We start from the raw sequence: 56,001 nt of genomic DNA on the forward strand, positions 1-56,001 counted from the left end.
GTCTATGTACATCATTTCTTTCCATTCAGCCTCCTAATAAGGCTGATAGATAAGTGGTAGCCAGTAATCACATCCATTTATAAATGAGGAAACTGAGACTCAGTGTAAAGTTTGTTCCCTGTGGGGATTTAGCAGGCAGCAAAGGCAGGTCTCCAGCTCGAAAAGCCCCTTATGCTGGATTTCCCAGGCCTGCAACCTGGCCAGGTGATGGACCCCATGCTCAGAAGGGCTCCTAGCTTGGTTCCACCATCACCATCTTGAAATTCTCAGTAATTTTGAACTGTGTTTGTTCAGTGTTGCTGAACCAGTGTCCGACCCACAAGCCAAAATGCTAAGATGCAAAGATGTGCAGCAAAGAAAGGGTTTACTCACATGGCAGCCAGGTGAGGAGATGAGAGACCGACTCTCAGGCGACCCTTCCTGGAGGCAAGGGGTTTGGGCGTTTTCATGGGATAAAAAAAAAGGGCAGTCTTAGGCGAGGGGAAAGCTGGTTGGAAAAAGGTGCAGTAACTGTCACCTACACAGTGTAACCAAGCCCCAGGCCGCTGCATGTTAACAAGCGGAGGTGGGCTTTTCAGCTTCCTGACATCACAAGGTCACCGGGCAGACACTCACACATGGCCAGTTGGAGGGGTGGTTGTCCCATCCAGTCTTAACCGACTTAGCTTGAACTAGACACAGCTGACTCCAAGTTCTTGGAACATATGCAAATATCTTGTTGTTTAGGTGCCCCTTGGAGGACACACAATGATTTAAATGACCTTGATGTGTGAAGGCAGGTTACAGGTGTAATGGATTTAACTAATGCGTACCCATGGTTTCACAAGGAGTCCTGCATGGGTGTTCTGCACTGGATCCTGCAAGCCTTGTAGCCCATCTCACACACAACTCCATGGACTCTCCTTCTAGACCTCCACACAGATCCCAGGAGCACTGGGACTCTCTGTCTCCCAGCTCCTGGCACTCCTTGACCCTTCTCCTCCTCTCTGGGTCTGCAGCAGCTATGAGGGCTCGAGCCCAGGAGGAGTGCTTCCCATGAACACTGGCAGCTCCTCCCGTGCTGCCGAACAGCCTGAAGGGTAAATCAGTACCCAATTCTATCAGTTCATCAAAGTCGAAACTCTCTAAAGTTTGTTTAATTAAAACAAGAAGTTCTTGGGCTTTCTCAGGTTAGATGTGCTCAAACCCCAGAATACTAGATTTCTCCTGGCTCTCTGGCTGAGTCTCTTAGTCCCATTCCCTGATGGTCTCCAATGCTTGACTCAAAAGAAAGAAGGAAGGGAGAAGAGCCTGGCACTCCCACCCCCCCAGATGTCTTGTAAGTCTTGGAGGCTTAAAAACATTGTAATTGATAGAGAAGATCAAGCAAACATGGTCACTTCTGGCTTTTAATTCTCAAGAATCGTGAGTAGCAGGGCAAAATAAAATGCTACTCAAGGATCATGAGTAGCAAGGCAAAATAAAATGCGAAGGTCCACTGTTGGCTACGACTGTCTTCTCCCTGGGATCCTGCTCAATACCTCTGTGCCTGTGGGGCCAGAAGACAAAGGTGTGCATCGCTACGAAGCCGACAAGGGTGGCACCAGGGGAAGGAGCCATCGTTCCCCCAAAAATATCTCTTCCCAACCACCTTGAATGTTTTATCTTCCTCAGACAGTCCCCCAGATCTGCTCCTTCCATACAATTCAAGCAGCCCCCTTGCTCATCTTGCTCCATAACTGACTTTAGATGAATCTGCTTCTGGAACTGGAACTGTTTTCCGTCCTCTCCCAGGGCCCACAGAAAGCTGATGTGAAACAATGTGTATCACACCAGCCAGAAAAACCCACAAATCAGAGCAAACTTTGAGATTTTTTTATTTTGCATTTGACAGTATTTTCTGAGTGTTAGCACAATGAATGCGTTTCCGAGATACCATCCTGCCACAGAGCCAAACGGTGCTTAGGCGTTTAACAAAAATATAATTCAAGCCCTAAGGAACACAAGCTGGGATTCAGAACAGAATTTAACATCTCTATGTACAGAGATTCTGCTGCGAACACATCCACCGAAAGGAGTTGATGTAGAGACCAGTTTCACAATAAATAATCGCTTCTCGAAACTGTATACCATCTCGCTGGCACATCAGTCCTTTCCATTTCCGTATGATGGATATTCACATTCGTACCTTATACTACTCATTGAGAATTTAGCATTTGGCCAAGGCTAACACCCCAGCATCCACCATTGCATTAGCACCTTGGCAGGGGAAGGGAGAGGGGATGGGCGGCCTCTCCCCATCCCTGCGGTTGAAAAACACCGTCTTCTTCAGCTGCTCAGTAATCTCAGCGTAGCCACTAGAGCGCAGCTGAAAGAGATTGCGAACTGTCAGGCGTTACAATTCCCAGTTATTGCCAATTATATAGATAAATAGAAATTTACATAATTTACAAAGCGCTTGTGTCTGTGGCTTATTTTGAAGCCATTCCCCAAAGATCCACATTTCTTCCTGAAAACAAATATCACTCTAAATAGCCTTGTGCTGGGGCTGCCTTCACAGCGGCTTCAGGGAACCAGGTCTATGGTTCATCAGTGTGCCTGTTGGCAAAGGGCACAGAAGTCCCTCTGCTGCACGGCCTGGGGTTCAACACCTGAGGGTGTTCATTTCCTCCTTTTCTTATCACAAACATCAAGAATCCTTTCTTTCTTCCTTTCCTTTTCTTTTTTAGATGTATTCTTGTAGTGGGTACCAAACACAGCTGAAAATGTCTGTCTAAATCCCATAAGCTTCAAACTCATCAACTCCTGTAGAGCTGTGATCTGCTAGCTCACCCCTGGTGCCTGCCCCCTGTGATGGGTCGGACGTCGACATGCTCCGACGGAGCCTGCATCTGTTCCCAGATGGACATGGGTTTACATTTGCAAAGAGTTAGCTTGGGGTCCACTCACTCCCAGAGAGAAGTGGCTTTGCGACATGCCATACCTCTCCAAAAACAATTTCCTGAGTGAAACCGGAGCCTTGGGCTGCGGGCCCTGAGGCACAGCTGGGATCGTTTTACCCATTAGGGAAGCTGGGGTCTTTGGATGGGGCATTCTTGGGAAAGGGCTGTATTGTTAAGTGAGGACCCTTTGAGTGGGTTTTCTCCCCCAGGCAAAACTCATTTCTTTTCCTCAAAGAAGTGGAAATGTGAACCAAGGAGGAGCCATAACTGAGGTCTTCCTGCTGCAGGCCCTTCTCCCCAGGGAGCTCCCGAAAGGGCCAGTGGAGGGGCAGGCAGACCACGGGGCGGGGACGTCCACTTTGTTGGAGGTCTAAAGCCTACTTGCTTTGTCTGGCCTTGACTTCAGCCTACCTCAGAAAAGGCGGAAGGGATATGCAAAAGAGAAGAAAGAAGCCTATAACAAAAGCCAAGCTCTCCACTACCTGAAAGGGAGCCACCCCATCCTTCTTCAGCCTATTCCTTGTTTTGAACAAGCTCCTTGGCAGAGCTTCTTGGCAATTTCAGAGCCTGCCATTCGCCTGAAGGTGTACACCCAGTCATCGCTGCCAACAGAGCCTTGGGAGCTCTCTCTCTATTGCAGCCTGGTCCCATCTTTGAGGATCACAAACTCAGGACCGTGGCAAGTCCCACTCTGAAAATGTCAAACTAGGGATGACTAACTCCAGTCTTGCAAGAAAGTCAGGACCATGCTTATAAGGAAAGACTTTTTCTTTCCAAGTAAAGCTTCTTACAGGAGCTTGACAAGCAACGTTGTAAAGCCTAGAAGCAGATCCTTTCCGGGCCCGGGTGGGACATCTGTGCCAATGTCCTCACCTCCTGAACATCAAGCCAGGACAATGACAACAGCACTGGCCTCCCCTGCCTTCCCAGAACGTGCCCAGCACAGCACGTTCCTACTGCAGGGCCTATGCGCTTACCCTCCCGTCTGACAGCCTCCCTTCCTCATCACTCTGGCTCACCCTGCCCCATTTCCTCTAGGTCTTTATGCCACTGTCACCTGGCCAGTGAGACCACCCCACCTGCAACCACCCCCAGTCCTCCCTACCCCCAGCCTGCTCCTGCTCTCCTTCACATGCCCTGCTCTGTGTTTTATGTACTGGTTTGCTATCTGCTCCTCCCACTATTTAAGTGCCAGGAAGGCTGAACTTTTGCCGTATTCTCAGTAGTGTCCCCAGCATTTAGGATGGTGCCCTGTACCTCACAGGTGCTCAATGAGTCCTTGCTGAATTGAGTAAATGACATAATAGTTGGATGGTTTAATCACACTACTCCCTCACTGAGACTGGTTTGGGTTTGGGGTGAGGAAAAAGAGGCAAAGTGGGGACTGGTGGGGGCCTAACTCATCCTCTCTAGGGTCTGCCTCTGCCACTTCTCTGCGTTTTTATTGTGGATGCTGACAGAGTCCTCTCCAGATGACTCGAAGCAATCTGCTACCAATTTGGAATGTCTTGTATATATCCAGAACAGTTTAACCCTCCCTTGATCAAACCATGTAGGAACCCAAACCCCCTCCAGGCCACTGCTACGAACATAAATTACCATCCCATTGCAGATATGTAGACAACTCATTAATAATAATTTCTGATTGATAGAATGACAAATAAACCCAGTTGGGCTGCTGGAAGCCCTTGGGATCATACAAAAACCACAAACAGGTTAAAAAATTTTATAAAATGAACTGGAGGACTTGGAGGACCTGGTGCCCAGCTGCTGTAATTCATCTCTGTCCAGAATCAGCTGCTGAAAAGAAGAAATGATTCTTTTTCTAAAGATCACATTTTGCTATGGGAGCAGAAGCATAATGTGGGCCCCAGCAGATGAGCCTGCAGGGACTCCAAGAAGCAGTGGTTGGTGAGCTTGATCCAGACCTGGTGAAATCCAGGGCTGGACATCACTGCTCAAAAGCTACAGAGAATGCAGAGGTCAGCTCCTAAGACAGAGCAGGCTGTCCATAGCTTTTGGCTGCTCTGATCCCAGGGGACAAAGCAACCCCCCCACATGCAGTGGGGTTCCCGCTAGCCGCCTGCACAGACCAAATGTACCCCACATGTCCTCCATGCCACCCAAGGGGCAGCAACTCAGAAAGCAACTTCACCTCCTCGGACGCACGCCCCCCAGGGCACCACCAGTCTGCTTTCCCACTTCTTTGTCAGATGTTTCTGCCGACCTTGAATTCCTGTGGGGAGAGAGCCAGTTCAAATGAGTCAACCTACTTTCCATGTGGCTGGTTTTCCAGCATCCAGTAAGGCTTGTCTTTCCACCAGTATAAGCATGGTCCCGCAGGACTGCCTCTCGGGTAGTTTCCGAAGGCTGAGCACACGGGGGTGGAGTCCCACTAAAATCCAGCCTCCACCCACACTCCTCAGTTATCCACTGGACATTAAGGAGCCAAGAAGAAAAATGTGGTTGTGCTGGGGGTTCCAGACAGCAAGCCCTGGGTGCCTGGTTGGGGTGGCACCTGCTGCATAAAGAGCCCCCCTGCTGGTGCTTACTTGCCCAGGAAGCACCTGGAGGTGCCATCCCACCAGCGACGGCTCTCAGAAGAGGCTCGGCAGGGTAGCTCTGCCTGGCGGGGTCTTGGCCCAAATTAATGAAAAACAGGAGCGAGGAGCATTAATAGGAATGGCTATTAGGTAAAACCCAACTTAAATGGCCATGACAGGGCAGACCTAGGGCCTGCTGATTTATCTGAGTCCACACTGACCCACAAGCTCCTCCAGTTGCTTGTAGGAGACTACAGGGTCTCCAACTCAGGGACAGGGGAGGCAGCCACAAAGTAAGACGATGAGGAACACAGGTGAATGGACGTTGCACATCTCACCCGTGGCCTTCACTCGGTACCAGCCTATCTGGCCGCGAGGGCATGTGGGCTGGTGAGACCAGATGCTCCCATTTGTTACTTTCGAAGAAGCTAAAAATGTGCATTTGTAGGGGTGGTAGTGGTATTCTTTAACTTTTAAGAGTTAGCAACTTATTCAGATTTTGGCAAATTGCTATGCAATCCAGAAGAAATACCTCTGGAGACCAGACAAGGCCGCGGCTCTGCTGTGAAAGGCAGCAAGGGGATGGGATACCATGCCCACGGCCCTCCAGGAGCCGGGGCTCCACATCCCCTCTGCACGGTCCCCACCCTCACCGCACGTCAGATGGTATCCCCCAGGACAAGCCAAGCCCTCCTGTACCCACACTGCCTAGGGCAAGGATCTCTGGAAGTGCGGAAAGCCGGGGAAGGGGTCATACCCGCGGGCAGCCAGGGACCAGGTGCAGAACTGCAAGCAGGCGTCGTCATCGCTCTCCGTGCAGGCGCAGCGCAGCGTCCCCTTCACCGGCTGTGGGCTCTGTGGGAACTGCCCAGCCGACCTCCTGCCCCTGCTTCCGCTGCCTCTGTAGCTGGACAGTCCATAGGGCGCAGTCCGTCTGCAAAGGAAAGAGCAACGTCAGGGCCACTCCTGGGCCTCCTCGCTCTTGGGCGCTGGCAGGTGTGGAGCTGGCGAAGGGGTGGGAGATGGTGGGCACAGGATGGGTGAGGCATGCGCTGCAGCCACGTCCCAGGATCTGGGATCCACACCCTCCCCAGGCTTTGAGCCTTGGAAAGCTTCTGGAGTGAACCCTTCACCCCTACTACCCTGACTCCCTGTCTCCTGCTCTCCCCTAAGCCCCAGGCAGTGCGCTGGAGCCTCAGGGTTGGAAAGATGGGAAGTCCCGGTAGAGGATGGAGGATGGCCTGTCTGCACCCTCCCAGCAGCCAGCCCTCTCTGGGCAGGAGCCAGCAATGCCAGGTGTGTGCGTGTGTGCATTTTCAGTCTTTTCAAGACCTAACCTCAGCAAGCAGGCCTCCCATCCCGGATCCTTGCAGGGCAGTTCTGGTTTCCCCTTCCTGCATCCAAACCCCTGACATGGATATTCCTGCTGGCCCAAATGCTGATCCCAGTCTTCATCCTTCAGCCAGCAGCACCTGAGCCTGGTCATCCATACCAGTACGATGCCTTCCTACCCCGCAGCCCAAAGCCTGGTTTGTCCCTGCCCCGCCAGGCACTGAATTTCTTCTGTGCATACACCAAATGTGTAGTCTGTGCTAACTGGAATACAAATTCAATTCTGGCCGCTGAAACACACTGTGGCCTTGGAACAAGGCTTCCTTAAAGACGCAGACATGGACGCCTCTGTGCCCTGAGAGATACATAGCCAAAGACAGAAGTGGCTTTGGGGAAAGTCTTCTTATGAAGAAATAAATGCCTGAAACTATTTACCCATTTCATTTATGGTTGGAGCTGGCATGAGGGTGGTGGTGTCACTTGAAACAATAAATGTTTAATCTGTTTCTTATGCTCATGTCCATCCAAACCAGTGCTCTCCGGGGATGGGAGGACACTACCAAGCAATTCAGTGGGAAAAAGTTAAAAGCGGCTGCTTAATTCATTAGCACTACTGAATAGGATTTGGGGCAGATTAATAATAGCTAGAGGAAACACATGTGGCCAAAAGTTACTTTTCCAATAAATTCTGGCTTTCCTTCCAGTCCCCAGGATTAACCACCTTGGTTTCTGTGAACCCCATGAAGTATCACCAATCAGCCACCTCAAAGGGGGTTCTGACATCCTCTGCATGCTTTCAAAATAACATCAAATTGAATTTCCTTTAATTTAAAACACATGCCATGGTGCCTTTTGGGGGTGGTGAGGACAAAGTGGGGGGTGCCTCATCCTGACCTGATGCTTGGGAGAAACCTGCTCCCTGCTGGACTGGAGACTGGAGCTGAGAACATAACCACCCCCACCCTCTTTCTCTTCCCCTCTCCCCACTTGCTCCTACCCGAGTTAGTTATGAAATGGTTCCTGGATCCAGGCAGGCCCAGTACGGAGCAGTCTGTGCTCACAGGATGGAGAAAGCAAGCAGGGGCCCTTCCCGTTCTGAGCTGTGCACATGTTTTCAATCAGTCGTGTATGACTCTTTGCGACCCCATGGACTGGCCCACCAGGCTCCTCTGTCCATGGGATTCTCCAGGCAAGAATACTGTAGTGGGTTGCCATTTCCTTCTCCAGAGGATCTTCCCAACCCAGGGATTGAACCCTAGTCTCCTGTGTCTCCTGGATTGGCAGGCAGATTCTTTACCACTGAGCTGCCTGGGAAGGCCCTATTCTGAGCGGAACCTTTGCTAAAACCTCATCTTTTCTCAGGAATGGGAAATGGTAGGGGTAGGGTAGCAAGACAATACCGACATTGTGAGGAGGCAGGATTTGGCTAAAGGTATAGATTTCTAGTAATAGGGCCACATTAAATCTCTAGGTGTTGACATTAAACCCAGGCCCCCATTTCTTGGTGAAAATTACACACAAGGATTAACAACCACGGCTCCCATTTTTCCATCAACAGCAAGACCTGCAATTTTGAAGTTGCTGTCAGCTGATGAGGCATTTGTGTGCTCAGAGCCAGTCAACTTCACAAACGAAGTGTTTTAAGTGAGGAAACAGGGCGACCCAGTATTCATTAACAGAACTGCTAAGCACGTTCCCAGCAGCCTAGTGGGAGGAGCTAGTATGCAAATGAGCCCTTGAAACTTTCCAGGAATGTTCATGGAGGGAGAAAACCCTGCTCCAAGCCTGGGTGTTCTAGGTGTGCACTCTGCTGGCTGACCTAGAAGCCGGTAGCAGGTGATGCAAGCTGAGAACCAAAGGACTTGGGAGATAGTCCTGCCCACCGAAGGCCCACCCTCCGCTCTGCACCGCACAATAGCAATTCCAGCTCCAACGAAGGCGCACTTCGAATAGGTTGAAAATTTAAAGGTTTTTAAAATCTGATAAGTGCTTAAATAAGAGTTTGGCTTCAGAATACCTTGGAAATCAGAACTTGATTTTAGGATTCTGGGGCTCCCTGGAGTCCTGTGTTGCAACATGGCAGCACTGGGAGATTCGGCACTTCAGCTTCCCATCCTGCTGGATCCCAAGTGCACCCCAAGCTCCACCCACCCCCACCCCCATCCTGCAAGCAGCTGCGCCTTGGCTGCCCTGTAGGCCTTGGGAGATGTGCCCTAAGCCCTGTTCTGTCCATGGACGTCAGACCCTGAAGTGGGCTCGGAGACACCTGAGGAGGGGGGATTCCAGGGTTATAAATACTCGGTACATGGTCTAGAAGAAGGGGCATATGGCTTTCAGTCCCATAGACTCCTTGCAGTGGGTAGGAGATAGGGCCAGAGGAGGGTCAGAGACGCCCTCTACCCCACAGAACCAAGGCAGGGGTCTTTCTTGTCCAGCTCTGAGAGTGGACACCAGCTCCAAGAGAGTAGCAGACAGGGCTCCGTCTTTTGCACCTGCTGTGGACCCAGCACAAAGCTGAGAAAATGAAGACTATTAATTAAGTAACTGGTTGTTGAGCGTGAGATAAACTAGACCAGTAAGACTGGATTCTCTCCAACCTACAATGTTCAACAACCACAAAATTCCTTACAAGGAATTTCTAACATTTGCCAAGCATCCACTATATCTGGGAATACCTTATTTTACTGCACTTCACAGATAATATGAATTTTACAGATTGAGGTTTTGTGGCCACATGCATTAGATGATGATTGGAATTTTTAGCAATAAAGTAGTTTTAAGGGATGTACATTTTTTAGATATGCTATTGCATACCTAATAGATGGCAGTATGGAATAAACAAAAGTTTCATAAGTGTTAAGAAACCAAAAAATTCGTGTGACTTGCTTTTTCACTTTGTTGAGGTAGCCTGGAACCACATGTGCAGTATTTCCAAGGTCTGCCTGTATCTCCCTGGGATTATGCCAAGTGTGATGAGGATGCAGAAAGGCCTTAGGGCATTCACATACTACTGGTGTATTAAAACAGTACAGGATAAAGAAACCTCACCAGCCAATATGCACAGGTATGTACAAGGTACACAGAGCACAGAGAAAGGTTACCTGGATCCCGCTGTGTAGCACTTACATGATGATCACTCCACCCGCTCCAGTTTCCTGATTTACAAAAGTTGTTGGACTGAATGATACACTGCACTGCATGAAGAGTACTTAGCAAAGAGCTCCTAGCAGTGAATGAATGTGGCTACTGCTGTTGCTTTTTTAGTCTGGGAATTCAAGTGAGTTGTACCGGGCATAAAAAACCCTATCTACCAGCCCTGCATTTAAGATGTGTGACTAAGTAAGAAAGACAAGTAAGAAGGAACCAGAATGCCACCTGGCACAGCAGTGCCATTCTTTGTCAGGCTTCCTTTGGCTGGGCCATCTTTCTACATTGTCTGCCCAATAAGCACTCATGTTTTAGCTGTTGTCTTGGTACCTTTGTCATTTCTTGAATGATAAAGAAACGAATGTCTCTTGAACGGTGAATTGGAAGGAACTAATGAAAGAACTCTGAAAATGAAGTTAAATTGGCTAAGAACTTTGACCAGCACACCGTCTGACCTGTGGTTTAGCCTCCTGTTCTACAGTGGGGCTTAAAGAACACAGTTCTTTATAAAAGTAGGCAGCATTTCAACCTGCTCATGTTCCAGTTATAATACAGAGCTCCAAACAAAAGAGAAGCAGGTAAGATCAGTCCAAATGCTCTTAGACAAAAGAAAACACCCCAAAACAATCACATTGGCAATGTCTAGTGTTGTGTGTCTTTGATATTAAATTGTCCTCAGCGTATGCTCAGAACATTCATTATTTGATCAGTGATGGTGATGCCAAGATCATACTTATCACAGTGTTCCTTATTTCCCATTTTCTCCCAGCTGTCATATATAAACGTTAGTAAATACTAAACTTTCAAATCTCCTGTATTCATTCTCCATCTGCATCATCACCCAGCCAGACTCTAAATTCTCAGCAAAGTCGATCGAATTGTCCTAGAAAGCCCAGTTTTCATAACCCCACCTACCCATCCCAAACTGAATAGTACTCAACAAATATTTGCAGAGTGGTTTCCAATGTACGGGCCTGGACTAGACTTCTGATGATTCATGACGGGCCCATGGCCCTGTACACACACAGTTTAATCTAGTGCAGAGGTTAGAAAATTGGCATTCCTGTAGGCTTCATCCAATCACAAGAGGGTGGTGTTTTTGTTGTTTTTTTTTAACTTGAAAATTTCACACAAATATCCCAATTTCCATCTTCTCTCAGTTATACTCACTCCAGTCCCACACTCCAACATAGCAGCAGCTGTCTGCCGCTGAGTGGTACCATCAGAGCCTGGCTCAAACACTCTTGTTTGGTCCCAGTCCCTACTCCTGTGCTTTTCTTACCTGTCTGGCCTTCATGGGCATCTCAGGGTACAATCCCTGCTCTAGTGGCTTGTTCCATAAAGCAAAGCCAGACAGATCATGTGACATGGTGATAAAATTAGCACCAGCTACTATTTTTACAAACTGTTGTCATTTTCAACTTTAAAAAGCCCAGGTTCTGGTGGGTGTCTCCTCAACAAACAACATTTTCACTTCACACTCAGATGCCAAGATGATGCTGTCTCCTCCGCTTCACGTTTTCCTTCTGAAACGGAAGAGCAAGGTCAGGACCGTCTTTGGGACACATCGTACAGGAGGCACGACGCTGCTGACCGGTCCTGCAGCCGAAAGGAAGAGGAACAACTGTTTGCCAATGGCAGGCAGACGGCGGGGGCCCCCCAGCTGCCAGGCACCAGCGGTCATCAGATACTGCCCCTCACAGCTCCCCGGAGAATCAACTTCCAGACTCCAACAGGCTTTCTAACTAAGGCTCAATTTCAGATTTTATTAAATTTCTTCCTTAGAAGGTACCACTCAGTTGCTCTCTCAAGTTTTGAAACACCTTCTTGGGCAAGGAAGAAAACGTGGATCAGCTTCATTGACCGTCTTTGTAAAACTTAATCAGGAAAAAGTGTGAACTAGGAACTCTGTTAGAAGAATAAGACAGAATGAAGTAACTACAGAAAGTGACTGAATATTCAAAGACCTGTAAAAGCATCCATTAACTGCAAGAAACATCTAGTGGACTGCCCCTCCCCACTTCCACTTTGCACATAGTCATAGAGACAAGGAGGAAACAATAGCTCAGAGACAGAAACACCCGCCTTGAAAAACTTAAAAGCCCAGGATTCTCTAGAGCCTGAATTCAATGCTGGCTGTTTTCGTCTCCTGGAATCCAATCTCTTGTCTTTCCCCTGGGGAATGGTCCCTCTCTCCCTGTGTGAGGTCTTGATGAGACTGTCAATCACTGTATCTCGCCTTCCCACACCTCAAGACTCATCAGGTGACCCAAGCTGGCTCATGGCACCCTCTCCTTCCCAAGACACCTGAGCAAACCAATTCGAGGTCAGAAAATAGTTTGGATGGGAATTCCCTGGTGGTCCAGCAGTTGGAACTCTGAGCTTCCCCTGTAGTGGACACAGGTTCGATCCCTGGTCGGGGAACTAAGATCCCTCGTGCCACATAGTGAAACCAAGAATTAAAAAAAAAGAAAATAGTCTGGAGCTGCTACTAAGCATCCTGCATTGTCTGTCTGTGCCCTGGGACCCCCAGTCTTGTCCTGGTTTCTCTCTCTTTCTAAGCCTGGTCCTGCTTCTCCCTCCCTTCCAGGTGGTAGATCACACCATGTCCTTCCAATAAACTCCTGTGCTGTGTGAGCTACATTTAAGTTTCTGTTGCTTGCAACCAGTGACCTCAAGCTGACCCTGGAACTCACTCTCTCAAGATGGATGCAACCATGATCTCTTGGGTTTCATAGAAAGACCAGGAGTCTCTGCAGCTGCCAAGGACAAGTAGAGATTTTCTTCATGCAACAAAATACAAAAGAATGTGTTCCAATTCAGGACAAAACACAGCCAACAAAGCTAGCTGGAGTCCTTTCTTCCCAGGTGTGCCCACTGTGAAATGTTTGGTTTGGATCACACTGTCCTTTGGACAGGTGGGAGCAAGCATACGACCTCATGATGCTCAGAGATACTTGGCTAACCACCTCAGGAGGCTTGTCCTCCAGTGAATTTACTCCTTGTCCACTCATCAAATGCCTGTGAAAGTTGGCTTGGGACAGGCCTCATGCCAGACAACCACTGGGTGCCCTTCCAACCTCTAGGAAAGAAAATAACCAGGAAATACATCTCCTCAGTGACCTCATTGTACAAGCAGAAACACATGCTTTCTGGTTCTAAAGAACACGACATGATCTTCCTGCTCACAAACAACATAAAGGGAACTGGCAATCTGCAGCTTTGCTTCTGCAGAAAATTGCCGCATCTCTAAGTGGGAGGCCCCCAAGGCAGACTGTTCCTCCACCACCCACGAAAGGAGGAAGTCCTCCTGCAGCCTCAGGAATAGCCAATGACCAGACTATTTAGAAATATCAAAAGAGTGAGCAACATGCTGTGGGTTGGTAGTTAACTTTTTTTTAAAGATATCCCCCCCATCCCCCACTCAAAGAAAGCAACCCACAACTCATGAGTTTATCCAGGACTTGGTTGTTGGGGAATTTTACCAGAATTACATGTATTTTCAAAGAGATCATTGACCCCCATCAGTCGGACCCAAGAAGAAGGGGTGTTTCCTCACCTGGGCTGCAGGTGTGGCTTCCTTCCTGTCCCCTGGGGTACGTAACAGCTGACCTCTGCCTGTCCACCTCAGCATCCAGGGCAGCCCAGGCAGTGCCTGGCTCAGAGCAGGTGCATAATAATACTGCTGCTGCTGCTAAGTCGCTTCAGTTGTATCTGACTCTGTGTGACCCCATAGACGGCAGCCCACCAGGCTCCCTTGTCCCTGGGATTCTCCAGGCAAGAACACTGGAGTGCGTTGCCATTTCCTTCTCCAATGCATGAAAGTAAAAAGTGAAAGTGGAGTCACTCAGTCATGTCCGACTCTTAACGACCCCATGGACTGCAGCGCACCAGGCTCCTCCGTCCATGGGATTTTCTAGGCAAGAGTACTGGAGTGGGTTGCATTGCCTTCTCCGATAATAATACTACAGCATCTCAATAGCAAGGGTCTGCTATGTGAAGAAAGGAGGGGAGGAAAGTGAAGTGAAAATTGCTCAGTTGTGTCCGACTCTTTGCGACTCCACAGACTAAACAGTCCATGGAATTCTCCAGGCCAGGATACTGGAGAGGGTAGCCTTTCTCTTCTCTAAGAGATCTTCCCAAACCAGAGACTGAACCCAGATCTCCCGCATTGCAGGCAGATTTTTTACCAGCTGAGCCACAAGGGAAGCCCAAGAATACTGGAGTGGATAGCCTATCCCTTCTCCAGGGGGTCTTCCCGACCCAGGAATTGAACAGGACTTCCCTGGTGGCTCAGAGGGTAAAGCGTCTGCCTGCAATGTGGGAGACCCAGGTTCGACCCCTGGGTTGGGAAGATCCCCTGGAGAAGGAAATGGCAACCCACTCCAGTACTCTTGCCTGGAAAATCCCATGGGTGGAGGGAATCTGGTAGGCTACAGTCCATGGGGTCGCAAAGAGTCAGAGACGATTGAGCATCTTCACTTTCACTTTCTCCTGCATTGCAGGTGGAAGGTATCAGGGAAGCTATCAGGGAAGGAGAGAGGGAAGGAGGTCTTAATTGGCCATTACTTCTCATTCCAAACCCAATCTCCCAAACGTTTAGAATTCTTAGCTGATGTATTGGATTTCTACTATCATTGTCCTGGAGGAAATATGGTCTCTAGATCACTTAAAATGGAAATACCACATCTTGATAGTAACTTCTGCAGAGACATGAGGAAAAACCAGGCTGCCTGGAAGGATGAAGTCTCAGAGACAAAACCAGAGGCCTCCCTAGGCTGACAGACCTAGGATATTGGTCCAAATTGAAGACTAGCTCCCAGAGAGGCCCTGGCTGAGTGGTTTCTTTCTGGGGCTGAGAAATGAAAGGGCTGGATTTCTGAAGGCTCCGTCCAACTCCAAATTCCATGGAGAGATTCCCAAATGCCCTCACTGTTACACCTGAGCATCTCCGAATAGCACATGTGCTAGAGTAGGGCTTCTCTCCAGCAATGAAACCACAATGAAATGTGGGGTCCCTACCTACCCCTAAGTGGAGAGAGTCCCAGGATCTTACCCACTGTTTTCAGAAAGCTTCATCCAAAGAGTAGGACTCTTCCACATCCTACCGCCATATAACTGAGCTTAGAAATAATCCCAAAGCCAAAGATTGAATCGTGCCATCAGGTCCCTCAACACAGTAGCCTCCTCCCCTCACACAGGCACACGGGCTCTGAATGAAGTCTATTTAGAGGAAGCACAAGTGGTCAAAGCCACAGAGAGTAACAGAAACATCCTTCTGTGTGTGCTGTGTGTGGGGTGGGATTTCCAAGAGTGACAGCTCAAAAAATAATCAAGAAGTTAGGGCAACAAATGCCTGCAATATTCGCAACTGAAGCCATTTAGGGAATCCAACAGGTTAGCTGGTTTCCCCCCTGTCTGCTATAACCCAAATGCATCCATGTGAGTGAGGTTAGTTTCCCTCCCCAACCCCCAGTGACCCTAACACATTCCAGGTCAAATGTAGGCATGAGCAATCCACGTCTGTCTGGCACAGGCTCATTATAACTTTATGCAAAGCTGCAGACAGATGTGGCTCAAAATAGTTACCAGCAGTGGAAACAGAAGGAGTAAAATAAGGAGCAGGTATTTTTTTAAGGATGGGGGTATGTGTAGGGGGATTAAAAAAAAAAAGTCCAGACGCCGTCACACATCCCTTTAAACAACCCTCAGAAAGAAGAGCCTGGAGAAGGCAATGGCAACCCACTCCAGTACTCTTGCCTGGAAAATCCCATGGACAGAGGAGCCTGGTAGGCTGCAGTCCATGGGGTCGCTAAGAGTCAGGCACAACTGAGTGGCTTCACTTTCACTTTTCACTTTCATGCATTGGAGAAGGAAATGGCAACCCACTCCAGTGTTCTTGCCTTTAGAATCCTAGGGACGGGGGAGCCTGGTAGGCTGCCGTCTCTGGGGTCGCACAGAGTCGGACACGACTGAAGCGACTTAGCAGCAGCAGCAGCAGAAAGAAGAGAAGACACCCTCGATAAGTTTCATAAGATTTCATCTTTAGAATGGAAAAACCTTACTGAATGAAGACATACTTGCCATGGCAACAAAAATAAAGACACCCATTTTCTTCCTAATCTAATTTTTTGCATTGTTGTGGTCACTCTGATAACTTGATTGCTTACCTCGAGCTAAGAAAACTTAAGTCCCTCTAGAGATACAGGCTCTATCCCAAAACAAGAACCAAGCAGAGTCAGATCCTGTCTTTATTAGAAATGTTGGTATTTGGTTGATTATGAAACTTCTGCACTCATTATCATTTTTAAAAAACATTGCATTCCCTTTCATTTAACTTTATGGCATCCCCTTCAAGTTTGCTCCTGAAAGAGTATGTCACGAGCCTCACCCTATCTTGCCACCCTACAAGAAATCTGTGGAAATCAGATGTAGAAAAACCCAGAAAAGCTACAGACACCTCTGCTCTCTCACCGACCTGCTTCTGGCTTTTGGCAAAGCTGTTCACTGCTCCCCAAGTTGTGGGTCATTCATGCCATCACCAAGCAGCACAGGACCGCAACACCTTGGCCACATCTGAGAGCCTCTGAGCCTTTCTCATGGGCGCATGAATCTGTTTCTGTTTTTTAAATTACTGAGCCAGGCACAGGGCTCGCTGGCTGCCGCATTCTAGAGTTACTGTTTATTAAGGCCTCCTGCTCAGTTGGCCCTAAGAGGTCATAAAATAAGGGAAGACCTGTGCCTCCAGGACTCTGAACATCGCTAGGTTCTCCAAATGCTCTTGGCTCTCCCAAGACTCCAAACTGGGGCAGACGAGAAAGGGTGGGGATGCCCTGTTCTGCCGTCCGTTCCTGGGGGCTTGGTGGGGCAGCAGGACTCTAGAAGCCCCTGGAACCTTGTCTGGACCAGTAGCGTATCTACATTGTGGCCTTTGCCTAGATTTATTTTCCTTCTAAATAAAATTGGTTCCTGTCCTAAATAGAGGGAAATTGTGTGTGCTCACGTGTGTGTCCCGTTTTAAGGAATTCTGTTTCCACCGAAACATGGCTTAGACTGAGAGGGTTATTTCCTTCTGTTAAACAGTAAATCTACTTCTAATGTACTCCAAAGCTGAGCGATGCTTACAGGGGACTACCTGGAGGGAGGAAGTGGAGCACAGGCAGCCCCCATCAAACTTGCTGAGATGCTGTGGATCCAAGACGGGATTGCGATCTGGCGCTACAAAGCCTGTGAGTTCCAACCGGCTGTGGGGCCCCCCTAAGGAAAGCACTGTTTGCTTCCCAGCTTCCTTTGTTTTAAATTCTTGCAGGAACAAACCACACCAGAGATGTCACAGCCTTTCATCTGCCTTCAAATTTAAGGCCAAGTTCCTAGTTGCAACATCCTCTTCGTCTAGCAAAAATCCAAGTTCTCCCTTCAGGGGCACACAGGGTCATGACCTCCTCGATGCAAATCAACCTGCTTTCCAGCCTCAAGTCTCTTTCTTATCCAGTCGGGATCAGCAGCATTTCAATGAACCCATCTTTGCCCCCAGACATCTCACCTCCTCACATCTATTCTGGGGTAGAAAAGAAGACGTTAGGTCCAACTGAACCCAACCAGGAGGTCACCTTGCGTGAGCTGACCTTGCCAATAAACTCTGAAATTTAGCCCCACGGCTATCAAACTTTAAAAATGCATCTTGCCGTGAAATGTTCTGAGCTGCTGCTACCCAAACTCAAAACTGGAATGTAAACATGTATAGATTTCTAAGCAGGAGAGGGTTACGTGGGAGGTAAATGACTCAGAGAGTAAAAACATGATCAGTCAGAAAACTGAGTTCAAGATCATTTCTAGTCCGGCTGATACTGTCTTCTCTTTTTATTGTTTTGGCTGCACCCCACGATGTATAGGATCTTAGTTCCCTGACCAGGGATCAAATCTGCAACGCCTGAATTGAAAGCGGGAGTCTTAACCACTGGACCACCAGGCAAGTCCCAATACCATCTTTTTTTATGTGTTCTTATGTATTTACCATTTTTGGTAAACAGATTCTGTAGTTATTCCCTGGGATGCCTTCCTGGTGGCCCACACTCAGGTCTTGGGTACTGAGACCCAGGTGCTGTGTACAATGAGAAATGACTGCAAGGCATTGTGTTTGCTCTGTTGGGACTCAGCCTTACTAAGATTTCATCATTTAACAAAGGGGTTCCCAGCAGATCATTCAAATTATCCTGACATGCCCGGTGGCTCAGACTGTAAAGAATCCACCTGCAATGCAGGAGACCTGGGTTCAATCCCTGGGTTGGGAAGATCTCCTGAAGGAGGGCATGGCAACCTATTCGAATATTCTGGCCTGGAGAAAAGGAAGAGGAACCAGCGATCAAATTGCCAACATCTGCTGGATCATCGAAAAAGCAAGAGCGGTCCAGAAAAACATCTATTTCTGCTTTATCGACTATGCCAAAGCCTTTGACTGTGTGGATCACAATAAACTGTGGAAATTCTGAAAGTGATGGGAATACCAGACCACCTGACCTGCCTCTTGAGAAACCTGTATGCAGGTCAGCAAGCAACAGTTAGAACTGGATGTGGAACAACAGACTGGTCCCAAATAGGAAAAGGAGTTCGTCAAGGCTGTATATTGTCACCCTGTTTATTTAACTTATATGCAGAGTACATCATGAGAAATGCTAGGCTGGAAGAAGCACAAGCTGGAATCAAGATTGCTAGGAGAAATATCAATAACCTCAGATATGCAGATAACACCACCCTTATGGCAAAAAGTGAAAAAGAACTTAAGAGTCTCTTGATGAAAGTGTAAGAGGAGAGTGAAAAAGTTGGCTTAAAGCTCAACATTCAGAAAACTAAGATCATGGCATCCAGTCCCATCACTTCATGGCAAATAGATGGGGAAACAGTGGAAACAGTGGCTGACTTTATTTGGGGGGGCTCCAAAATCACTGCAGATGGTGATTGGTGATTGCAGCCATGAAATTAAAAGACGCTTACTCCTTGGAAGGAAAGTTATGACCAACCTGCTGCTAAGCTGCTAAGTCGCTTCAATCATGTCTGACTCTGTGCAACCCAATGGACAGCAGCCCACCAGGCTCACCCGTCCCTGGGATTCTCCAGGCAAGAATACTGGAGTGGGTTGCCATATCCTTCTCCAATGCATGAAAGTGAAAAGTCAAAGTGAAGTCGCTCAGTCGTATCCGACTCTTAGCGACCCCATGGACTGCAGCCTACCAGGCTCCTCTGTCCTTGGGATTTTCCAGGCGAGAGTACTGGAGTGGGGTGCCATTGCCTTCTCCGATGACCAACCTAAACAGCATATTAAAAAGCAGAGACATTACTTTGTCAACAAAGGTCCGTCTAGTCAAGGCTATTATTTTTCCAGTAGTCATGTATGTATGTGAGAGTTGGACTGTGAAGAAAGCTGAGCGCCGAAGAATTGATGCTTTTGAACTGTGGTGTTGGAGAAGACTCTTGAGAGTCCCTTGGACTGCAAGGAGATCCAACCAGTCCATCCTGAAGGAGATCAGTCCTGGTTGTTCATTGGAAGGACTGATGTTGAAGCTGAAACTCCAGTACTTTGGCCACCTCATGCGAAGAGCTGACTCATTTGAAAAGACCCTGATGCTGGGAAAGATTGAGGGCAGGAGGAGAAGGGGACAACAGAGGATGAGATGGCCGGATGGCATCACCGACTCAATGGATGTGAGTTTGGGTAAACTCCGGGATTTGGTGATGGACAGGGAGGCCTGGCATGCTGCAGTTCATGGGGTCGCAAAGAGTTGGACATGACTGAGAGACTGAACTGAACTGGAGAATCCCCATGGCAGAGGAGCCTGAAAGGCTACAACCTCAGACACGACTGAATGACTGAGCACAGCACAGCCAGACCCTACCACGCTGCCACATCACCCCAGCCCTCCCCCGCCCCACCCCCATTGTTACTGTACCCACCTGCTTATTTAGCAATGCCTTCAGAGAACACCATGCCCCTTTCCCCAAACATTCCAATTATTCACCAGGGAAGCAAACAACAAAGGAGGGGCAGAAAAGGGCAGGACCAAATCTCATCAAGCTTGGACAACCTTTGGCCACCAGGGTGCTTATCAAGCTGCTTATCAGCAGGGCAGTCAGCCAGACACACCTTTTCCCAGGGTCTGTAAACCTGATGCAGAACAAATGCTAAGCGATCACCCACCAAGAGGCATGGTGTAGGGAGGAACTGGGGTACCCAGGTGCAAGCTCCTCAGTGTTACTGCAGGAAGCTGGGTAAGACCATGGTTTAAGGGTCCAAGGAAGCTGACTTCGGCAGGACTTGAGCTTCTTCGTCCCAGGCTCCTCCAATCACAGACTGTGTGGAGTGGCAGGGAAGGTTATGCAGCCCCCAGGGTTGTACACTTATCCACATGGTCCTGCGATCTTGAGATACGGAGCCCACTAGAGTTCAGAGACTGTGCTGAGCACACTCCGCACACTCTCTCGTGTCATCCTCACATGTCGTTACTCACAGGAGTCATGGCCAACATCAGTGTGGACCATTGCCTGCAAGATCATGATCATGCTCAAAAGACTATCCCTCTGCCTCAAAAGCTGTATCTCCAGCAACAGTACTCCCAGTCCTGACTTGCGGGTCACATGATTGTTACTGGGATCCCTGTGATCACACAGTGGGTGGACAGCCATTCCCACATCAGCGGGAGGCTGGAGAACCAGATCCATCCATTCCACTGGGATGTTCTCAAACTTAAAATGTCCCCTCCCTAGAAACATGTGGCATACCTCTCTTGAACAACAGGAGGGGCAAAGATGACTCTGTCGAATTGTTGCCTTTCTGTGGGAGAATATATTGAATAATTATGATTATTTTTACACCTCTTCTTTGGGGAAAAATATCGTTCCTGCTGGCTGAGTCAGTGTGGCCAGGCTGGTCACCTTGTTAGGTCACCATCCTAGAGTCACACTGATGTCTGCACCTTACCTGGGGGCACGGGGAGAGGGTGTACCATCCCCAGGCCATGCAGCAAATCACAAACAGGACACCGGGCAGAGCTCCTGGGGCTGGAGTCTTCTCACGAGTCTACAGAGCCCAGATTTCCACCACAGCCGTGATTCCAAGCATCCTGCACTGCTCTTTCCAGAAATACATTCCTGCTTGTCAGACCATGTGGCTCAGATTTTTGTTTGGAAACACTGTCACGGTCACAGCATCACAGTGCCTCTGTCATTGCATCCTTGGAGGGATTAACAGATGGCAGGTCCACTCAGTTCTCAGGAACGAAGTGGGAGAGACTGAGCGGGGCTCCTTGCTGGGGGCCCTGTGGCTTCATTGGCTGTCAGAGCTAGTGGTCTCACTCTGCAGCCAGGTGGATCAATGGTAGCAGGTGCAGAGGGGCTGCCCTGCTGTGGAGTATGGTTAGCACTGAGAACTCTGTGATGGTTAATTGTATGTGTCAACTTGACTGGGCCACAGTACCCAGATCTGTGACCAAAAACCAGTCTAGATGTTGCCAGGAAGGTATATTTCAGATGCAATTAACATTTAAATCAGTAGATGTTGAGTAAAGCAGATTACCCTTCATAATGTGGGTGGGCCTCATCTAATCAGGTGAAGGCTCTGACAGAGAGAAGTGAGATGCCCTGAGTAGGAAGGGAATTCAGCCTTCAGGATGCCTCAGACTGCAGACTGAAACATCAGTTCCTCTGTGTGTGTGTGTAGTGTGTTTATATACACATAGAGATCTATATATACACATCCTATTAGTTCCGTCTTTCTGGAAACCCCAACAGAGACAATCCCTCACCATGTCACAGGACACTCCTGTTTTTGAAGTATTCTTGTGGAACAGCCCCGAGTGCATAGGGATGTAAGTATGTGGCCTGCTGCTGATGCTAAGTCACTTCAGTCGTGTCTGACTCTGTGCGACCCCATAGACGGCAGCCCACCAGGCTCCCCCGTCCCTAGATTCTCCAGGCAAGAACACTGGAGTGGGTTGCCATTTCCTCCTCCAATGCATGAAAGCGAAAACTGAAAGTGAAGTCACTCAGTTGTCTCTGACTCTTAGCGACCCATGGACTACAGCATACCAGGCTCCTCCATCCATGGGATTTTCTAGGCAAGAGTACTGGAGTGGGGTGCCATTGCCTTCTCCAGTATGTGGCCTTCTTGTCCCTATTTCTCTCCTTATGATCTTATTCTTGGCATATTTTCCATGACCATGAGATGAGATGAGTATTTCCTCTGAGGTGGGGTTTTGTTTTCGTTGGCAATGGTGGGTTTGCTGGGGGTAGGGGCAGGCGCGGTGGCTTCCTAACAGGGCCAAGGAAAGCCATGAACATCCCTCGCCTCGTGGGCGGGCAGCCGTCTCCGCACCTCCCCAGGTCTAAGACGGCAGCTGCCCGGGATGCAGTTGGCTCATTTCTCTTCGGGGCCTGAGATCTTCTGGAGGAAACAATGGAAGCTATGAGCAACAGCCCCAGAAAAATCCACATTCCTGCACATGTCTCTAGGGATGTGAGACCTCTGGGACAGGACACCTCATTTGTGGGAGAAAGTCCTGCAGATAGAACCTCAGTGACAGCAAAAACCAGCATTACTAAGCATCTACTATGTGCTGGGTGCAGATCAAGCTCAGATCTGGAAGAGCTAAGTGCTTAGAAGGATGTGGGGAAACCAGAGAACGTGGATCTCATGCCTGGAAAACACCTCTGGGAGCAGCTGCTCTCTAGAACCTTAACTTTCCACATGAGATGCAAGAACAACATCCCCCCTTAAGCAGCTTGCAGGTCCTTAAATGCAGCTGAAATGACCTTCTCCAAGAAGGCTTTGCAACTTCCCAAGCATCATTCTGAGATAAAGCAGGATTTACCTCTACCTCCGTGCAACTGGAAGGCAGTAGAAGGAAAGACACTAGAAGCTGAAAATCACCCAAAGTTCCAGACTCTCAATTTAGGCATGAAGACCCAGACTCCTGTGGTCTCCCAGCACAGCCAGTGGTGGGGACAGGATGCAAATCACACCTGGAGAAGTCCCAGGAGATGAAGAAGGTCTGCTGAAGAAGAGGGGTGACAGCTAAGAGAGAGGAGCCCTCGACATAGGGTTCTGATGGTAGGTTGGGGAGGGAGTGGGAAGCAGACTCAGTCCTCAGTGTGCGTCACCCTGCCCTTTAGTTCACTCCAGTCATTTTCAGATGCTTCCATTTCTCTGAAAGCCCAAGTTCCCTAAAGCCCACTCTCTCACTTTGCAATCTTGTCCAAGATGTTTTAAAGTTTGCCAGTGAAGTTGCCCATACAGCAACAGACAATTTTCAGAAGGAAGGAAAGAGCAAAGGAGGGAGGACAGGAAAGAAAGGAAGGCAGAGAAAGACCATCTGGGAACATCTTCCGTGTAAAGGTTATGTTGCTTGTCTGACTTTACAATGCTCAAGTCTGGCTATTGTCACTTCTTGTTTCCCAGGGTAGCTCATGAAACTCCCAAACACCATATTTAATCCTTCCCTCTAGTGTTTAAAATGAATCAGGGTCTGGGAAGAAGGGAAGAGGTAAATCAAGTTGTGAGGGGAACATTAGTAAGTTGGATATCCTGGGAAAAGCCAAAGACCCATGGCTTCATCTCCGGTCACACATGACAGCTCAGAAGGGGAAGACAGGATTCCTACCAGGTCATGGGGATGGGATGAGTGCTTCCATGCAGCGAGTGCTCAGAGCTTGGCAACAGGCAGAGAACTAAGGTGGTCTCCCAATATCCTCTCCTTTCTCCCCTCCTATCCTCTGCAAAGTCCCTTTCCCCTAACTGGCTTTGCTTTCTTCTTTCTCCTTCTAGAACCACAGCCGGGGATTCCTGCCAAGGTTGCCCTGGGTTCTGCGAAGCTAATTTAGTCAGAGGACGATGCCAAGAGGATAAGAATCAGAGAGGATAAATGTCAGGGTGATGGAGACCGCAGGAGAAGGTGATGCTGACAGCTGTCTGGGAATAGAAGGCTGTCAGTGGCAGCCTGTCCAGGAGTCCCTCCCCAGCACACCTCTCTTTAAGATCTGGCCTGGTCATCCCTCCCTCTGTGTGCCGACCAGACATAACCCAGCAAGCAAGTTCTGGCATTGGGGTCAGCTCTCTATTGGATGGCCTGGGATAAAATGAAAATGTAGAGCCCTTGCTTCAAAGAATATTAAGCATTTCATTGTGTTGTACACCTGAAACTAACACAATACTGTACATCAACTATACTTGAATGTAAAAAGTATTAAGCATTTCAAGACATCAACAATACACTTTAGACTGTGAGGGTCCTTCTGAGCCCGGACCTTGTACACGTGTCCAGGCTCCTGAGTGGAGCCAGTCCTGCCTGCCATGCAGGACAGCAAGGTGACTTTCTAGACCAGATGTACTCAGAGGACTCACGACCTGGTTTTGAAAGATATCCGACCCCCTAGGTTCAGTCTCCTTTGCACTTCATCCTTGGGGTATCGGTAAAACAAGGTAGGTATGTGCGGCCCATCAAGCTGTCACCCAGGGTGCTCAGAGGTCACATGGCTCGGGGACAAAGGAACCCCTGGATCAAGGGGACCCAAACACTGAAGCAAAGTTGCCTGTCCAGGCCCAGGGCTCTGGAAAGGCTAAGCAGGATGCCCAAGGTATCCCAAGAATACCCAGAGACACCTAGAGACGTCTGGTCCAAGTCCTGGATTTTAGAGACCAGGAAAGCAAATTCCAAAGGCTGGTGACCAGATTGAGGTCAAGCCCTCTTCACAGTTTGCAGGAGGATATTTCTTTAGAAGGGGTTCCTGAGCTGAGTCATTACCCACAGCCTCAGGAGAGGGGCGACTTTACATTAAGGAGACTCCAGGAGGGACTCAGGTGGCACTGTCTCAGTTTTGCAGTAAGAGAGTTCTTACTGACTGGAGGAGAGAAGGGGAGCTGTCGGGTGCAGGGGTGACATGGGAAAGAGGAGGAACTGTGGGCTCACCACCCAGGAGGTAAGGAGCCTGAATTCCATGGAATGTCACCCTGTGGGGGAGGTTTCACTAGGCCCTGCCTAGCCCACCCCTGCACTCCCTAGAGAACAGGCTGCTTTCAAGGAATTTGAAACTCCTTGGAGCCTGGCAGGGTCAGCAGAGGGGCAGGACCCACATGGCCCGGGGGCAGGAGTAACTTTCGGGGCTTCCTCCCCCCAAAGGGATTTCTCAGGTGTCTAATCCCTCTGGCTGGCTCATTTCATTCACCCCTCGACCAGATCAGACACTCTGGGCTTGGGTTTCTCCCAGGCCAGGCCCTCAGAGGAGATGAGAGTCACACCCTTGACCTGCAGAGCTGACCTGAGTTGGCAGGAGGGCTGAAGGCTGTGCCAAGTGGGCTGTGGGCTGCCTGGGCTCAGAAGGAACTAGGTCCTCCTTCAGTGTGAAGAGAGGGTCCTAGCCAGGAGCACCCCTCCCCTCCCCCGGGCCAACTCCCCCCAGGGCTGACTCACTCAGGGGTGTTGATCCAGATGATGTCCAGATGGCAGTAGTAGACGCACTCTCTGTCCTTGTAGGTAAAACATGTGCAGCGCCGGGCTCGGTGGTGCACAGGGACCCCCTCGGCCCCCTGCTTCCCGAACTGACTTGGTCCCTGCTCCCGCCAAGGGCTTCTGGGGCTTGGACCCCGGGCTGCCATGGTGGCCACAGTCTCCTTGGTGTCCCCCTCCGATGTGGCTGCAGAGGGGGCCCGGGGCATGCTGCTCCTGCCAGCATCCCCAGACTGGGGGTGAGGCACCCATCCTGCAGGAGGCAGATGGAGGGGCTCCTGAGTTCCTAGGAATGCAGACCCTTACACCCACCATCCCGTAGAAACTGGGGAAGGGGACTATCAAACTTTCTGCCAAGTCTGCAAGCTAAGGGTACTTTTTTGTTAAGTCTCCTAGCTACTCCCAATGTTCGGAAAATTTTGCAAAGCTATGTGCAGCAGTTTCTGAAAAGCTTGCAAGTTGTGTGCACACTTTGTGACAATCTGGGGAGCTCTTCTCACTTACTGCACAGCGTGCAAGCCATCTGCACCCACTGAAAACGTGCAAGCATTGTGCAGGCTTTCTGAACACTTTGCAGTCATTTTGCACAGTTTCTGAATCGTTTGCAAACTTTTGGAAAAGTTCCCGACTTCATGAAAAATTGACCAACTCGGGCCCGGGCCCCAGGTCTCCTGCCTGCGTGTGGGCTGCAACCTCCCGGGCCCGCGGGGTGGTCCGTGCCCTCAGCTTCTGCCCTCTAGCCGGCCTCCAGGCCGCTCCCCCGGCGAGGCACCCTCCCCGCGCCCCCGATCCGGGGTCCTTTTGTGTGTGCGCTCGCGCCAGGAGACGCGCGCCTCCCGGCCCGCTTACCTGCGGCGGAGGTCACAGCGAGCCCGAAAAGGAAGCACAGCCCCAGCTCCATGAACCCCGATCGGGCGCGGGCGCACCGCGCCGGAGGACGGGCGCCTGTGGCCGCCAAAGGGCGCTCGGACCGGGCACAGTGGGCCTCACCCTCCAACTGCAGATGCTTCGAGGCCGGCCGCTGGCTCGCCGCGTCCCGGGCTGCGGCCAGGAGTCGGCTGCGACCGTCACAAACTTCAGAGCGCGCTGCCCATCCCGGCTCAGGGCTGCCGGCTGTGGGTTAGGGCTTTTCTGGCTCCCGCACCACCCCTTTCGCCTCCCCGCCCCCCGGAGGGGCTGGAGCTGCAGCGCGGGGGCCTTTGAACCCCGGGCGCACGGGGGTCGCCTCCCAGGCGCTGGGGAACCGGCTAGTCGCGCAGCGGCCCGCGGCGCACCCAGCACGGCGAGGGGTGGGGGCGGCGCGCAGGGCCGGGTTTGATGGGTGGGGTGGGGTGGGGTGGGGGCCGGGACAGCTGCCGGAAGGCCACGCGCGCGCACACACGCACATGCACACACGCACACGCGCGCACTCCCGCTCGCACCCCCACCTCGCTGCCTGGCTGCCCCGCTGCCCGGGGACCTGCAGCTCCCACCCCAGCACAGTGGGAGAGATAAAAGACTGCACGGGAAGCCTATCTTTTATCTCCAGGGTTCGAGAAAGCAGCATTTGTCAGCGTTCACCTAATGACACCTTACCCTTGCACAGACCTGCCTGCCAAGGCCCTGGGCCTACTTTACACTCGTGACTCACGGGCACCGGTAGAGTCTCCCAGCCTCTCCCAGGAGCTCAAAGCCGGTGGGTGTGGGCAGCAATCAAGAGCAAAGTCAACCGAGAAGTAGGGTTAGCGGTCCTGGGGTGTCCCAGCTCGCTCACAGCCCCTTCCTTGTGCAGGGGAAGTGGCTCCAGTGATAGGCAGGTTCCTCTCCTCATCGCCCAAGGTGGTCTTCTGAGCTTCACGTGTAGGGTATTCTCCCAGCTTCCCTGAGACTGGTCCCCTGGGCTGAGCAGCACAGGCGAGAGGGTCGGTTAATCTGTTTAACACCCTTTTTGCTGAGAAGGGCGCTTGAAAACTATGCTCAAGAAAGATTTGTGGATGAATGAATGAATGAACCAATGAATGCTTCCTGTGGACTCCGCCCTGGACTACTGACCTCTGAGCACATCAGGAAGCCCTTAGAGCCCCTCCCTGGCCAGAGTTCCCCCAGCAGAGGGAAGAGAGGCAGCACTCCAGGCGGCATCAGGCACTTCCCTTTTAGCTGCTGGCTGTTCCATCTGCTTGACTGATTTGGAGTTTGCTTTCCCTGGGAACCTGGGGCATGGCAGGGAGTCGCAGGCCACACAGGGGAAGAAAAACAGGTCTGAAGTCATGAAATCACTTCTCATATCTCAGGACACTTGTGGTGACTTGACAATGTCCACCAATCCTTTAACACTCCTCCCCCAGAAGATAAAGTTGAATATCACCCCACTCCCCTTTAGCCTGAATGACCCACTTGGGAAAAAGTAGAAAGTAGCAGAAGTGACTTGAGTGCCTTTGGAAGCAGAGTTGTGCAAGTTGATACAGCATCCACGTGCTCTCTGTCTCGGGATCCCCGTTCTCTGATACAGCCTCCATGTTGGGAGGAAGCCCATGCAAGCCTACAGAAAGAGAGTCCATGAGAGAAACTGAGGCCTTGCAGCCAACAGCCAATACCAACCTCTATGTGAGTGAATGAGCCTTGAGGTGACTGGCGCCTCCAACCTTGAAGATGTCCAACTGGGGACTAGCTGTTCTCCCCATGCCCTGTCTGAATTCTGACCCACAGAACCCATGGGCATAACGCATGGTTATTCTACACCACTCTTCAGTTCAGTTCAGTTGCTCAATCGTGTCCAACTCTTTGTGACACCATGGACTGCAGCACGCCAGGCTTCCCTATCACCAACTCACCTACACCACTATATTTGGGGTAATTTGTTACAGAGCTGCAGTAACTAGAAAAGTACCCAACCACCCAGAACTGAGCTGATGCTTAAATTTCTCCATCACCCTATCTTCCTTTCATTCTACCTAGTCCCTGAGTTCAAGTCAGGGTGTGGAGAGGGAAAGACATCATCATTTAGGATCGTGTGTGCGTGCTAACTCACTTCAGTAGTATCCAACTCTTTGTAACCCTATGGACTGTAGCCCACCAGGCTCCTCTGTTCATGGGATTCTCGAGGCAAGAATACTGGTGTGGGTTGCCAGGCCCTCCTCCAGGGGATCTTCCCGACCTAGGGACTGAACCCATGTCTCTATGTCTCCTGCACTGGCACGAGGGTTCCTTACCTCTAGCACCTACCTGGAAAGCCCCTCTTTTAGGGTCATTTGTCACCAAACAAGGCAAATACTCTGTAGGGGCCTCTGCTTCATTTTCTGTGTTCCACACTTTGAAAATTAGAAAAGCCCAAGACTAGGATTATCTTCTGCTCCTACCAGGCTAGGATCTGGATCACCTCATTATATCTCTCTCCTTGGACTTAGAATATCCATCACCTACAAAATAAAAAAATCTTGGATTGTAGGATGGCTGGAGAAATAGAAAATATATTAATCGGCCAAAAAAGAGAAAAGAGGTAGAAGGTGGTTTCCTGGTATGTTCAGACACAGGAGCTCTTGGACCACTCACTGGGTCTGCTGCCTTCCACAACTTGGACTAAAACTAACACACCCTGGGTGCCTGCCAGGCACGTGCAAGCTACAGAACACTAGCATGGTGCCGGCCCTGCCCTCAGAGTCCTGTAATCTAGTTGAGAGAGGAAGTCCAGGGATAAGAGGGCCAAGGACACGGGGCTAAGACTAGGAGTCATCACCCAAGTTGAGAGAAGTATGATCAGATGGAGGGTCAGAAGAGGCAGGTCCTTCAGCAGCAGAGGACTGTGATGCAGTGTGCCCACCGTGATGCTCCACAGCATCCCCTCCAGGTGAGGAAGGTCTTCCTTCCTCTACTCCTTCAGTCCTACTGACTATACTGAGGACACTCCACGGTTGGGTGTGTCTTTAACATTCTATCTCTCATTTTCATGCTTAGAGTCTTGGGCAGGCCACAGAATCTAGATAGGAATTTTTCCCCAGATTTTTTCTTAATTGGGGTAAAATATGCATAACATAAAATCTACCATCTTATCCACTTTTCAGTACACAGTTTAGTGGCATGAAATATATTCATAAGTTTGGGCAACCATCACTAGCACCCATTTCCATAACTCTTTTCATCTTAGACTAAAACTTGATCCCCATTAGACATTAACTCCTCATCCTCCCCTCCACAAGCCCCTGGAAACCATCATTCTCTAATGAAGCTGTCTCTATGATTTTGACTACTCTAAGTTCCTCATATAAGTGGAATCACACAATGTTGGTCCTTTTGTGATTGGCCTATTGCACATAGCATAATGTCTTTAAGTTTCAGCCATGTTGTAGCAGGTATCAGAATTTCCTTCCCTATTAAGGCTGCATGATATTCTATTATATGGTTAGACTGCTTATCCATTCATCCTTTAGTAGACACTTGGATTCCATATTTCAGGCAATGTGAATAAAGCTGCTATGAACATGGTATACAGACGTCTCTTTGAGACCCGGCTTTCACTTCTTTTGGGTGCATACACAAAAATAGAACTGCTGGATTATCATGTAATTCAATTTTAAATTTTCTGGTGGTGGTGGTGGTGGTTTAGTGCTAAGTCATGTCCAACTCTTGCAACCCCATGGATTGTAGCCCGCCAGGCTCCTCTGACCATGGGATTTCCCAGGCAAGAATATTGGAGTGGCTTGCCATTTCCTTCTTGGGGGGCTCTTCCTGACCCAGGGATCAAACCCACATTTCTTTCCTTGTAGGCAGTCTCCTGCATTGCAGGCAGATTCTTTACCACTGAGCCACTGAGTAACTACCATATCATTTTCCACAATGGCTATACCATCTTAGACTCCCACTAACAGTGCACAAGAGTTCCAATTCCTTCATATTCTCCCCAACATTTGCTAGTTTTTGTTTGTTTTTTTGAACAGTAGCCATCTGAATGGTTATGAAATGGTCCCATAAGATAATATGGAAAAACCCAAATCAATTTTTGGCCAGCCCAAGAGTTTTGACTTGCATTTCTTTAATGATTATTGATGCTTAGCATCTTTTCATGTGCTTATTATTTGTAAGTATATATCTTCTTTGGAGAAATGTCTGTTCAAGTCCTATGCCCATTTTTCAATTGGGTTGTTTGAGGGCTTTTTTGTTGTTGTACTTAGGACTTTGTGACATTCCTTTCATTGCACTTAATTTAATTATTTATCTTTTGTTTTTGGCACATGTGGTAGCAATATAAATTTCTCTCTAAATTATTTTAAATTAAAAATTGGAGTCAAGAGCTGGAGAAGTTGGGTGGTAATCTGATTTGAGCCCCTGGATCCAACTGGGCCTAAGATCCACACCATCCCTGTACTTTTCATTTGTAAATAGCTCGCAGTTTCTTGTGTTTTTTTAAAAGTTTATTTGGGATTCTGTTGCTTTCAACTGAAAAAACTCTGGGCTGGACACCACCAGTCTTCCTGGGCTCCAGGCTACACTGTTTGCAAAGGAAACATAATTCACAAACTGGTGGTGAGGGCTTTAATTATTGTTTTGCCTAATGCTGACTTGTAAACGCTAATGCTAATTTGTACCATCGTTAATCCTCCTTTTGCAGATTAAAAATGAAGGCTCAGAAAGGTTAAAGTGAATGTTTCACAGTCACACAGCTGTTAATTGAAAGAATCAGGATTCACATGCAGTTCCATCCAGTTCTGGGGACAGAGTTCATAACCAGGCAGCACTGCCTCTAGAGCTCATACCATGCATACCCCAGGCTTATAATCATACTCATTTCCTTCTGTGTGTCATCAGCAAGTCACTGCCTCTCCAGTCAACTTGTTGCTTTATTCCCATCATCTCTGATGAAAGGTCATGGAAGGAGTGGTGATCATGTGCTTCCCCTGCAGAGGACATTGAGGAAGGGTCCTTCTCCCTTTCTCAAGTTCCCAACCCTCCTTGGCCATCCTTTGCTGTCTCTGCCATCAGATGCGCTTCTAAGAGAAGTGATCTGTCCAGACACTTCTGAGCCACGGCCAACTACATGGCTAAGGTCCTTTAGTTTATTTTTCGGCTTTTTCCAAGCTGGTAGATGTGCAGCTAGATCTTTGAGACTACCTCTCACTTAAATTTTGACTTGAAATCCAGCTGCTAAGAATATTGTGATTTATCTAGATAAGCCTCCCCTCAAGATGCCTCTTCATGTGCTTTATGACTCTTTTGAAGATTGTTTTCCCTTAAAATTATGGGATTTAACTGAGAGTAACATAATATGTTATGTAGTTTTCCACTATCCTGGACTTTCTTCCTTTTGCCTGACCTCACCAGCGGAAACCTTGAACTTGCCCAGAAGTCAGACAATTAAGTGCTTTTTCATGCTGTCCAAGTCTTAGCTGTGTACCGCCTCAGCTTCACATGGTCACTGAGAGCCACTGGTGAAGATACCAAGCTCTAAATTTCTTGCTTTAAAAGTGACATAAAGTTCTCAGTGAAACAAATTGATCACAATGAATTCCAAACTTCAGCACTGCCAACTTTATGGGCTAAAAGGAATCTGATGGCAAGTCTTACAAAAACTTGTTCAAAAGAGCACCAGAGTCTTTCCTTTGTTTCCTATTATGGACGCTTGCTGTTGCAGCCCCTTGGGCATCCCGTCCCTCAACTCTGGTTCAGACTACATCTTCCCCTGGAAAAAAGCCCCTCCAACATTATATGGTTTGGGTGGGGCTTCAAGGCCAGGCTTGTGTCTCTAGATCAACCAATGAGGGCATCACATCATGTTTGAGACAGGCAGATCTCCAGAATTATAAGATCATAAACTTGCTTTTTAAAAAGCCACTCCATCTGAGGTAATTTGCTATAGCAGCAAGAGACAATTAACTCTTAAAATACAGAGATTGGTTCAGATACAGGCCCATGAGGTAAACCCAGTCCTATCAGAGTCAGTGAGATTCAGTTCCGGGACTTTGGGTGGGAAACTCTTCTCTTTTTCCATGGACTTGCTTAAGAGGACCAGATGGAAGCTGGGAGGTGCTGGCAGCCATCTTGTCACCATGAAGGGGGAAAAAAAAATCTGTCCAAGAACAGAGCCAATACAAAGAGAGAAGAAGTACAAAGCAGAAGTAGGGAGATAAGACTAAGTCTTAAAAAAAAAAAAAAAGACTAAGTCTTGAGCCCCTGGATCCAACATGACACCCTGGACTTTCACCTACATCAGCCACTACATTCCCATCTTTGTAAAGCCAGTTCAAATTAGATTTCTGCCACTCGCAGTCATAAGCACCCTGATATGGTTTGTCTCAAGTCATTGTGACATTGGAGTAAGTTGTCAAGACAATTGGTACAGGGGTGGGGGTCAGGGAGTAGCAGCTGGTGATAGATATGGCTACTGGTGGTTGTCTCAAGAAAGAGTAGCATGTATATATAATGAATAATCCTCAAGGACCTACTATATAGCACAGGGAACTCTGCTCAGTGTTATGTGGCAGTCTGAATGAGAGGGGACTTTAGGGGAGAATGAGTACATGTATATGTATGGCTGAGTCCCTTTGCTGTCCATCTGAAACTATCACAGCATTGTTAATTGGCTATACCCCAATACAAAATAAAAAAATTTTAAACTTAAAAAAAAGAACGTAGAAGAACATCATGTTAGTTGACTGGTTGGGGACAAGAAGAACTATCAAAATAAATATTTAAAGCTTTTCTAGAACTCCTGAGGTTCCATACTTCCCACAGGCAAAAGACATGAGTGCCTACTCAAAATCCAGACACTACACAGGATGGGGTGGGGGAACTATATGAACCATGAAGCAGCATGATATATAACCGTAAAATGCAAAGCCAACCCAGAGCTTCGTGGTTGCCTGGCACAAGCGTCAAGTTGTAGAGGGACTATTGCCTGATGGAAGGGTACAGAGACTCCACCTTCTCCAGCATCTTCTCGGCAGAAGTAGATTTAGTCTGGGAGTGTCTGCTCAACATTTCAGTTCCTATTTTCCTTCAGCAATGCCTCCAACTCATGCCTTTCCCACCCTCTCCTAGAGCCCCTACTCAGACCACTCACATACACACACCCACTCTCATCTTATCTCCAGTACCTTACCTAAATGTGGGAATTTCAGGCATCCCAGCAGATTAATGGGAGAAAGACTTTTGAGCAAGTTAAGTCAACATGCCACAAACACACCTGCTCCTTTTACTTACCTTGAAGTAGCCTTGACTTTTATCAGAGGAATTTCTCACAAACTGTATCCTTCTAAAGCTCAGATAGGGGCAAGTTTCCGTGTCCAGCAAAGGCAACCAACCACTGCATTTGGGAAACTTGATTCCAGCAGCTGTCAGAATGCCTCGATCTGTTTGCAGAATAAAAACACTCACAAAACAGTCACGAATCCTGCCCAAAGCCACTTCAAAGCCCAAATGTTGCCCCTTCTAGAAAGTTCTGATTTGCTTGTTTAAAGGGAGTACCTTCCAACTCTTTTAGAGCTGCTGAAATACTTAGACCTGCAGTTAAGAAAACTTGCAGCACTGTGGGCTTGGGGTTGAACGAAACTGAATTGAAATCCTGACTCCTCCTAACCTTGCCTAGCTGTGTGACCTCGGCCAGTTCACTCCATCTCTCTGAGTCTCAGCTTCCATATCTTTGAAATGGGAATAGGAGTAGTAGCTACTTAGTGGATTCAGTGAGACTATAGGTGAAGTATTGAATAATAGGCTTGAGCAAAATAAATAAGCATTTAATACATGCTATCCAGCCATGGAGTAGTTATAATGGTTACAGTTGTGTGCAGAATTTTCTTTCCTGAGCCATTATAAGTCCTTTGAGGGTGGATTTTTCATTATCTAGTTATACAATAGTATGCATAACAAACATCCCCCACACTGTAACACTCATTGGCCAAGCAGCTCTGCAATCTTATTGGGCTCACTCATCTATCTGGGGGTCATCTGATTGCTGGGGAGCCAGCTTGACTTTGACTGAGACAACAAAAATGACTCAGCTCTGTTCTCATAATCCTTAACACCAGCAGACCAGCCCCAGCAGGTCCTTCCCACAGCGGTAGACAGGATACCAGAGAGAGAAAACCCAACACACTGAGCCTTCTCAAGCCTCTGTTGATGCCATGTCTGTGAGCATCTCATTGGTCAAAGCAACTCCCTTGGCCAAACCCCAGGACTGGGGAGGAGGACACAGCAAGATCACAGGGTCAAGGGCGTGAAATTGGGCCCATCTGCAACCAACAGCAGACAAGAACTTAAACCCTCTAACATGCTTAAAATGGTAGGTAAAACTGACCCTGAGAAATCAGCAAATGTTGGCTGAGTTGATCACAAACTTGGGCTCCAAACCCAAGTTACCAATATTGCCAAGCATCAGAATCGGCAATTAAAAGTACAGGAATTTAGAATACAGGATTCCTAGTGGCTCAGAGGGTAAAGAGTCTGCCTGCAGTGCAGAAACCTGGGTTCAATCCCTGGGTCGGGAAGATCTCCTGGAGAAGGAAATGGCAACCCACTCCAGTACTCTTGCCTGGAAAATCCCATGGACAGAGAAGCCTGGTAGGCTACAGTCCATGGGGTCGCAAAGAGTCGGACACAACTGTGCGATTTCACTTTCTTTCTTTTTTTATAGAGTATAGGTGAGTCACTGTTACTGAGGTTTGGATTTTTTTTCCTCCCACAAACAGCTGACTTTATTTCCTTCCATGGGAATCTTTAAACTTTTGTTCCCAGGGTGAGAGGGAAAAAAAGACACATTCCAGTTGCCTAAATTCCCTGATTTGTCACACACTTTTCTTCTCATCTAGGTCTCCCGCACACCTGGGGAATGGTCCAGACTCTCAAGAGAAGTAAGGAGATCAAGGGTGAGAGGGATGTGAAAACAAATGGGGGGAAGAAGAAATTTTGGTGGGGGAGAGGGGGTCGCCTGATTCTGGAACTTTCCAAAGTTAGAATAAAGAAGGGACTCTACAGAACCCCTCAGGTTATGGCATGGATGCATTTTCTTCTGAAAGACATTTCACAATCATATTTTTAATGAGCTCCATATTTTCTCCTATAAAAATGATTTCCTTCTAAAAGACTAGAGAAAGCCGCCTCAGCAGGACACCAGTTTAACAAAAGAGTTATGAATTGAGTCTTGAAGTCGTAAGCCAAGTTCAGAAATCCAGAGAGGCCAGGATTTGAGCTGATAGTTTCTCAGAGCCAGGGAGCCCTGAGTGGCAGCAAACTCTCCCATAGGAAAGGGGTGATGGATTAGGGGAGGAAAAAGAAATAGTTTGCCTTAAAAAAAAAAAAAAACCTTTAGGATTAAACTCTTAGTCTCCAGAGAGGTCCACAGGCATTACAATGCAACTGCATTTAAAAGGGTCCTGAGTGTGTTTCTTTATTCATTCAACAACCACTCATGAAGAACCTGTCAGGAGCCAGACACTATTCTATTAGGTACTAATATTAGGACTTGAATGAGATGGATGCTTCCATGGTGCCTGCAGGCTATTGGTGAGAAAGACAATAACCAAGACATAAGAGACAATTAATCCATATGATGTGGGGTTGGGATAAGTGCCATGAAGAAAAAGGCATAGCCGAAAGAGTAAGAGTGACAAAGAGCATAGGGAGTGGGCCCTGATTCTTTTATTCTTTTTTATTAAAAAAAATTTAAGTATAGCTGATTTACAATATTGTGTTAATTTCTGCTGTACAGCAAAGTGACTCAGTGATACATACATATATTCTTTTCCATTATGGTTTATCAGAGGGGCCCCTGTTTCGAGCAGAGTAGAAAGGGAGGTTGTTCTGAGGATGGGACTTTTGAGCAGAGACCCAGAGCTAAAGGAGAAAGCCAGGCCATGCAGAGACACGGGAGAACATTACAGACACACGGAACGGCAGGGCAGGAAGGAACATGGCTCTTTCTGGGAAAAGCAGCAAGACCAGTCTGTTAGTTGCTTCCCATAGCATCATCTGATCTACCTTCTGATCCCAGGTTGACGGTGGTCAACCTCCCTGCCTTCTCAGGCTGGGTGGGGGTCTCCCTTTCCTGCTGCTCCTGGGGAGACCTCAGGTTTGTCCCTCTTAGTGTTTTTCAGAGCTGTGACCACATGCCTGTTTCTGTGACGATCTGGTGAGTGATTGTTGCCCCCGCGACATTACTAGAAGACATGGACCACATGTCCTTATTTGCTGCTGGGGCTTCAAAGCCTACTCCAGGGCCTTCTGACAGTTAGTGGCATCTTCGCAAATGCATTCAGCTCCTTCTGTGCATTCTCTCCTTTAATCCTAACAACAACTCTTCCAAGTGGATACTGCTGTTCCCCATTTCAAAGATGAGGAAACTGAAGACAGAATGGGGAAGTGACTTGCCAAGGCTCTCATGGTAGCAGGGGAGAGGGGGCATCAGGATTTTAATCCAGGTCTGTTTGACTTTAAAACCCAAACATTGCAGTCCCACCCTCTGGTTGGGTGCTAAGCTCAGGGATGGGCACGGGACCCCAAGCAGAGACAGTGATAAGCTGGGCAACACTGCTGGGGCTTCTGGAGAAGAGAAGCCACCTCCATGGAAGACAGGATGGGGCCATGAAGAGAAGCAGGTCCACGGTGACTTCTGAGGCCCTGGGTTAGCCTGACCTGAATCAGACCTGCCCCTGGACGGCCAAGACTTCCTGTTCTGAGGCAGCGTGTCTGCGTCTTCACTCGCAATATCAATGTTTACTAATTGGTGAAACATTGCAGCAACAGTCATCACCATCCCTACTGGAGTTATTATTCTATAGAAGAAATAAGATACAAATACATACTTATTTTACCAGAGCTGGTCACACATCGAGTTTTCTAGCAAGGCTGCTTCCCTCCCATGCAGTCTAACCTCAGCAGCTCAAATTTCCCCATGGCAGACCAGCTGTCCCCACTCCCTGCTGTGGCCACCACAGACTTAGAAGGAATGAGATCTCTGGAGAGTCTGATGGTAAGAAAATCCTGAGCCCTGTCTGCCTTTTCCTCAATACCATGAATAAATGATTAATTTGTGTCAAACGCTGAAGTCAGGTACAGTCATGTGATCGCCGTTAAGCCCACAAGAGATGAATCCATCAATCACCTGGCAACTCAGGACCATTGTGCTCGGGCCCAGGGGCAGGCAGGAGTGTGACACAGTCTCTGCACTTTAAAAGCCAGTGATTTGCCAGGGAGATGAAGGAAAAGACGGGGAATTGTTTGAGCACAATGCAAGACAGATGCAATCAGGGCTGAGTGGTGTCCTATGGTCTGCACGGGGGATGGGCATTCAGAGGAGGCAAAACCAGTTCTCGGGGCTGTCACACAAACTCTTCCACCACGGTTCTCCCCTATCATACCTACCCTACCGTTATTCACTTCCGCTCTTCCTTTTTCCCTGTAACTTTTTTTCCTCATAATTTTTATTCTAGAAAGAGATGGCATTAGCTACATGGACACCAGTCTCATGAGCCATCAAGAGAAAAAGAACTATAAAATTAAACCTAACGAAAGCACAAAACAGCATCATCCAACATCTAACCAGACCTCCTGGTCTTGTGCCAAAGACCCTCAGCTCTTTGGCTGGCCCTCTCTTTCAGAAAAAAAAAAAAACAAACAACAACAACAGGAAGTGAGAGAGTGCTAGGGAGGTGCTCAAGCTATGCTGTTGGTAGCGAGAGATTGACTGTCCTGGAGGCAATCAGGATTGACATAGAACTCGGGCGTGTCCTTATCGTGAGGTGATCGGTGTTTCTGTTGTGTTCCTCGCACCGTCTGCACTGCCTGGGACACCTGCAGGGAAAGGGTGTCAGCACCCCAGCTCTAGTGAAGATGCCACTCCAAGTGCTGGTGCTGAGCCCCTGACCTGTGTCATCCTTGAAAAAACTGAGATAAGAATGACCCCTAAGTGGTTCACATAATGATCAGGAGGACTTTATGTGAGGTGACTTATGTGCAACGATAACACAGCACAACTCGACAACTCTAAGCTGCTTTATTTTTGCTGAGATGATGGTGGTGGTGGTAACACTGGGACCCACAGCCTGCCTGCCAGGACAAGTGGCTCAAAGTTGATTTATCCACCATTCATTCTCTGCAGACACTGTCCCTTTCCCCCTAGAGTTTAGACTTCAGTGGGGCAGGCAGTACCGGTCCCACAAAAGCAAAATGACAACTTTGATGACAGCAGCCCGAGGTGCTGGAACAGAGTAAGCCAACCTGGTCTGGGGAATCAGAGCTGATCTCCTGGGAAAGCACCAGTGCTGGTGAGGGGAAAACAGGTGAGAGGGAACAGCCCTGCCATGCAAATGAGCAGGTCCAGGCAGCCAATGGGAGAGCAGCTCCAAACACCTGGCTGAGACAGATGGCTCTGGGAATTTCCACCTAGAGTCTCTCTGGGCAAAGGCCACGCTGGCTTCACCAGGAGCCGATTGATCCTGGATGAGGGTGTAGCTGGGAGGCCTGCAATGTGTCCATTCCAAAGGGCTGCCTGGGTGTTGTCTGGCTGCTGCCGGGGTGAAGTCCTGCCACCAGCCTCCATTCCCATCACCCAGCGAACCTTGCCTCCTCACAAGAGCTCCTCGCCGACCACCTAACAATGGAACCTGAGCCAAGCACACCCAGATACCAGTGCAAAGTAACGCAGGAATCACTCCTTTTGCAAAGTACAGGAATTATTTATAAAGTTGGAAATTTTGATGTATCTTGTCTGCTTACAGGAGACCTAGGAACACCTCCAGGAGAACTAGGGACATCCCCAGGAGATCTAAGGGTACTTCCAGAGACCTACGGGCACCTCCAGAGACCTAGGGGCACCTCCAGAAACTTAGGGGCACCTCCAGAGACCTAAGGGCACTTTCAGAAACCTAGGGGCACCTCCAGAGACATAGGGCACTTCCAGAGACCTATGGGCACCTTTAGAAGACCTAGGGACACCTCCAAGAGACCTAGGGGCACTTCCAAAAACCTAAGGGCACCTCCAAAGACTTAGGGACACCCCTAAGAGACCTAGGGGCACCTCAAGGAGACCTAGGGGTACCTCAAGAGACGTAGGGGCACCTCCAGAGACCTAAGGGCACCTCCAGAGACATAGAGGCACCTCCAGAGACCTAAAGTCACCTCCAGAGCCTAGGGGCACCTCCAAAGACCTAAGGACACCTCCAAGAGACATAGGGACACCTCAAGGAGACCTAGGGTCACCTCTAGGAGACCTAGGGACACCTCCAGAGACATACGGCATCTCCAGAGACGGGGCACTTCTAGAGATCTAGGAGCACCCCTAGACCTAGGGACACCTCCAGGAGATCTAGGGGCACTTCCAAAGACCTAGGGGCACCTCCAAGAGACCTAAGGACACCTCCAGAGACCTAGAGGCACCTCCAGAAACAGGGGTATCTCCAGAGATATAGGGGTACCTCAGAGACAGTCTGGAGAAGGAAATGGCAACCCACTCCAGTGTTCTTGCCTGGAGAATCCCAGGGATGGGGGAGCCTGGTGGGCTGCCGTCTATGGGGTCGCACAGAGTCAGAAACGACTGAAGCAACTTAGCAGCAGCAGCAGCAGCAGCAGCAGAGACAGTCTGGAGACAACTCCAGAAGACAGGCAATTTCAAAACCAAGAATTCTACTTTGCTCCCAAAATGCAACTCCAGAGCAACCTTCAACCACAGTGATGCTGAGTTTTATGCAAGCAGGAGAGGGGATACAGTTTACCCTCTGCATGGTCAGACACAAAACCCAGGAGGTGGGTTTCTATGCCCTGGAGAAGGAAATGGCAACCCACTCCAGTACTCTTGCCAGAAAATCCCATGCATGAAGGAGCCTGGTAGGCTACAGTCCATGGGTTTCTATGAAGTTGAGTATGAACCATAACTTATTAGGATTAAAAGCTATTGCTTAGAGTCTCTGCTATGTGCCAGTCACTACACTAAGCTCTTCCCATATCTCATCTCACTTAATCTTGACATCAGTCATGGGATAGGTATCCTTATGATGCTCTTCTCACCATCCAGAAAACTGGAGTACAGAAAGATCAAGTAACTGGCATTAGGTCAGAAAGCTAAAAAAGGAAAAAAAAAATAGAGGCACCGGGGCCAGAGTTCAAGTCTGCTGCTGCTGCTAAGTCACTTCAGTCGTGTCCAACTCTGTGTGACCCCATAGACGGCAGCCCACCAGGCTCCCCCATCCCTGGGATTATCCAGGCAAGAACACTGGAGTGGGTTGCCATTTCTTTCTCCAATGCATGAAAGTGAAGTCGTTCAGTCGTGTCCAACTCTTTACGACCCCATGGACTGCAGCCTACCAGGCTCCTCCGTCCATGGGATTTTCCAGACAAGAGTACTGGAGTAGGTTGCCATTGCCTTCTCCGAGAGTTCAAGTCTATCTGACACCAAATCCAGACTTTTCTTGACATCCTCATGCTCCCTTCTTGGTAGTATCGCTCTTGCCCGGCATGTCACCCCTGATGGAATGGAAGCTCCTTGGGATGAAGACCATGCCATCATCACCTTCATGGTTGCAGCATCTCACAATACCTGGTAGGTGTTGGCATCCAGCAAAGCTCATCAGGTGTGTTTGTAGAACTGAGCTGACATCAGTTCAGTTCAGTTGCTCAGTCGTGTCTGACTCTTTGCGACCCCATGAATCGCAGCACGCCAGGCCTCCCTGTCCATCACCAACTCCCAGAGTTCACTCAGACTCATGTCCATCAAGTCAGTGATGCCATCCAACCATCTCATCCTCTGTCGTTGTCCCCTTCTCCTTCTGCCCTCAATCCCTCCCAGCATCAGAGTCTTTTCCAATGAGTCAACTCTTCGCATGAGGTGGCCCAAGTACTGGAGTTTCAGCTTCAGCATCATTCCCTCCAAAGAAATCCCAGGGCTGATCTCCTTCAGAATGGACTGGTTGGATCTCCTTGCAGTCCAAGGGACTCTCAAGAGTCTTCTCCAACACCACAGTTCAAAAGCATCAATTCTTCGGCACTCAGCCTTCTTCACAGTCCAACTCTCACATCCATACATGACCACAGGAAAAACCATAGCCTTGACTAGACGGACCTTTGTTGGCAAAGTAATGTCTCTGCTTTTGAATATGCTATCTAGGTTGGTCATAATTTTCCTTCCAAGGAGTAAGAGTCTTTTAATCTCATGGCTTCAGTCACCATCTGCAGTGATTTTGGAGCCCAGAAAAATAAAGTCTGACACTGTTTCCACTGTTTCCCCATCTATTTGCCGTGAAGTGATGGGACCGGATGCCATGATCTTCGTTTTCTGAATGTTGAGCTTTAAGCCAACTTTTTCACTCTCCACTTTCACTTTCATCAAGAGGCTTTTTAGTTCCTCTTCACTTTCTGCCATAAGGGTGGTGTCATCTGCATATCTGAGGTTACTGATATTTCCCCAGCAATCTTAATTCCAGCTTGTGCTTCTTCCAGTCCAGCATTTCTCATGATGTACTCTGCATAGAAGTTAAATAAGCAGGGTGACAATATACAGCCTTGACATACTCCTTTTCCTATTTGGAACCAGTCTGTTGTTCCATGTCCAGTTCTAACTGTTACTTCCTGACCTGCATACAGATTTCTCAAGAGGCAGGTCAGGTGGTCTGGTATTCCCATCTCTTTCAGAATTTTCCAGTTTCTTGTGATCCACACAGTCAAAGGCTTTGGCATAGTCAATAAAGCAGAAATACATGTTTTTCTGGAACTCTCTTGCTTTTTCCTTGATCCAGCAGATGTTGGCAATTTGATCTCTTGTTCTTCTGCCTTTTCTAAAACCAGCTTGAACATCTGGAAGTTCACAGTTCGCGTATTGCTGAAGCCTAACTTGGAGAATTTTGAGCATTACTTTACTAGCATGTGAGATGAGTGCAATTGTGAGGTAGTTTGAGCATTCTTTGGCATTGCCTTTCTTTGGGATTGGAATGAAAACTGACCTTTTCCAGTCCTGTGGCCACTGCTGAGTTTTCCAAATTTGCTGGCATATTGAGTGCAGCACTTTCACAGCATCATCTTTCAGGATTTGAAATAGCTCAACTGGAATTCCATCACCTCCACTAGCTTTGTTCGTAGTGATGCTTTCTAAGGCCCACTTGACTTCACATTCCAGGATGTCTGGCTCTAGGTGAGTGATCACACCATCGTGATTATCTGGGTTGTGAAGATCTTTTTTGTACAGTTCTTCTGTGTATTCTTGCCACCTCTTCTTAATATCTTCTGCTTCTGTTAGGTCCATACCATTTCTGTCCTTTATCGAGCCCATCTTTGCATGAAGTGTTCCCTTGGTATCTCTAATTTTCTTGAAGAGATCTCTAGTCTTTCCCATTCTGTTGTTTTCCTCTATTTCTTTGCATTGATCGCTGAAGAAGGCTTTCTTATCTCTCCTTGCTATTCTTTGGAACTCTGCATTCAGATGCTTATATCTTTCCTTTTCTCCTTTGCTTTTTACTTCTCTTCTTTTCACAGCTATTTGTAAGGCCTCCCCAGACAGCCATTTTGCTTTTTTGCATTTCTTTTCCATGGGGATGGTCTTGATCCCTGTCTCCTGTACAATGTCACGAACCTCATTCCATAGTTCATCAGGCACTCTATCTATCAGATCTAGGCCCTTAAATCTATTTCTCACTTCCACTGTTTAATCATAAGGGATTTGATTTAGGTCATACCTGAATGGTCTAGTGGTTTTCCCTACTTTCTTCAATTTAAGTCTGAATCTGGTAATCAGGAGTTCATGATCTGAGACACAGTTAGCTCCTGGTCTTGTTTTTGTTGACTGTATAGAGCTTCTCCATCTTTGGCTGCAAAGAATATAATCAATCTGATTTCTGTGTTGACCATCTGGTGATGTCCGTGTGTAGAGTCTTCTCTTGTGTTGTTGGAACAGGGTGTTTGCTATGACCAGTGCATTTTCTTGGCAAAACTCTATTAGCCTTTGCCCTGTTTCATTTCGTTTTCCAAGGCCAAATTGCCTGTTACTCCAGGTGTTTCTTGACTTCCTACTTTTGCATTCCAGTCCCCTCTAATGAAAAGGACATCTTTTTTGGGTGTTAGTTCTAAAAGGTCTTGTAGGTCTTCATAGAACCATTCAACTTCAGCTTCTTCAGTGTTACTGGTTGGGGCATAGACTTGGATTAGTGTGATATTGAATGGTTTGCCTTGGAAATGAACAGAGATCATTCTGTCGTTTTTGAGATTGCATCCAAGTACTGCATTTCGGACTCTTTTGTTGACCATGATGGCCACTCCACTTCTTCTGAGTGATTCCTGCCCACAGTAGTAGATATAATGGTCATCTGAGTTAAATTCACCCATTCCAGTCCGTTTTAGTTCGCTGATTCCTAGGATGTCGATATTTACTCTTGCCATCTCTTGTTTGACCACTTCCAATTTGCCTTGATTCATGGACCTGACATTCCAGGTTCCTTTGAAATATTGCTCTTTACAACATCAGACCTTGCTTCTATCACCAGTCACATCCACAGCTGGGTATTGTTTTTGCTTTGGCTCCATCCCTTCATTCTTTCTGGAGTTATTTCTCCACTGATCTCCAGTAGCATATTGGGCACCTACTGACCTGGGGAGTTCCTCTTTCAGTATCCTATCATTTTGCCTTTTCATACTGTTCATGGGGTTCTCAAGGCAAGAATACTGAAGTGGTTTGCCATTCCCTTCTCCAGAAACCCAAGTAAGATGGTTGGTGTTGCAAGAGGACATCAAAGGGCAGACACACTGAAACCATACTCACGGAAAACTAGTCAATCTAATAACACTAGGACCACAGCCTTGTCTAACTCTAAGAAACTAAGCCATGCCCATGGGGCAACCGAAGACGGGCGGGTCATGGTGGAGAGATCTGACAGACTGTGGTCCACTGGAGCTGACATCACAAACTTGCAAATGAGGAGTGGTTGGTGTCAACCAAGTGGTTGGTGCTCTAATGTTTGGGGTTTATGTTAGAGATAAACTGACCCAGCTCTTCTCTGGAGGAGAAGGCGGGAGTTCCCTGGCCTTGGGCACCTGTGTGCCTGTTTCAACCCACAGCTGACTCAAGTGGACACTGTCTTGGGAGCAGAGGCTGGGAACATGCAAAATGGGATCTGTAGGACCCCATGACAATGCCAGAAGACATTAAGAGGTTTGTTTCAGCCACCACCCACTTCTCAATTTCCCAGGTCCAGTTGCTCAGAAGCAAAGCAGACCTGCAAAGACCAGCAAGGGTGGAATCAAGCCTCTGCAAAGGACACTTGACATTGGACTTAGGGCCACCCTAATCCAGAATGATCTCGTCTCTTAATTATAAATGCGAAGATACATTTTCCAAAGGAGGTCACTCTCACAGTTTCCATGAGGACATGTCTTTTGTGGAGGATCACCATTGAACTCCTTACATTTTGGCCTCTGCCTCCCAAAAGCCACATCCATCCGATGTGCAAAGTGCATTCTCCACAATCCCAATTCCCCCCAAATCTCAAATCATTACATTATCAACTCAAAAGTCTCAAATCTTGTCATCTAAACCAGCAACAGATGAGACATTGCTTATGATCCATCCCTCGGTAAAATTATTTTCCACCTGTTTATCTGTGCACTAGGAAACAAGTTATCTGCTCCCAGAATGCAATAGTGGGACAAGTATGTGCTTTGCTGTGCTAAGTCGCTTCAGTTGTGTCTAACTCTTTGTGATTCCCATGGACTATAGCCCACCAGGTGCCTCTGTCCAGGGATTCTCCAGGCAAGAATAATGGAGTGGGTTGCCATTTCCTCCTCCGTCCAGAATACAATAGTGGGACAGGTATGTGATAGTCACTACCATTCTGAAAGGGAGGAACAAGTGGGAAGTAAAGGGATCACTGGCCCCAAGCAAGTTAGACATCCAGCAGGGCACCTTCCATTAGGTTTCCAGTGAGTGTGCTCAAGCGCTCAGTCCTGCCCAACTCTTTTCTACCCCGGGGACAATAGCCCACAGGGCCCTTTGTCCTTGGACTCTTCCAGGTAAGGTTTCCAGGCCTGAGAATAATCCTCTGTGGTTCTTGGCCCCACCCACTGTACCCGTGGGCTCTGCCCCTAGGCCCTCTGCTGCTGCTAAGTCGCTTCAGTCGTGTCTGACCCTGTGAGACCCCATAGATGGCAGCCCACCAGGCTCCCCCATCCCTGGGATTCTCTAAGCAAGAATACTGGAGTGGGTTGCCATTTCCTTCTCTAATGCATGAAAGTGAAAAGTCAGAGTGAAGTCGCTCAGTCGTGTCCAACTCTTAGCTACCCCATGGACTGCAGACTACCAGGCTCCTCCGTCCATGGGATTTTCCATGCAAGAACACTGGAGTGGGGTGCCATGCTGCTGCTGCTGCTGCTAAGTCTCTTCTGTCGTGTCCGACTCTGTGTGACCCCATAGATGGCAGCCCACCAGGCTCCCCCATCCCTGGGATTCTCCAGGCAAGAATACTGGAGTGGATTGCCATTTCCTTCTCCAATGAATGTAAGTGAAAAGCCAGTAAAGACTGCATTGTGGATTTCAAGGACAGAAGCATGAAGCCCAGTCAGGAGGCTTGCACAGACCAAACAGGAGATGCTGGTGCTTTAATCTTGGATCATGGTGGTAGGAGTAGGGAATCATGGTCAGATCAGATTCAGAAAATATTCTGGGTGCAGAGCCAACTGGATTTTGTGATATTGAACTTGGGAAGCAAGAAAAGAGTGATAGAAAGAACTCAAAACGCCCTCGAGGATTTTGGCCTGAAACTTAGAAAGGCAGACGGAGGCAGGCGTGTTTTGGAATGTGTGGAATTCTGTCTGAGTAAAGAGGATTTTTCACACCCTTTCAGAAACTGAAACTAGGAGGTGGCCAGCCCCTACACCCCAAGGTTAGAAGGTCACCCCGCAAAGGCCTTTCCCTTAGCGCTCAATTAGTTTTATTCCAACCCTCATCCCCACTTCAGATTCAAAGCAGCTTTCCCACAGAAGAGTTTTGGGGTGTGAGAAAGAGAAAAGCGTTATCTTGGAGGCCAGTTCCACAACCCAGAGTGCTGGAACACCTCTCTCCAATTCTGGGGCCTCCTACCCATCCCCCTCACACCCACTGCTGGGGACACTGTACTTGGCTGTACCACCCCAGCCCACGTCTGTCAGCCCAGCAAACAGACCCCAAGAACAGGTTAAGTGAAGGGTCTTGTGACCCACTCATTCTCACCAAGCCACGCCCCCTCTCAACACCACAGTCATTTGCATCTCATAATAATCTTGGTATCTTACCATCCCTGCTCTCAACTGCTTGAAGACAAAAGGAAGTGACAAATGAAAACCCTTTGGGAAAACAGATTGACAAGGAAAAGAACAAACAGCATGAAGCAGCACACACTGAAGCCATCAAGGCTGGCTTTAGCTGTCTGCCCTGCACGCAGACTTTAAGAACAGCCAAGAGATGCTAGGATCTACAGTGTTTTAATTATTGCTTTCAATTTTTTCCCCAAATATTTATTAATTAACGAATGTCTGATCATAGAAGTGATCTTGGGGCCTTCCTACAGCTGAAACTTAATAGTGTGAAAGTCGCTCAGTCATGTCCAGCTCTTTGTGACCATGGACTGTAGCCAGACAGGCTCCTCTGTCCATGGAATTCTCTAGGCCAGAATACTAGAGTGGGTAGCTGTTCCCTTCTCCAGGGGATCTTCCTGATCCAGGGATCGAACCCAGCTCTCCCGCATTGCAGGTGGTTTCTTTACCATTTGAGCCACCAGGGAAGCCCTAACCTTAATAAGATAAGCTTAAAATAATGCTTACTACCTGCTGGGTGCCCCATATTAACTTACAATATGTATAATACACAGCAGCAAGGAAGGTCATTTTATTTCTGTTTAACAGATGAAGAAACTGAGGCTCAGAAAGGCTCAGAGACTCAACCACAGTCTGGAGGTTGAATTTGGGAGTTGTCCCCAGCAGGATTTCCCACAAAGATTTTGGGATAAGCTCACTGTGGAAATAAATGTGGATCAAGAAGACTTCTGGAGGGCTTCCTTGGTGACTCAGTGGTAAAGAATCTGCCTGCCAGTGCAGGAGACAATCCCTGATCCAGGAAGATCCCACATGTCACATGGCAACTAGGCTCGTGTGCCACCGCTGTTGAGCCTGTGCTCTAGAGCCCAGGAGCCACAACTACTGAGCCCACACGCTGCAAATACTGAAGCCCACGCACCCTAGAGCCTGTGCTCCGCAACAAGAAAAGCCACTACAATGAGAAGACCGTGCACCACAACTGGAGAGTAACCCCTACTTGCTGCAACTAGAGAAAAGCCCAAATAGCAATGATGACCCAGCACAGCCAAAAATAAAAATAAATAAAATATTTTTTAATGTGATCTATTTTTTAAAAAGGAGATATCTAGAGATTGAGAACTGGGGAGAGCCAAAGTTTAGAGCTAGAAAGGTTCAGGAAAGGGGACAGAAAAGAGAATCCAGCTGTGATTCAACCCAACTGGCACACTGCCCTGCACTGGTAACGGAGGGAGGGTACCAACCCACACATCTGTGGTCTCCCCTGTATTTCCAACGCCGTTTATGCACTGGCTCATCTGCTTACTCAAAAGTACTTCTTGAGACATGAACAATGGAGAGGGTATTGTCAAGATGCTCACTGGTTGGAAGACAGGACTGATGGTACAAAATCGTTAGAATTCTGCATAAGTTATCTATGAAATGCCCAGGGTGGGGATGAGTAGGGATCCATGGGGACCCACCCACCAGCTCACTTAGGTCAATATGTGCATCTGACTACACTGATCCAATCCATCTCTTTAAATGAAAAAGAGGGCAGTAGGCAATACCAAGATACAAAATAATGAGAAAATCTAGGCGCCACTGTTAAACAGGTTATAAGATCCAGTGGAACAACTAGATAGGAACCAAGATCATGCAATTGCTGTGAAAACATGGCAGATTCAAATAACGCATAAATACAGTAAAAGTTATGAGTGAAAGAACAGAAGAAAACCCTTGCACGCATATGCAGATGATTTTCTTCCCAGCCATGCCGCAAGGCACGCTGCTTGCAGAATCTTAGTTCCCCTACCAGGGACTGAACCCACGTCCCCTGCAGTGGAAGCACGGAGTCCTAACCTCTGGACCACCAGAGAAATTCCCCAAAATAATTTTCAACAAGGGTGCCAAGGCCATTCAATGGGGGAAGAATCAGCCTTTTCAACGAATGGTACCAGGAAAACTGGAAATCCACATACAAAAAAATAGTTATGTAACACCATATACAAAAAGTCATATACAGAAATGGTATGAACCTAACAGAAGCAGAAGATATTAAGAAGAGGTGGCAAGAATACACAGAAGAACTGTACAAAAAAGAGCTTCACGACCCAGATAATCACGATGGTGTGGTCATTCACCTAGAGCCAGACATCCTGAAATGTGAAGTCAAGTGGGCCTTAGAAAGCATCACTATGAACAAAGTTAGTGAAGGTGATGGAATTCCAGTGGAGCTATTTCAAATCCTGAAAGATGATGCTGTAAAAGTGTTGCACTCAATATGCCAGCAAATTTGGAAAACTCAGCAGTGGCCACAGGACTGAAAAAGGTCAGTTTTCATTCCAATCCCAAAGAAAGGCAATGCCAAAGAATGCTCAAACTATCTCACAATTGCACTCATCTCACACACTAGTAAAGTAATGCTCAAAATTTAGAAAAGGCAGAGGAACCAGAGATCAAACTGCCAACATTTGCTAGATCATTGAAAAAGCAAGAGAGTTCCAGAAAAACATCCATTTATGCTTTATTGACTATGCCAAGGCCTTTGACTGTGTGGATCACAATAAACTGTGGAAAATTCTGAAAGACATAGGAATACCAGACCACCTGACCTGCCTCTTGAGAAACCTATATACAGGTCAGGAAGCAACTGGACATAGAACAACAGACTGGTTCCAAATAGGAAAAGGAGTACGTCAAGGCTATATATTGTCATCCTGCTTATTTAACTTATATGCAGAGTACATCATGAGAAACGCTGGACTGGATGAAGCACAAGCTGGAATCAAGATTGCTGGGAGAAATATCAATAACCTCAGATATGCAGATGACACCACCCTTATGGCAGAAAGTAAAGAGGAACTAAAAAGCCTCTTGATGAAAGTGAAAGAGGAGAGTGAAAAGTTGCCTTAAAGCTCAACATTCAGAAAATGAAGATCATGGCATCTGGTCCCATCACTTCATGGCAAATAGATGGGGAAACAGTGGAAACAGTGTCAGACTTCATTTTGGGGGCTCCAAAATCACTGCAGATGGTGATTGCAGCCATGAAATTAAAAGACACTAACTCCTTGGAAGGAAAGTTATGACCAACCTAGATAGCATATTCAAAAGCAGAGACATTACTTTGCCAACAAAGGTCCGTCTAGTCAAGGCTATGGTTTTTCCAGTGGTCATGTATGGATGTGAGAGTTGGACTGTGAAGAAAGCTGAACGCCAAAGAATTGATACTTTTGAACTGTGGTGTTGGAGAAGACTCTTGAGAGTCCCTTGGACTGCAAGGAGATCCAACCAGTCCATCCTAAAGGAGATCAGCCCTGGGATTTCTTTGGAAGGACTGATGCTGAAGCTGAAACTCCAATACTTTGGCCACCTCATGTGAAGAGTTGACTCATTGGAAAAGACCCTGATGCTGGGAGAGATTGGGGGCAGAAGGAGAAGGGGACGACAGAGGATGAGACGGCTGGATGGCATCACTGACTCAATGGACGTGAGTCTGAGTGAACTCCAGGAGTTGGTGATGGACAGGGAGGCCTGGCGTGCTATGATTCATGGGGTCGCAAAGAATCGGACATGACTGAGCAACTGAACTGAACTGAACTGATACAAAAATTCACTCAAAATGGTTCAAAGACCTAAACCTAAGAACTAAAACTATAAAACTCTTAGAAGAAAACTAGGGGAAAAACTTCATTACACTGAATTTTGCAATGATTTCTTGGATACGACACCAAAGTACAGAAAGAACAGAAAGAAGAAGCATACTGTTCCCCATAGTAGCTGCACCAATTTACATTCCCACCAGTAGTATACGAGGGTCCCCTTTTCTCTGCATCCTTGCCAATGTGTGTTGTTTCTTGTCTTTTTAGATAGTTGTCATTCTGACAGGTGTGATGTGCTATCTCATTGTGGGTCAAAGCTAAAAGTTACAAGTACTGTATGATCCAGCAATTCCACTTCTGGGCATTTTCTTCAAAGAAAAGAAAAAAAAAACTAATTTAAAAAGACATATGCACCCCAGTGTTCATCGCAGCATTATTTACAATCACCAACACACAGAGCAACGTAAGTGTCCATCTATAGGTGAATGGATAAAAAGATGTGGTATATATATACAGTGGAATATTACTCAGCCATAAACATGAAATCTTGGCTTGAGTGAACACATGGATGGGTCTGGATAATATTATGCTAAGTGGAATAAGTCAGAGAAAAAGCAAATACTGTATGATTTCTCTTACATGTGAAATCTAAAAAACAAAACAAAACAGAAATAGACTCATAATGCAGGGAATTAACTGGTGGTTGTCAGAGAGGAGGGGACTGGGGGAATGGACAAAATAGGTGAAGTTGATTAAGAGGTACAAACTCCCAGCTAAAAAATAAATGAGGATATAATGGGGATATAATGGACACCTAGGGAATACAGTCAATAATATTGCAACAGCTTTGTATGGTAATTGATGGTGAATGGTCTACTGCAGTGATCATTTCATAATATATAAAAATGTATTCAAAATGTATAAAAATATCAAAACACTATGTTATATACCTGAAACTAATATATATGATATTGTATATTAATTATAAGTCAACAAAATGCAAACAATTTGGATTTCATCAAAATCAAAAACGTCTGTGCATCAAAGATCACTATCAACAGAGCAAAAAGGCAACATGCAGAATGGGAGAAAATATTTGCAAAGCACATATCTGATAAGGAATTAACATCTAAAATATGTAGTGAATACTAAAACTCAACAAAGAAACAGATTCAAAAGTGGCAAAGGGCTTGAATAGACATTTCTCCAAAGAAAATGTACAAATGATCAATCAGCACATGAAGGAGGAGCAGAATCACTAATCACTGTCACTGGTTGTTTAGTTGCTAAGTCATGGCTGACTCTTTTGCGACCCCATGGACTGTAGCCTGCCAGGCTCCTCTGTCCTTGGGATTTCTCAGGCAAGTATCCTGGAGTGGGTTGCCATTTCCTTCTGCACCCTAATTATTAGAGAAATGCAAATCAAAACCACCATGAGATAGCAATTTCTACACCCCTGTTTATAGCAGCATTATTCACAATAACCAAAAAGTTAAAGCAACCCAAATGCCCATCAAACTTACGGTTACCAAAGTAGAAAGGGGAGGGGAAGGGATAAATTAAGAGTTTGAGATTAATACATACCTATCACTATATATAAAATAAACAACAAAGACCTACTGTATAACACCAGGAATTATATTCACTATCTTGTAATAATTATAATGGAAAAGAGTTTGAAAAGAATCTAAAATGGAATCACTTTGCTATACACTAGGAACTAACACAGCATTGTAGACCAATTATCCTTCAATTAAAAAAAACAAGTCCCAGGCTTCACAGGTGGCTCAGTGGTAAAGCATCTGCCTGCCAAGGCAGAAGGCAAATGAGAGGCAGGTTTGAGCCCTGGATCAGGAAGATCCCTTGAAGTAGGAAATGGTAACCCACTCCAGTATTCTTGCCTGGAGAATCCCATGGACAGAGAATCCTGGTGGGCTACAGTCCATGGGGTCGCAAAGAGTCGGACACAATCAGCAACTAAACAACAAAAAAATGTTCCAGTGGTGGTGGTGATGGTTGAGCAGTGATAAGAATTTTACTTAATGCCACAAAACTGTACACTAAAAATGGATTAAAACGTTAAATACTATGTTATGTAGATATGGCAAAAGGGTAAATCTTGTGTGTGTGTGTGTGTGTGTATATATATATAAAACCACAATTAAAAAATTAAATTAAAAGGGGGTGGAAATCCTCCTATACACCCCCAAAGGTACTGATGACATGCATGCTTAGTTACATTCAGTCGTGTCTCACTCTTTGCAACCCCATGGACTGTAGCCCGCCAGGGTCCTCTGTCCATGGGATTCTCCAGGCAAGACTACTGGCATGGGTTGCCATGCCCTCCTCCAGGGGATCTTCCCAACCCAGGGATCGAACCCAGGTCTCCTCCATTGCAGGAGGAATCTTAACAGCTGAGCTACCAGGGGTGACCAACTGATGACAGTAATGGCCAAGTAAGTTGTTATATTCTTTTTTTTTTTTTTTCAGAGCTCTTTAGTCCACGGACAGAGGGTTGTTAGTCTTTGAAAGAGTAATTGGGGCAAATCATTTCTAACCCCTCTCAGCTCCTCTACAAAGCATAGCTGGTCTGCAGTGACCGCTCAGCATATTGCTCCCACCATGTCTTGAAGGGGGAGGTGAAGGAGAGCATGTGATTCAGAAAGGGGCCCCTGAAATTCGATCCTCATCTTACTGCTGCTGTAAATCTGTCCCTCCATGCCCAGCACCTGGCGAGGCACTCGGAATGTGATACATTGCTGGACTGACTTCCAGGCTTCTCTGTAGTTTCTATAAAGGCAGGGTAGCCTCCAATTAAAATTAAAAAAAAATAATAATAAATTTAAATAAATAAATAAATAAAGGCAGGGTGGCAGTGGGGACTTGAAAGATAATACAAGTTTCAAACGAAAGAGATGTTCCAGATCTCTTATTAAAAAAAAAAAAAAAGTCAGGAGAAAGGTCAGGGAAGAAAGGTTACATGGTAATGAAGGGGGAGGGCACAAATCCCAAGGTGGCCTTGACTTTTTAATTTAAATCCAGGGCCCATCACTAGCTGTGGCTCCTCATGAATGATAAGCAGAGACTGTCCAGATGTGGCTGCCACCCGGGGCGATCAAACCACACGAAGTTGCTTTAGAATAATACATTACTCTGGATGAAACGTTTCAACAGGTGCTGATTTCCTAGGCGGAATGGTCTCTTTCCCCGAGGCAAGAAAATACTTCTTTTGCATACCCTACCCTTAGAAACAGTAAAAGCCCCTTGGCCTCTGTGTGATGCTGATTTCCCTGGTAGGTGTCACCTCCTTTGTTTTGGGGTCACTTGAATTATAATTGTTGAACTAGTCTGGCCTTTGGCCGGAAACAAGCTCTCTTTGAGCACTTTCTCTCTCTGGAGGGGAATTTTACTTTTAAATAGCAATAGGTATACAAATGAAGGCTTCCATGCTAGCTTGGGCATTGTTTGAAAGAGAAACATTATTTCATGACATTTTGGAAAATATTTCAAGTGAATGGATTCCTTTGATGTTCAAACAAATTAAAGGTTAAATCACTTCATGGAGTTGTGAGGGACAGGAAACAAGATTATTTGCTGTGTGCATGGCTTTTTTGTTTGCCTTAAATACTTATTTGGTACCCGTCCCTTAGAGTTCCTTGAAAAATTAGTGTTTAAACATACGCTATGTGGGTTCTTCCAAGCAAGACCTCTGGGTCATCCATTGATCTCATCAAATGTGTTTAAAAATCTGGCATATTTGTCCATGGGTCTTGCTGGGGGCTTTTTGTTTTTGTTTTCCTGCGCTGGCTATTTAAATTAATTTAAATTCATTCTTTTCATGTGTCATTGAGAAACACATGATCGTTCCTGCTGACTGCCCAATGTATTCTCTGGAGCTCAACCCTGCCCATGCTTCTATAAAGTGTGTGTGTTCAGGATGGGAAAGAGGTGGCGAAAGTCCCTGGGAAGTTGTGTCAGTAGATTAAAAAAAAAAATCTGGGCAAAGCAGGGGTAATGAAATTAAATACTAACATGTAAAGTACACAGCTGGCTCTAAGATTTTCAGATTTGGTTTTCACCACGGGTGCTTTTCCACAACACAGAGATGCTGACGCTTTCTCTGGGAAACAGAGAAGCATTGTGGGGAGTGATCGGGCAAGGGGTGGTGATGCTTCTAGCTTCTGAGGAGGTTTTACAGCCCTGGTGCGTTTGTTCTGTCTCACAATAGACTTACGAATAAGATTTCATGGTTAGAAGTAGCCTCAGACACCCAGGGAAGGAAGGCAGGGCCTTGGGAGAACATCCTTACATCAACCAAAACCGAGGGCAGAGGTTGTCTAAACAAGCTTTGAGAAATAACAATTCTGCACAAAGCAGAGCCCAGTTCTGTGCTGTAGTGAAAGTTCAAAGCTATCCAGATTCAGCAGAGGCGATGGCTGTGTGCAAAGGGAAATGTGCCCAGCATCAAAAGCCACTGTGGTGACCTAGAGGGGTGGGGTAGGGGCAGTGGGAAGGAGATTCAAGAGGGAGGGGATATATGTATATGCTATGCTATGCTAAGTCACTTCAGTCGTGTCTGACTCTGTGCGACCCCATAGACGGCAGCCCACCAGGCTCCCCCGTCCCTGGGATTCTCCAGGCAAGAACACTGGAGTGGGTTGCCATTTCCTTCTCCAATGCATGAAAGTGAAAAGAGAAAGTGAAGTCGTTCAGTCGTGTCCGACTCTTAGCGACCCCATGGACTGCAGCCTACCAGGCTCCTCCATCCATGGGATTTTCCAGGCGAGAGTACAGTAGAAGCTAACACAACATAGAAAAGCAATTAATACTTCAATTTTTTTTTTTTTAAGTGGAAAACTAAGGTGCTGCAGGTGTTGCAGGAAGGCAGACCCCTTCCAGGGCCCGAAACTGGGCTCTTGTCTAACACTCGAAATGAATTGTCCGAGGAGACACATGTGCTGACAAAGCAAGAGATTTTATTGGGAAAGGGCACCAGGGTGGAGAGCAGTAGGGTAAGGGAATGCAGGAGAACTGCTCTGCCGCGTGGCTCGCAGTCTCTGGTTTTATGGTGATGGGATTAGTTTCTGGGTGGTCTTTGGCCAATCATTCTAATTCAGAGTCTTTCCTGGTGATGCACGCATCGCTCAGCCAAGATGGATGCTAGCGAGAGGGATTCTGGGAAGTGGACGGACACAAGGCGTCTCCTTTAGATCTTTCCCGAACTCTTCCAGTTGGTGGTGGCTTATTAGTTCCATATTCCTTATCAGGAGTTCCTGTCATGAAACAACTCATGCAAATGGTTACTATGGTGCCTGGCCAGGGTGGGTGGTTTCAATCAGTGTGCTTCCCCTAACAACTTCCCCCTGAGAGACTTCATACTCAAGATACTTCTTGGGAATTGGGGCGGAGGTCTCTTTCTTCTGTAACTTCTTCCTGCTGTGCATGGGCGTAGGCCTGCGTAGCAGAGCAGAAGTCTCTCTCTACCTGATCTAAGTTGGGGTGTTCCACATCTGAAACCAGCTTCCACCCTTGTAGTAGCAGCAATTTAGCTTGAAACTGTTGGCCCCTCTCAGAGATGAAATAGACAAGGGCCAAACAGGAGACCTAACAGGATGGTCATCTCTGGTCCCCGGAAACAGAAGGCAACATTTGGGGTGAGGGCTGCAGGGTTTGTGACCCTTTTTGATTGGTTGGTAGTGAGGCAACAGAGCTGTGCTCCAGGAATCTTGTGTTCAGTCTGAAGTTACCAACCTCCACCTGG

General features: G+C 47.5%; 1 protein-coding gene across 2 annotated transcripts; it reads right to left on the reverse strand.

Annotated features, from left to right (window-relative positions):
• Positions 1-1,839: 1,839 nt before the first annotated feature.
• EDN3 (endothelin 3) lies at positions 1,840-26,731 on the reverse strand. 2 transcript variants are annotated; one of them, XM_061437017.1, is made up of 5 exons: positions 26,284-26,731; positions 25,399-25,687; positions 6,222-6,398; positions 5,077-5,157; positions 1,840-4,721 (listed from the first exon to the last, which is right to left on the reverse strand). In XM_061437017.1, exons 1-5 carry the CDS (start codon positions 26,333-26,335, stop codon positions 4,715-4,717), a joined length of 606 nt encoding a protein of 201 aa, XP_061293001.1. In that variant the 5' UTR covers positions 26,336-26,731; the 3' UTR covers positions 1,840-4,714. The 2 variants fall into 2 exon arrangements, with proteins under 2 accessions (XP_061293001.1, XP_061293000.1); XM_061437016.1 differs by having other exon boundaries at positions 1,840-2,347; positions 26,284-26,730.
• Positions 26,732-56,001: the final 29,270 nt, after the last annotated feature.

The sequence above is a fragment of the Bos javanicus genome, chromosome 13, assembly GCF_032452875.1.
Source record: "Bos javanicus breed banteng chromosome 13, ARS-OSU_banteng_1.0, whole genome shotgun sequence".
Lineage (NCBI taxonomy): Eukaryota > Metazoa > Chordata > Mammalia > Artiodactyla > Bovidae > Bos > Bos javanicus.

Excerpts from the sequence above, each read along its gene's own strand:
- EDN3 (XM_061437016.1), bottom strand. The coding sequence starts at position 26,335 with ATGGAGCTGGGGCTGTGCTTCCTTTTCGGGCTCGCTGTGACCTCCGCC. Across the intron at positions 25,688-26,283 it reads CGCTGTGACCTCCGCCGCAG|GATGGGTGCCTCACCCCCAG; the intron begins GTAAGCGGGCCG and ends TGCCTCCTGCAG. Across the intron at positions 5,158-6,221 it reads TGGTCCCTGGCTGCCCGCGG|GAATTCAAGGTCGGCAGAAA; the intron begins GTATGACCCCTT and ends CTCTCCCCACAG.